The sequence below is a fragment of the Papaver somniferum genome, chromosome 1 (assembly GCF_003573695.1).
Source record: "Papaver somniferum cultivar HN1 chromosome 1, ASM357369v1, whole genome shotgun sequence".
NCBI classification, from domain to species: domain Eukaryota; kingdom Viridiplantae; phylum Streptophyta; class Magnoliopsida; order Ranunculales; family Papaveraceae; genus Papaver; species Papaver somniferum.
Genome location: NC_039358.1, coordinates 236,065,293 through 236,128,130, shown reverse-complemented (window position 1 = coordinate 236,128,130; position 62,838 = coordinate 236,065,293). Strand labels below are relative to the sequence as shown.

The 62,838-nt window shown below is 36.4% G+C and overlaps 2 protein-coding genes across 4 annotated transcripts; one reads left to right on the top strand and one right to left on the bottom strand.

Annotated features, from left to right (window-relative positions):
* Positions 1 to 13,926: 13,926 nt before the first annotated feature.
* Positions 13,927 to 17,042, top strand: LOC113319893. 3 transcript variants are annotated; one of them, XM_026568004.1, is made up of 6 exons: positions 13,927 to 14,243; positions 14,341 to 14,739; positions 14,813 to 14,851; positions 15,124 to 15,981; positions 16,166 to 16,336; positions 16,566 to 17,042. In XM_026568004.1, the coding sequence occupies exons 1-6, from the start codon at positions 13,997 to 13,999 to the stop codon at positions 16,829 to 16,831; spliced, it is 1,980 nt and encodes a 659-aa protein (XP_026423789.1). In that variant the 5' UTR covers positions 13,927 to 13,996; the 3' UTR covers positions 16,832 to 17,042. The 3 variants fall into 3 exon arrangements, with proteins under 3 accessions (XP_026423789.1, XP_026423788.1, XP_026423790.1); XM_026568003.1 differs by having other exon boundaries at positions 14,326 to 14,739; XM_026568005.1 differs by lacking the exon at positions 14,813 to 14,851 and having other exon boundaries at positions 14,326 to 14,739.
* A 329-nt stretch (positions 17,043 to 17,371) lies between these two features.
* LOC113273118 (serpin-ZX-like) lies at positions 17,372 to 19,237 on the bottom strand. The gene is made up of 3 exons (XM_026522888.1): positions 18,892 to 19,237; positions 18,311 to 18,567; positions 17,372 to 18,187 (listed from the first exon to the last, which is right to left on the bottom strand). The coding sequence occupies exons 1-3, from the start codon at positions 19,235 to 19,237 to the stop codon at positions 17,372 to 17,374; spliced, it is 1,419 nt and encodes a 472-aa protein (XP_026378673.1).
* Between the last annotated feature and the right edge of the window lie 43,601 nt (positions 19,238 to 62,838).

The window sequence follows — 62,838 nt, the reverse complement described above, 5'->3', positions numbered from 1 at the left end:
AATCAAGTATTTTTCAATTCCATCCTCTCTTGTTCCAAAAATAAAAGAGAGTAGTCAATGTAAATAAGAGTCATGTAAAGAGTCATTTTGTTGTTTCATTGTAATAAGCAAGGAGGGTGTATGTCATTGATGTACAACGCGAGTAATTGTGAAACACCTCCTACTCATTCACAATTCTCGTAAAGTCCTGACAGCTAGCTAGATTTCGACCTTGGTTCTTCGCCTGAGAAACTATCTCTTGATGATTAGTAGTCATAACATCCGATCTTTCTTTACACATGTGTAGATACACTTTACACTCTTATCACATGTCTTTATTTGTTATCAGTGCTAGGATTGTGCCTTAGATAGCTAGATTGACATCTCCATTTTGCTGTGAGCTTCTACTGACTTGCACATGTCACATTTCATGGAATCTGAGCTTATATTTTGTCCTAGAACTTTGTAGGTACGTTCTAAGCAAACCTTCACGAGACTTCAACTCGTCCACTAGGGACACTTAGTGGTTTAAAAGGCTTAGTGCATACGCTAAATGCATTCGAGAGACCAGCGACAGTGGTATAGGTAGGATTTCCTTAGTTTTGTTTTACTTGAGGACAAGTAAAATTCAGGTTTGGGGGTATTTGATGAGTGCTAAAAAGTGCATATTTCTATATATTTTTCTTGGCATTTAACTCATCTTTTGTGCATTAATTCTACATTTTATCCCATATTCTGTATTTTCATTGTTTTCAAGAATAAATATTTTTCTCAATTAATTTTGCATTTTTAGGTACTAAATAAAGCCTGGTTAACTCAGGGAGCGAAAAGAGCAAAGGAACGACAAAGACTCTCGCTAGGAGGAAGCGAAGAATGATGTTTGCAAGAGCCGGATCAACGAGAAGTGGGCTTGAAGAGGAAGAATTGTTCTTAAAGAAGATATGGGATTGGCATACCCAAGGCCCAAAACCCTTACCCAAATCCATTTCCATTATCCATACCCATTTCCATGAGAGCCGTCAGATTGGATCCATCTTGTCATCCAACGGTCGCCTCATCATTGTGCATCAAAATCCGAAGCTCCTGTCAAACACCATAGTACCTAACTCCATCTGAAGCCGTCAATTTTGTTGTATCTCATAATCCAACGGTCGCTACATACCTCTCCATCGTAGCCGTTCGATTCAATCTATATGGGATCATCCAACGCTCTTTACTCGATGTTCATCAAAGTTCGCTATCCCCGCTTCACACCCTAGCAACCGAACACCTACACCCCAAACAAACAGACCCTAATCTCATTATCCATCGAGCTCTCTTCTCCCCAAATTCTCTGCAACAGCCATCCCCCAACAGACCTGCAACTTCTTCCACCTTCATCTCGAACACCACCACTACCACCTTCCCCCGACAAACTCAGTATTCCATCACCACCCTTGTCTCTTCCTTTCTCGTCTGTAGCATCGAGTCCTGATGCTACAAACTCGACAGTGAGAGAAGCTAGGGTTCACAGAAGTCTAGGGCTAGGCCAACAGCGCAACAAGAGCTAGAGGAGGAGCAGAAGAACATCAAGAAGCATGGGTCGAAGCCAATTTACACATGGGTATGTCGAATTTGATTTTCCCCAAAAGTTAGGGTTTGCAAATTTAGGGTTTTGTGAAATTAGGGATTTTGTTGTAAGCTATAAAAGGGAAGCTGTAGAGAATGCAAAACTTGTTCTTGGGTCATCCGAGATACCCCCTAATTGGGTTAATTTCATTGCATATCTTCTTCTTATCCACTGTTAATGTGTGTTGTGTGAATGTTCAATTGTTTGTTGTCTTGTGAATCTTCTACTGTTAGTCCTGTAATTCCCCTGTTTACTTATATGTTCTTGTTTTGAGTCTTAATGCTTGACAACATGAAAGCTCCTAACTCCAGCATGTTCTAATCCATCACTAGGGTGAGAAGACCCTTGAGCCAAATGGTTAGCCATTTGAGTTAGTCCCTGTTGAGCTAAAAACAGTTAGGTTAGTGACTTTCCAAGGGTTCATTGGCTTGTGATTAGTGGTGCTTTAAACAGACCATTAATGCTAGGAGTCAGTGATAGTCTGAGGGATTAACAAAGCCATATTAGTTAGAGACCTAGACCCTAAGTGACCTGTGATTGCCTATGCTTTAATCAGATAGGCAATGCTAGGGGTTAATCCAAGGACTTTAGGTAGTTAACTAGACACATGACAAGGTTAACCTAGGTGAACTAGCTAGGTGAAAGAGAATTCTCATCCATCTTCATACACTTCCATTCCCACTGTTTTCAGTTTCTTCACTGTTTTCTTTCACTTGTTTTACCTTCATTGCTCACTGTTTGTTTCCCCTCATGCTCACGGTGGTGTCTTAACACCACAATCTTTACTTGTTTCACTCACTGTTCACTGCCCCCATTCAGCTCTCATACCTCAGTCCATTCAGCTCCATGTTAGCTTAGGAAGCATCTAGAGAAGCTAGAAAACAACATTTGCTCCCCCTTGTCCCTATGGATCGACCCGTACTTGCACATTTGCCACTTTCGACACCGTGCACTTGCGGTTATCATTTGTAGGACTTTTATAATCCCACCAAGTTTTTGGCGCCGCTGCCGGGGACTTGGTTGTGCTGTTTTGAAGATTTCTTAGCCATCTTGCATTTCATTCTAGTCCATTTGCATCATTGCATCATTGTCTGCATCAGCATCTTGCATCTGCATTGCATTCCTGCATCTTAGTGTAACTTGCATAACCATTGCATTTGCATCTTCCCTGTTTCAGTGTAACATTTTTTGCATTATTGCATCATAACTTTCATATTCATCTCTTGTCTTTGCATACTCACTTGCATTCATTACATCTTGCTGTTCTTACTATTTTGTTGTTGTGCCTCACTTTCTTCTTTGAGCTGCAGGTACAACTGAAGTCCTGCTCTGTGCCTTGTGGTGCCTCTGAACTTGTGGTGCTGCTGCTGTGGAGCTGGTGCTGCACTATTGTTGCTAGAACTTGTGCTGCTGTGGTGCTCTTGCTGGTGCCAGGCCAAGTCTGCTGCAACCCCTGCTGCCTGGTGCTAAACTGAGCCATTAAAGCCCAACTGAGCTGTAAGATGCAGAAGGTGAACCAAAGCCCAACTGGTCTTTTGCAACCAAACTGAGCAGCTGGGCTGTGCTTAAGCAAGTAAGCCTAAACCCATTAAGAGAACCCAACCTGTGGGCTTCCATTTTTAATTTGTGGGCTTGTAATAATTTTTTCCATTTTTCTGTTGGGTTTGTAATTAATTTCTTGTGGGCTTGTTTGTTTAATTTCTTGTGGGCTTGTGGTGTTAGATTGATTTGTCCTGTAGTTTTAAATTAGAAAAACTGAACTTTCGAAAGCCCAACTGGGCCTCAGACCAAACAAGCAACAGTTGGGCTATTTCAAAAGCTACATTGGGCTTCAGTTTGCATACACATTGTGGGCTTAGTTCACCTTCCCTTGGAAAAGCAATTTCTCCCACCAATGTGGGCTTGCTCCCAACACTAAAACCAAAATTCTTGCTCCCAATACTAAAACCAAAATTTTTTCTTCCAATTAAAAACCAAATTTTTCTACCTCTTTAAAACCAAATTTGCTCCCATCAAAACCAAAAGCTCCCAAATGGGCTTTGTCTTCAAAGTCTAAAACCAAAGTTTTCAAAACCCAATAAACCAAAGTGTTTTCTTTTCCCATAAAAACCAAAATTTTGAAAACCCATTAAAACCAAATAGTGGGTTTTGTGTCTTTTCAATATGGGCCAACCTCGTGCTCTCCATGAATACATGTATCCCCCAATAAAAATTCCATTATCATGTATTGTCTTACCTCAAACCAATAACCCTTTTAAAATAAATGCAAGCATGATACAAATACTTCCTATAATTCGAGGGTTCGATTCTGAGAACCCCTATACTCATGTAAGAGACTTTGAAGAAATTTGTCGGACTATGCAACCTGATCATATGTCCGAAGACTCTCTGAAATTGCGTTTGGTTACATTTTCTCTAAAGGAAAGGGCCAAAACATGGTTTTACGGTTTGAGACACACAATCAATCAACACTTGGGACCAACTCACAGATCTATTTTTCAAAAAATTCTTTCCACATCATAGGACCATCGCTATTCGTCAAAGTATCAATTGTTTTGTCCAATTGGATGAGGAAACTGTTTTTCACTATTTTGAACGTTTTAATGATTTGTTGAGCGAATGTCTGCACCATGGATTTGAGAAGTGGAGACTTGTCGTCATCCTCTATGAGGGACTAGACTTTAGATCTCGAACCATGGTTGAGTCTATGTATAATGGTAAATTTCTTGATAAATCTGTGGATGATGCATGGAAATTTTTAGCTGAGATTGCAGAGAAAACCCATCAATGGGAATTTGTTAGGGAAACAGGGACAACGCCACATGGTATGAGTCACCCCCATGAGTTAGAGTCTTATTCTTGTGATAGCTCCGACCTTAGGATTGAAAATTATCGTAGATTGCAAAATCCCTATCATGATGATGATGATGAATCAAATTTTGAAAATGGTATTTTCAGTCCAACTCGTACAAACGATGTTGAATATGAGCCTCATCTAGAGGAAAATGAGTTGACCAAGAACACCAGAGTTGTTAATAGGGACGAGTATGCATATTACTCGGATGATGATATGATGTTAGAAGAGCTAGTTCTTATTGAAGAGTCAATTTCGGAGTCTTGTGACTCTGAAATTCCAGACCATAGTGAAGAAACTTCCATGAATGATGTTTCTCTTAATATTCATATTCATTGCAATTCAGATAATTTGGACACTGATATGAGGCTTGTACAATTGTGCTGTGAAGATGAGCATGACATAGGAGAAGTTGAATCTTCTGTAGACACTAATGTTATTATGCATGAAAATGAATTTGATGTGTTTGATTCCTTGCCTAAGTCACAATATGTTGTTTCTTCCGATGTTGATTTGAATACTACGGACAATCATGATACCGAGCTAGGTCTTGATGTTTTGTTCGATGAATATGAGCATGATTTACCTGTTTCTGATTTAGGGAAAGTATGTACTAGTACTATTGATCATGAAAATAAATTAGAAGTGCCTGCTTTCTTGCCTAAATCACAGATTGAGATTTTTCCACCCAACCTAGATTTGGTTTGTCACAAAATTTTTAAACCAACCTTTCTGAAAATTTCCAATCTAGGTTTGGAACTGTGTGCTTCCCAAGTCCTCTTGGACTATTTTGCTTCTAAGTATAATACATTTGAGGAACCACAGTTGGAATTAGCATGTTTTCCCGTCCCTAGCACAGTTCACTTTGAGTTAGACCTTGTACATGATGAACCCCCAAAACTACGAGATTTTGTTTCCAAAATTTTATCCGTTGAAAAATCCAGGTTTGGGGGTAGCTCATTTTGTTTCACAGTTTCACTTGCATTTATTTCCTGTTATATTTGTGTGAAGCTGTTGAAACCTCTACACTTTGTCTTTTGGGTTGATCCTCAACTCTTTAGATTGTTAGTGTATGGTGAATTTTTTGTATATAATCCAGTAGATAAAAATTTTAAAAATCCTTTTGTTCCTTTTGTATATATTTTGCTAATCCAATATGATCTCGGCTGACATATGTTGGATTCTTGCCTTGAATAACGGAGTTCTAATCTTGCTTTCGCCGAAATCGGGTATTCTCTTTCCTTTTTCTCTACTCAACATGATCCTCTTCATATGTTGTATTATAATTTTGTTCATATTTTGAAACATTGAGGACAATGTTTAGTTTAGGTTTGGGGGTGAAAAGTAGATACTTTGATAATATGCCATAATTGAAAACAAGAACTCCCTCTTTTTGAAAAAATTTAAAAAATTCCAAAAAAATTAAAAAAATGAAAAATCATAAAAATGGAGCTCATTTACCTTGAAAAGTTGATTTATGTGCATATATGTTATACGTAGGGTTCTTAGTCTAGAACGATTGGGCACTTTATTCTAGCACATTTCACATAGTGATAAGAAACTTGCACGCGCACGATCTACCAATACATGTATAGCCTCGATCTTCAAGGTGTTTGATAGGAAGTTACGATTGCCAATCACTTTAGAATACTGAACGAAACTTGACTAGCTTGTTCTTTGGTTGGTTGGGATAGAAGGTGGAGGTTACATTAAGAAAGACAACCATCGAATTTAACTGGGTGCATCAAAAAGGGCTACCTCTTGCAAAGTGTCATGTAATCTTTTGTTTCCTTTTGTATATGTATCAAAAGTGTTTGCTTGTTCAAAAAAAAAAAAAAAAAAAACGATGTATATATTCAGAAAAAAAATATCAGAAAAAATACAAAAAAATCAAGTATTTATCAATTCCATCATCTCTTGTTCCAAAAATAAAAAGAGAGTAGTCAATGTAAATAAGAGTCATTTTGTTGTTTCATTGTAATAAGCAAGGAGGGTGTATGCCATTGATGTACAACGCGAGTAATTGTGAAATACCTCCAACTCATTCACAATTCTCGTAAAGTCCGGACAGCTAGCTAGATTTCTACCTTGGTTCTTAGCCTGAGAAACTATCTCTTGGTGATTAGTAGTCATAACATCCGATCTTTCTTTACACATGTGTAGATACACTTTACACTCTTATCACATGTCTTTATTTGTTATCAGTGCTAGGATTGTGCCTTAGATAGCTAGATTGACATCTCCATTTTGCTGTGAGCTTCTACTGACTTGCACATGTCACATTTCATGGAATCTGAGCTTATATTTTGTCCTAGAACTTTGTAGGTACGTTCTAAGCAAACCTTCACGAGACTTCAACTCGTCCACTAGGGACACTTAGTGGTTTAAAAGGCTTAGTGCATACGCTAAATGCATTCGAGAGACCAGCGACAGTGGTATAGGTAGGATTTCCTTAGTTTTGTTTTACTTGAGGACAAGTAAAATTCAGGTTTGGGGGTATTTGATGAGTGCTAAAAAGTGCATATTTCTATATATTTTTCTTGGCATTTAACTCATCTTTTGTGCATTAATTCTACATTTTATCCCATATTCTGTATTTTCATTGTTTTCAAGAATAAATATTTTTCTTAATTAATTTTGCATTTTTAGGTATTAAATAAAGCCTGGTTATCTCACGGAGCGAAAAGAGCAAAGAAACGGCAAAGACTCCCGCTATGAGGAAGCGAAGAATGATGTTTGCAAGAGTCGGATCAACTAGAAGTGGGCTTGAAGAGGAAGAATTGTTCTTAAAGAAGATATGGGCTTGGCATACCCAAGACCCAAAACCCTTACCCAAATCCATTTCCATTATCCATACCCATTTCCATGAGAGCCGTCAGATTGGATCCATCTTGTCATCCAATGGTCGCCCCATCATTGTGCATCAAAATCCGAAGCTCCTGTCAAACACCATAGTACCTAACTCCATCTGAAGCCGTCAATTTTTTTGTATCTCATAATCCAACGGTCGCTACATACCTCTCCATCGTAGCCGTTCGATTCAATCTATATGGGATCATCCAACGCTCTTTACTCGATGTTCATCAAAGTTCGCTATCCCCGCTTCACACCCTAGCAACCGAACACCTACACCCCAAACAAACAGACCCTAATCTCATTATCCATCGAGCTCTCTTCTCCCCAAATTCTCTGCAACAGCCATCCCCCAACAGACCTGCAACTTCTTCCACCTTCATCTCGAACACCACCACTACCACCTTCCCCCGACAAAATCAGTATTCCATCACCACACTTGTCTCTTCCTTTCTCGTCTGTAGAATCGAGTCCTGATGCTACAAACTCGACAGTGAGAGAAGCTAGGGTTCACAGAAGTCTAGGGCTAGGCCAACAGCGCAACAAGAGCTAGAGGAGGAGCAGAAGAACATCAAGAAGCATGGGTCGAAGCCAATTTACACATGGGTATGTCGAATTTGATTTTCCCCAAAAGTTAGGGTTTGCAAATTAAGGTTTTGTATTTTTGAAAAACTATAAAAGGGAAGCTGTAGAGAATGCAAAAACTGTTCTTGGGTCATCCGAGAAACCCCCTAATTGGGTTAATTTGATTCTTATCCACTGTTAATGTCTGTTGTGTTAGTGTTCAATGTTTTGTTAATGTTTAAGTTTCAAGTATGTTCTGTCATGTGTAGTTAACTTTCTTGTGCTATTTCATTATGTTCTAAATCACTGGTGCTAAGGTTGAGATGAAACCAATGCCACTGCTAGTTAGTTGAAATCATAGATATTGTTCTTGTTGTGCTAGAACTGTTTAGGATAAATTATCCTTCAGGATTGCTTACTCATCTAAGTGATTGATCTGCGGTTAGTTTGTTTTGTGAGAGGACAGCTAATACTAGGATTAGATAATTATCTTAGTGATACTAAACCATCCTCCTGAAACAACCCTTTGATGAGCAGCAGGCTTGAACCTTCACTGCCATCTAGATAGTCAGCAAGCCTAGAAGCTCACTGATATCTACACCAGGGACAAGAGTGATATTGAAATTGAGATTGCCTTAGCATAGGTTATTGGTGGATTAAATGCCATAGTAACTTCACACAGTTCTGCATCTTTTTCATTCACTGCACTAGTTCACTGCCTTAGGCTCACTGCCTTTGTTTAACTGCCACTGTCACTATCACTGCCACTGTCACAATCATTGATTCATTAGTTCACTGCCACTGCTTAGCTTAGAGAACTAGATTAGCTTAGGAAAGCTTCAACTCACACCCAAGTCCCTGTGGAATAACCCTGTTCTTGCACACAAGCTACAACTGACCCTGTGCACTTGCAGGTATAACTTGTAGGCTGCTTCATTGTCTTATTTTCTCACATCTTTAAATGCCTACCATCAGCTTCATGCACAAAGGCAAGAGATCATTCGGATTACATCAGGATCACGAGAACTTGATAAGATTTTAGAAGGTAATAAATTAAGAATGAAACTGACCTCATGCTTACATGATGGTTACTAATTAAGAACATCTAGCTATATCATAAAATGAATTAGAGAACCCATATATAGAGATACATACTGAGCACTAGAGTACTCATTCATAGTTCCAGTTTCAGAGAACATAACAACAGAAACATCAGCAATGTAAATCTCTCTAGCTTTCTTCAACATGCCATTTTTCCTCTTTGAGTAACTCACCTGTTTTGCTGTTGAGTTCTCAATCCTCTTGATTTCAACCTTACCTCTACCCATATTTTCCTTATTCTCTTCTATTTCTGTGATACTAAGGAGTATATAAGAGAACCAGATGAATTAAAGTAGTTGTACTTTTAGTTACTTTTTCATAATCTTGATCAATACCGACACTTGTGCTTGATTTTATGGTTATTAGGTTACATTTAGTGATCTTGAAGCTGCAACTAGGGATTGTTTGGATCCAAGTCTTGTTATTGATGGTAACAGAGCTAATTGCAATTTGGTTTCTCTTGGCCGGCCTCAGCAATCTCCGCAGCCAGTTCGTATAATTCTTCAAGACCCTTGTGATTTTTGTTTTCTTACTTTTCAGTTTCTATTCCCTTGGAAATGACTTATTGCCCTTAAGTTTGGGTGGTGGAGTCACTTTTCTTACTAATTTGTGCCTTTAAGCTTATGAAATTTGCTATGATTAATAATTGTGGTTCAATCAGGTACTTTATCGGTAAACTGAAGAAAAAAATAAATATATTGTCGTCGAAGCTGATATACCTTACTGTTTGGTTTATTCTTACAGGAACCATGAGGGCAATAACTCCCTACTACGGTGGATTGCAGGCTCTCCATGACCGTATATCACAAAGCCCACTTACACTCAATCAATTTCATACATCTTCAAACAAGGGTTTCCATACCCTCCATACAGGTGAGTCATGCTTCCTCAAACATGGGTTTCTCTTTAATTCTGACTCCTGGATTCCATTTAGTTTGATTAAATTTCCTCTCATGTGATGTATCATGTTATTGAGTGTTGTAAGAAGTTTTATCACTCGTACTTAAGCTGTACATGTTTCTTAACATGGACAGGGAACATGCGCCTTCAATCATTTTCATGGACTAAATTGACATTATTGGATCAGCTAGTATGGAATGTGGAACTGGTAATGGTGATAGTGAAGTGCAAAGGACCATGCTTGAGCTGCTTAATTAGCTGGATGGATTTGAAGAATCAAACAAGATCAAGGTATGCTCAATAGTTCTATGATACGTTGGGCCTTCGTAGGAAATCGATTAGTATTGTAGCAAAAAGTTTGATATTTCTCTTTGTTGCTTATTTATTAAAACTCAATACGTAATTTTTACAGGTTCTAATGGCTACAAATAGAATTGGTATTCTGGATACAATACTCCTAAGGCCTGGACGTATTAACAGGAAGATTGATTTTCCAAATCCCAACGAAGAGGTATGTAATACGTTCATCTTTAGTAGTGTTCACCTCCTGAATCATTGTGATCTTGTGTGCTGGGATTAATAGTTGTTTTTTCATGATTTTATGCCCATCATTTAGTTGTTTGATAATATTACAGCAGTAGATTTTTTTGGGTAAAAACAACTTTGTAGCTGAAATTGTAAATCTGAAAATTATGTAAATAATGTGCTCTGATTCAGTTTTCATGATTTGCTCTTAGCCAGCGTCTCATGATTTTTATTTCACATCTTCTTGTAGTCTCGATGCGATATTTTGAAAATCCACTCAATGAGAATGAACTTGATGCTTGGAATTGATCTGAAGAAGATAGCAGAGAATATGGGTGGGGCACCTGGCGCAGAACTGAAGGTTTGTTACTACCCCGTATTTTCTTTTTTGTTAAATATTTTGCTATTATATCCTGTAGATATTATCTGTATCAACCATGATCCTCTCTATTTTTGTAATTCACTCCTTAGTCCTTAGCAATGCGGAAGCACAATCTTATATTTTGAAGCCGAGGCAATACCATTATTAAGATATTGCCTAACCTTAACATTATAAGATATGCGTTGGATATGATATGTGTTGGCAACGGAAAACTTAAGTTCATCACCTAATTATAACATGCTAACTATTTGCTATAATGAAATGTATTGCCTTGTTAAAGTTTGGCATTTGGTTTGCACTTGCAGGGTGAAGGTTTAGATCTTTGTCGGACTGATGACCTTGCAAGTACTTTTTTGAACTGACGAGCCTACATTGTGTGTGTGATTACTTCTCATGTGGATGATGCTCATGTCTACATGTCGACTTAAGAGTTCAAGTATGTTAGTGATGCTGTCAAATAGTGTTCTCATAGACATCTTAATCTTCATAATATTTTTGGAGTCTAACTTTTTGTAACAAACATCTATATTGCTGCCATTTTTTGGATGTGTGTGTTTAACACTCGTAGGGTAACTTGAATGAATATAAATGTGTTACACTGGCAGGTTAATATGAAATTATGAATGTGAAATACTTTCGGGTTTCAGCTATAATTTTTTTTTCCAAAATAGTTTTATGCACACAACTTCTAATAAGAGTTGTGTTCCATATGTCAACTACACAAACCAAAGGTTGTGAAAGAATGTCTTTACGACATAACTAGGTGTTGTCCAACATAGTTCTACAACTCTAACAGGTGTCGTGCAAATCTTATTCATAATAGTAATAAGAGATGGTACATATTATACACATCCTAGGTTGTCTAAGATAGTCCTTCAACTTATACAAGTGTTGTGTTACATATCTCTACGATACACATCCCAGGTTGTCTAAGATAGACCTTCAACTTATACAAGTGTTTAGTTACATATTTTTACGATACGCATCCTTTGTTGTCCAAGATATTCCTACAACACAAGCAAGGGTTGTGTTAGGCTTTCAAAACAAAATCGAAAGAGAATCACAACTTTGGGAAAATATTGTCGAACCATGAATGACATCACCCTTTACAACTCTTAGTCAAGTATTGTAGAAAAGCTTTGACTTTCTACAATACCCCCACTACACAATGCATAAAATGGAGTTGTCGTAGGTGTACTACAACGCTAATACAGTATCGTCAATGATGATTTTTCCCGTAGTGTATGGGCAATTTCTCTCATCGCTCTCCAAGGAATAAAGATCGCTAAGAGAAGAGGCAAAATGTAGGGTTAAATATCACGTCTGTATAATTCGTGAGAAGAAATGAGTTCACGGGGGAGCAAACTATCTCGCACGAAGCAAGTCTCAAATGACGGAACCAATGACGTCATCAAGTCACGGGTAAAATGTGAATATTGTGCGAAGAGTATTGAAGACTTTGTGTGAGGGTGCTAGCCCATCGCGTGTCAGATCCGAAAATAAGGGATTCATTAGCTGTCCACCACTATATAAAACCCCTATATAAAGGGCCAGCCACCCTTGTGTTAGAGAGAGATGTTTTTGAGAGTTGAGATAGAATTTTAGGAGAGAGAAAATTATTTGTTCTCCAAGTTAGAATTTTATCTATCATCTTTATATTGGTTTCCAAGCTTAATAAAAATTCTTTAAGTGTTCTTCAAAATGATTACATGATTTGTTAGATAGATTATTAAGGGGCGTGGTAGTAGGATTTTCTACTACTACAATCTTAAATGGAAATGAAAAGATTGTTTTGCCGATGATAATCAAGATCAAACGATGGAAGTTGAGGAATTAGGTGGTACAAGAAAAAATCACATGCATTTTAATTAAACCTTTTATGGATTTATCCAATCCTGGAAGCACAATCAATCATCGTACCCTTTGATTGTATGAAGTAGAATTGTATTTAGCCGGTAAGACAGTAACTGGATTAAAATCATTTTTGGACTAGATAATTCTTGAATATTGACTTCGACAATGTTTTTCGTATATAGCAGTGAGGGAACTGGAATGAAATTTTTGTGGAAAGCCATATTGGCGAAATTCCGGTCAGAAAAGAGAATTGTAATTGTAGGAGAAGGAGCCTTGGAAAGAAATACCTGACATGAAAAAGTAAGTCTAGAACTTTTTTTGCATAGGTGCAGGTGATTGCACTCTTCGAAGTGATGTCAAAAGTTGCAAAATTTTGGTTGCCACTAGGAGTATTATTGGTAGCACAATTTGCTAGTTTTCCGAAATTCCATGGTTATCCATTTGAGTTTGGAGAAAAAGCTTTTTTTTTTGCTCAATCAAAACCATTTTATTACTCATTATGGCCCAATACAACCAACTAAAGAGTTTACATCAAAAAGAGCCACCAAGGCCCAATAAAATGAAAAAACTCAAAGGAAAAAAATAAGCCAAACTCAAAACTGAAGCCCAACTGTAAAAAACATAAGAAAATTTTGTAGCAAAACCTATAATAGATTTGCTCAGGTGATTCCAAAGTTGGGATGAAACTTGGTTTTGAGTTGAGAATGATCTTCACCCTCTCACCAATCCTGCACCCTTCTTTGCCATGGAGTCAGCAGAGAAATTCACTTCTCTCAAGCTATGTACAAATTTGATATTATGCAATAGTTCTTTTAATCTCTTCCATCTTACCAGCATGAATCAAGGCAGCCTTCCTGATATGTATGCACTCACTGCTGCTTTAGAATCATAGTTAAAACATACATTAAGTTTGTTGTTCTGTATAGCCCATTCAGCTGCACCTGTAACACCAACTCGTTGAAGGGAAATGTTTTAGCTGACCATCATCAGCGTGTCATTTATCTTCCCACAGCCTTACCGTAGCTCCATTAACACCAACTTTAAAAATAAAGTGGAAACCGTTAATGGGCACCCATTTACGGAACAAACCCCCAGTAAAAAAAATGTTTTTTTACTTAATATTACAGCAGTAGAAATAGATAAACTTCTAAATGTTTATGACTAAAAAGCCCCTTGGAGGACACTCTAGACAAACAATAATTGTAAGGGTATAATAGTCAAAACCCCACCTACCAAACAATAATTCAGTGAGGCTTTATAAATGTTTGTTGGATTCTATTTAAAACCCCACCTACCAACCAGTAATTAGGCTTTATAAATGTTCGTTGGATTTTATTTTTAGGGCAAAAATGAGATTTTTGTTGTTGTTGTAACAATGGAGAAGGCGGCTGGTGCTGGTAATGAAGAAGAAGAAGAAGAGATTTGCCGTAGAAAATATGGGAAATGGAGATGCAAGAATGCAAGTGCTGATAATGAATTGCATTATTGTCAAAAACGTTACAATCTTCGTGCAAAGAAGACAACTAGGGAAGCTCCAGGTTCTGGTCCTATAGAAGATGAAACTAGGGAATGGAGACGTAGTAGGAAGAAGGTAATGGAGGAGGAAGATGATGATGACACCTGTGAGTAATTTTTACTGATTTCTTATATTATGATAACCAATTGAATTATTTCATAGTTGCTTAACTGATTGCATAGTTCCAGATGATACAATTGTAGGTGGTGCTTCTTCCAAAATTGAGGCAAAGAGGAAAAAAATCGAATCAACATCTGAAGAACTAAAATCATCTACAGAAATTAGTGAACCTGTTCTTGAATTGGAGAATCTGGACCATTATAAAACTGAGCGCTTCCAAGTGTCTGTGGAATTAGAGCTTGCGAAGAAGGAATTGGAGCTTGCGAAGACAAATCTGGAGCTTGAGAAGAAGAATGATGCTAGTGATGAGGATGCAACTGAATATTGGAGGAACAAGTGTTCGGATTTGGAGATTGTAGTCCTGGCATTGGAAATTGAATACTTAATAATGAGATATGAAGAAACTAGGGAATCGAAACGGTCGAGGAAGAAGAATGTAACGGAGGAAAAAGATGACGGGTCCGTTAATGATACCTGTGACTGTGAGTAATTTGTTAATTTAGTGATTGCTTCCATTTGCATTGAATTATGATAACTAATTGAAAATTTTCGCAGTTTCATCTGTTGATTTAAGTCAGGCCCCCTTAAGGAAAAGTAAGTAAGAATCACTGCATTGTCTAACTAATTCATAATCTTCTATATCCAGCTGATACAATTGTAACTGGTGGTTCTGCCAAATTTGGGGCAAGGAGGAAATTTTTTGAAAGAATGTCTAGAAACAAATCATTGACAGGAATTAGGGAACTGTTCATTTATTTTATTTTTATGGTAATTTAGGATTCCCAAGATTATTAGTTTGATTGATAGAAACGAAGAGTTAGAATAATTGCATTGTCTAACTAATTGAGAATTCTCTATATATGCAGCTGATAAAGAAGGTGGTTCTGCCAATGTTGTGACCAAGACGAAGCTGCCTCCAGATGGACAACGTTGTTGTATAAGTAGCAGGGGATGGAGATGCAAGAACTTTAGGATGGGTCATGGTGCTGCTGCTGATGATGATAGGGTTCCGAAGACCAACCATTGTGAAAAACATTACAGTTATTTTGCAAACTATAATCAGATGCTCAGGAACAAGACGCAGATGATGAAGAAGAAGCCGCCTCCAGTTGGAGAACGTTGTTGTCAAACTGGTGGTGGTGGATGGAGATGCAAGAATTTTAGGATGGGACATGGTGCTGCTTCTGATGATGATACTGTTCCTAATACAAGATATTGTGAAAAACATTACAGGCATCAATCAAGGGAATATAAGCAGAAGATGCAATTTAAGATAGTAGAAATTAGGGGCTCGAAACGGAGGAGGAAGAAGGTAGCGGAGGAGATGGAGAAGAACAAGCTTCTGCCTCCAGATGAACAGCGTTGCTGTCTAACCAATGGAAGTACATGGAGATGCAAGAAAGCTAGGATGTCTCATGCTGCTGTTGATGATGAAACTTTTCCTAAGACAATATATTGTGAAAAACATCACAATCTTCGCGCGAAGTATTACGAGAATCTTAAGGAGGAGGAGGAGGAGGAGGAGATGGAGAAGAAGCTGCCTCCCGATGAACATGGTTGTTCTCAAACTAATGGAAGTACATTGAGATGCAGGAATTTTAGGAAGAGAAGTTGGGGTAGGGAAAGTGCATATTGTGGTGCTACTGGTCCTAGAAAATGTAGGGGCTCGAAACGGAGGAGGAAGGTAACTGAGGAAGATGACCGGACACTTGATGTAACAGAAGGTATTCAACTAGCTTCCTATGAGTAATTCTTATAACTTCATTTTTGTGATTTCTTATGTTGTTAATTTCGTTTGCTTGCACGTTTAGAATTTGATAATTCAGAAATTTCATAGTTGCATCTATTAAGTCCCCCAAAGGAATCACTGCATTGCTTTGTCTAACTAATTGGGAATTTTCTATCCAGCCGATACAATTAAGAAGAGAAGTGGGGACGGGGAAGCTGCAGGTTGTAGCGCTACTGGTCCTACAGAATATAGAGGCTTGAAATGGAGGAGGAAGAAGGTAACAGAGGAAGATAACCGGTCCTTTGATGTAACAGGAAGTATGCAACCAGCTACCAGTGATGATGATACCTGTGAGTAATTCTTATTATATCTTCATTTTAGTGATGTTTTATGTTGTTGTTTGTTTCGATTGCTTACATGTTCAAAAATTTTGTTAAATAATTGCACATTTTCATGGTTTCATCTGTTGTTGTTATTGTTTATTTTGGTTGCTTATATGTTCAAAATACGATAATTGAGAAACTTCACAGTTGTTAACATGTATTCCTTTGTATAACTAATTGTAAATTTTCTGTCTAGCTGTTACAATTTCAGAAGGCCGTACTGGCAATATCAGGAGGAAGAGGAAAAATGTCGGAAGAGCGGAAGATGACCAGTTCGTTGATGATACTCTTGGCGAATTTGAAGGTTTTGACGGTTATGTTGATTCAGAAAATTCTGTTGGTGACCTTATGGATATGCTGGGGATGAAAAATTGGAATTGGAACAACGATAAAATGAAATGGAACTCTGAGGCTGATATGCTTTCTTGCTTTGAAGAGGATCCTGTTCTGTCATACTTATAACTGAATGAAATTACGGTTTTTGCAGTTACAATACATTTGCTAGTTCAATGTTGTAAGAAGCTGTAAGCTTGTTGGTTTACAGTCCTATACTTTCTAGGCTCCTTGCCAATCTACTGCACGGGATATTAGGAACTGGAGGATAACTAATCTGAATTTCAATCTTTTTACTGAAATAGTTTGTGGAGATTAGATGATCCTGCAATTTACTTTAGTTGGCGTTGAAACTACCTCACTCATCAATATGGATTTCAATCTTTTTACTGACTGCGGACTTTGTATATCAAAGATACACGCGGTTGGGTCGCACAAGAGAAATTATTTTTCGTAATTGTCAGACATAGGATTTTCTGGCTTCTCTAGATTTCATTGCTGTATTTGTTAGTTGTTAGTTGTAACCCTTGTACATGCCTTTACCGTGTAGCGGTTACTGCAGGGAAGTCGATTTTGTTCAGAATTTTGATTTGATTAAAGAAGACGAAAATAGAGTTAATGATACAGAAAAGGAAACCAACAAACTCATGGTGTAATGCTCATGAGTCTTTATAACAAAGGATTGAGAACATGTCCCATGAACAATAGAACCCCACTATTCTCTTCTCTAATCATAAACATGAAAGGATGATCCGCTACGAAAGTTACTCCAGGAGGGGAATAAAAACCACAATCATCATCACAAAGATAATATTCAACCTCAACGGTAGAAGCAGCAGCTTCAGTTCCTTGTTCCTCAACTTCAACAAAGCACTTGTGCAGCACTTCAGAAACACAAATGGATTCTTCATTACCAACCAGCATCTCAGTCAATTCTGGTTTTCGCTCATCGAAAGGCAATTCTAACCCCAACTCCTTTAGAACTCTTTTTGCTTGAAAATCAAATAAAATCTTAAACTTTGGAAGTATCAAATACCTGACTGCAACATCATTAGTTGGGAGATAACTATTTAAGAAGCCAGCTGAATCAGAACTCACCTTCTCTATCACTTCGCCTAGTCCATCTCGTTCATTTGGTAAAACTATACACATAGAAAAACGTTGAGCATCTTTCTTTCTAGAAGCTACCTCCAAAGTTTTGTATGAGAGCTTAAGAACGTTAAAGTCCTTGTAACATGAAACACATGGATACTCTTCCTCCGTCATCATGAATGGAACTTGAATTTTGCTTCCGTTAAGAAGATAGAACGGTTTGTCCTCGGTGAGATCAGGATTAAATTGATTTGGTTGCCATGATCCTTTGAAATAGAGTGCATTTGCGGCTACAATCACTGTGCTACAGTCAAAGGATCCCTCTGGAAGGATATCCTGAATTAAGCCCTTTCTTTCGACCCATTTATTCACCTTCCACCGAGCTGCTTCGCTCTACATACATCAAGATTGTCGCATAAACATAACACAAACAGTTGTTAAAGCTTGAATTTGTTGTCAAAACTAAAAAATATATCAAGATAATTAAAGAAATAACGTGGTTTTCTTTTATCTTACCTGTTGGAAATCAACAGACTCAACTTCTGCTTTATAGGATGCACTCACTGTGTCCTTGAAAACAGGTTTGAGGGGATACAAACCTGTGGACCAAATGCCGCTGACAAAAGAAAGTTTGGGACCTTGTCCCTTAACACCAGTCTTTGTTTGAATCAATTCATGGATCACACAAGTACTATCACGGTTAAGATCCTGTAGATTTTTATAATTGAGGAACTCTAATATCTGTTTCAATGTTTCACCACTTGAACCAGATGCTAATATTCCAAGAGCAGGAAAAATAGAGAATGGAGAGAATGCAAAATTCTTATCCTTGGACTCGTTTAGCCAAAGTTTTTCAAAGAGTTTTTATGCATGAATTTATCTTCCAACTGTCTGCCGTAGTAATCTTCTTAATGTTCTTTTTTTTTTGATTGAAAGAAAGGATTTATTAAAAGAAGAGGAATGTACATGCAAATCTACCAGGGGTAGAAGAAGAAAAGAAAAAACCAAGCTACGCTACAAACAAAGACAAAGTTACAAAAACAATGCCTCCCAATTAGACAGAACCGTATATGAGCAGTTTTGATGAACCCTATGACCTGCAGCCTCAGCCCAAGTTAGAACTAAAGTCTTGACTTCCAAAATGAGATCATTATCAGTTTTGAAGAGGTGTGTAGGTTCAAACCTTCTACAATTTCTTTCTTTCCAGATTGTGTGAACGATAGCTGCTGGGATTAAATTCCAGATGTAGTTGCCTGATTGAGAGAAGTGCTGAGTGTGCCAGGTATCTGCCAAGGCTCTCATTGATCCCGGCAAAACCCAAGACCAACCTGTTTTTGGTGTTAAGTTGCACCAAATCTTGTATGCAATCTTACAGTGAAGAAAAAGATGATTCTGTGAATCCTCTCCTCCACCACACAAAGCACAATCATTATGAAGAGACATATGTTTCCGTTATAGCGGATCTATAGTGTTCAATTTGCCGTGAACCAAACACCACATAAGAAAACATATCTTTGGAGGGATTGCCTGCTGCCAGATGAAATGAGTAGGAAAGTGAGGCACGCCATTTTCTGCCACTAATTGAGAGTACAATGATTTGACAATAAACACACCAGAGGGATGCAGTTTCCACCTCCTTGTGTCTGTCAAACCGTCATGAACAGGGGGGATATCACCAATGGTTTCAATGAGCATTCCATATTCTTGAGCCTCTGCATATGAAAGGACCCGCCTGAAATCGAACTGCCAATTTCCTTCACTAGAAATCATGTCAGCAATACAAGCATTTTTATTTCTGATTAGCTTGAACAACTTAGGAAAAATAGAAGATAGAGGTTGCTGCCCGCACCAGCAGTCATTCCAAAAGGTAATGACAGTTCCAGAATGTAGAAATAAATTTGAATGATCACTAATGAAGCCTCCCGACTCAACTATTGCCCGCCAACAAGAGACCCCATAGGATTGATTGACTTTTCCGGGAACCCAAAAGGAAAAATCTTTTCCATACTTATCTTCTATAATTCTATACCAAAGCTTACTCTTTTCAACCCCAAATCTCCAACACCATTTAGCTAACAAAGCTAAATTCATGATTTTTAGGTTGTACACACCTAGACCACCTCTATTTTTATTAGCACGAACTATATCCCAATTAACTAAATGTGATAATTTTGCCCCATCTTTATATTCCCAAAGAAAGTTACGCATCTTCTTTTCAAGAATCTTGATGACAGAGCTTGGGGCCTTAAACAGAGAAAAATAGTAGGTCGGAATAGAGGATAAGATACACTTCAAAAGAGCTAACTTACCTCCCCTCGAAAGTGAAATACGCCTCCAAACTGAAAGTCTAGCGTCAAACTTTTCGATGATAGGGTCCCAGATTCTGATAGAGTTAGATTTGGAACCAAGCGGCATTCCCAAGTACATAAAAGGTAGATTGTCTAGTGAACAACCTAATTCTTCAGCCCAAAGAGTTAAGTCTGGAACTACTCCCACGACAACAAGTCTGGTTTTCAGGGTATTTACCTTTAGCCCAGCTATGTATTCGAAACAATATAATGCTGAAAACAGGTTATGGAGTTCTTCCTTGTTATCCTTTAAGAAGAAAATTGTGTCATCTGAATAATGAAGGTGATTGACCACAATACCAGTAGGAGCTACAGAAAAACCACTAATAAGGCCTTGATTAGAAACCCTATCAATATACCTTGAAAAACCTTCCATAACAATGTTGAATAAAAGAGGAGAAACTGGACAGCCTTGTCTCACGCCTCTAGAACTAGTGAAGTAACCGAAAGAAGATCCATTAATAATAACCGAGAAATAAGAAGTTGAATAACAAAACCTCAGCCAATTACACCACTTCATCCTGAACCCCATTTTCATAAGTACGAATTCAAGGTACCTCCAATTGATTCTATCAAAAGCCTTCTCAAGATCAATTTTGCAAATAATGCCCGGAATTCCAGATCGAAGTCTAGAGTCTACCAGTTCATTGGAAATAAGATTGCCTTCAATGATTTGTCTGCCATGAATATAAGCACATTGCACCGGAGAGATCAGCTTATCCATAACAAGCTGCAGCCGTGAAGCTAGAACTTTTGCAATAATCTTATACACACTAGTAAGCAGAAAAATAGGTCTACAGTCCTTGATAGACTCAATATGATCTTTTTTAGGCACTAGAGTGATGAAAGTAGAGTTGTGTTTAGAGTAAATAGTACCTGTAGTGCAAAATTCGTTCACAGTACCCATGATATCACCTTTGATAAAGTGGCAACACTTCGAGAAGAAAATAATAGGGAAACCGTCCGGACCAGGTGCTTTGTATTTTCCCAAGTCTCTAATAGCATGCAAAACCTCCTCCTCAGTAAAATCAGCTTCTAGGATATCAGCTTCGGTGGAGGTAATTGAATCAAAGTCAATCCCTTCCAGATCAGGTCGAATGATCTCTTCTTCAGAGAAAATAGTTTTGTAATAACCTACTATATGTTTTTGCAACCTGGTTTTATCAGAAACCAACTCATCCTCAATGTAGAGTTGCCTGATTCTGTTATATCTACGCCTGGCAGAAGCATTGCTGATGAAGAAAGAAGTGTTTCTATCACCCTCCTGTAACCACTTTTTATTTGATTTAATCTTCCACGAAGTCTCATCCATCTTAGAAATTCTTTCAAAGTCCGCTTTGTATTGTAAAAGTACATTCTGCTCCTCTTCATTTAAGTTATTATCTTCAGCCAAGTCATCAAGAGTTTGAATTCCAGAGAGAATAGATTTCAGTTTAGTATTGGTATATCCAAAAACTTCTTTGTTCCAGACCTTCAACTTTTCTTTAAGTGTTTGTAACTTCAACCAGAGCACTGTGCTAGGAGTACCTTCAAAACAAAAAGAAAGCCACCAATCTTCTAGTAATTGTAGGAAACCATTCTCCAAGAACCACATAATATCAAACCTAAAAGGACTAGGTCCCCAAGAGGGGTCAGAAATATCTAAAAGGAGAGGTATGTGGTCTGAGGTGGGTCTGGTTTTTGCTAATTGGGTAACAAAAGGATAGTGTTGTTCAAAGGATGGTGAAATAAGGAATCTATCCAATCGGCACATAACCGGATTTGCTTGTCCATTGGACCAAGTGTATCTAGCTCCTTTGAGAGGTAAGTCAATAAGATCATGTTCATCAATGAACTTATTGAACTTCTTCATACTTCTTGTAATCTTCTTACAATTCTTTTTTTCAGCACACTTGGTAAATGTATTAAAATCACCCCCAATACACCAAGGTAGGTTTGGCCAATATCTGCAAATAATGTCGAGCTCAGTCCAAAATTCAGCTCTGTCAATTGAGTTATTTGGCCCATACACGTTTGTAAGAACCCACTGAAAATTGTCGAATTTATTTGTGCATAGAATAGAAAGTGTATACTCAGCAACAAGTGAATCACACACTTCAACCAAATATCTATCCCAGAGAATTAACATACCTCCCGAGCTGCCGAAAGATTGTTGCATTGTCCAGCCCACATTCTTATAACCACATATTTGTTGGATATCCCATGCTGTGCAATGCATCATTTTTGTTTCTTGGAGAATAATGATAGGAGCTTTAATCATCTGTATCATCTTATGAACCACTGTTCTTCTATTACCTGAATTTAAACCTCTAACGTTCCATGTTAGGATTTTGAGACTCATTGAGAACAAAATTTACCCTTAGAATGGACAGACCTTCTTGGCCTGGAAGTAGGAGAAGTAATAACCTCGACTGAAATACCAAGACGCTTTATCTCATTCTGCAATTTGAGAGGGATCACTGGCTAGGACTCAATGACAGAGTCTGGATTAGTAGAGAAAACGTCATATGATGTGCCAGGTGATGTCAGTTGTGTCTCAAATCCAGGTGGGTAATCAGCTATGCCATTGTCAGAGGTAATAGAGAATTCTGTATCCTCTCCATTCAAGAAAGTATTCTTTAAACCCATGAGAGGCAGGGAAGTAGATTTTGCTTCAAACACCGGAATAATCTCCTCACCTGCAGCATAGATTGTATTCTGCACTGCATAGTCTTTTCGAACTCGTTTTTTTGTTGGCAGAATAGGAATGGGTTTTAGTACAGGGCCTGTTGTCGCAACCTTAGAAACAAGAAATTTTCTCACGTGATTTGGCATAGATTTAAAACTAATACCAAGTTTAATTCCAAGGTTGAAGAGGCGATTAACTTCTATCAGTAACCAGTTGGGTATGGTAATCTGATGTAGCTTTTCCATATTTTTGGGTTGGTGTAGGGTAAAACAAGGCTTGGGGTGTTGAATTGGGTGTACAGTGGGATGTCTATGAGCTAGAGATGGAATAAAATATGAAGGTTGGATTGAAGATGGATTTGGGAATGATAACAGGTGTTGTACGAGAGGTTTGAAAGGCGACATTAGCAGATTAACATCATCTACATAGTTTTTGAAATCCTGAATGCTGCAGGCTTATTCATCTCATCAACTTCCATGTCAGTAGCCACGTCCAATGTTTCTGCCAACTCAGATTCCACCTCAGCTAAGATAACTGGCTCTGCAACAATAATTTTTGAGAACTGAGAAGTAAGTTCGCTACACTTAACCTGCTGCCAGATTTTCTTCATGGGCTTGGTTTTGGATCTGTTTCTTTTCTTTTTACGATAGCGTCTTTTCTGCGTAGGTTTACACATATCTTCCATAATTGAAGCAGTCGCATTCAAAACAGAATCCTTATTCACGGGATCATTATAAACAGAATTTGTGATATTCGGAATATTAGCAGTTAATGCATTACAGGGTACCATCACACAAGGAACAGCTGTACCATAGTTGTTGTGGATGAATTTTCTCTTTTTGGCTCTGGAACTTTCCAACAAATCTTGTGTAACTGATATTCCGTTAGATATTGTTTCCGTATTCACAGGAGGAGTGATAAGGAAACTTTCTCTAGCCGATGATGATTTCCCTGTAACATGGATGTGTGCAGTGATCATCCGTTTTTCAGAAAATAGTTTTATCACTCTAGGTATGGAATTTATTCCATTGACATTCCTTACTTTCATGCGCATAGCCCGTAAGTCGGTGAGTTTTAGGGTTGCAGGATCAATCAGAAGCAGCTCTCCACAAATTCTTCCTATTGAATGAATGAGTTTTAAGGACCAAACCTGAAAAGGAATGCCCAGTATTTCGATGTTGAATTCAGAGTAATGCTTAACTGTAGATTCCCAGATATTTTGATGCCATCGAAACACAAAATATGTGATGTCACGAGCGATGAATTTGAATTCCATATTTTCCTCTGAAAAGTCATCATCCACATAAAAAATTGCTTGTGTAGAGTTTATTGGAAACAATTCAAAAGCCTTTTGAATCTGCAACTCTGTACACAACAATCTACCTAAGTACTGCCATGACTTGACTTTTCTAGATGAAGAAATGATGAATGCAGTATTCCATCCTCCTAAATTTGTTGGATCATGATCAATGTGAATAAACTGGCCATATTTTGAGTTCCTAGTTTTGATAGCACATGGTGCAGCATGTCTATCACAACTAAAAGGAGAATTAATGGGATGTTGGCCGGGTTACAGATTGGACGGCCTTATTTTGGGTGAACAGGGATTGTGCATAAGATCTATTAGGTTTCGTGAAAGACTCTGTTCTAGTTTGAGGGGTAGGTAGGTTCATCATATGAGGTTTAGGTCTGGATAATGAAGCAGAGAAAGTTGTAATGGATTCCAAAGCAGTAGCTAAATTGAACCACCCTTCGAATCGAATTCCAGCTGGAACATAAAAGGAGACTGGGTAAGCTTTGGGATTTGGTCTAGAAAGGGTTATAAGAAGATAATATCCTTTTTCATTATAACGTTTGGTTGCAGAGAACCATTGTTGATTATCCTCATGCTTCCAAACCGTCTTTCCTAGATCCCCATTTTTAGCAGCTTCAAAAAATAATCTTTGTAAATCAGCACCAAGACGAAGAGAAAAAATTCCATTCAGTTTTCCATTTGAATGAAATTCTGTGAGAATAATGGTGGAGTTGGGTATGGTAGAACTACAGGCTAACCTAAAAAACTTCCGATCGATGGTAATGAATCTATGTTCAGAAGTCATTATTGGGAAGAAATAAGGTAGGGATTCTAATGGTTCTAAAGGATCTAAAGGATCTAATCACTAACAGGATGAACGTTACTAAGTTCTGGAGAGAATGGTTTTTGGAGGGAGAAAGGCATCTATATAATCAAGTATTTGCTTCGCGAAAAATAAATTTTTTCCATGGCATGCATACATACCTACCGTCAGTTGTTGTTTGAAAGTGTCTAATAGAAGCTTAGCAAATTCCCGAGGAGGATTCTTCTTAATGTTCCATTTTATATCTTGTTTTGTATAAGAAGCTCCAACGATTACCTGAGAAATTAATTAGCGCATAATGTCATAACTCTCAAATCAAAGTTAACAAAGCAGTTAAATCAAAAGAGAAAGAATACAAACCTGCAATACAGCAGAAGAAGGACTAATCAAAGAGAAAGAAGGTTGAACTTCTCCGGAAGAATTACGAGACTAGTCAGTTTGCTCATTTATATTCATGCTTCTGAATGTTGTATACGCTACTGTGTCTTATAGTCATTCTCATATCATTCCAGTGAGTAATGTTAATGCAATTTTTGGTTTGTACTGTTTATTTTGATTAATAGGAGGCCACAAAAAATGCAGGACCGGCCCTGTATTTGTTCTCGCTCATTCTCTGTGAAATGCTCCTACAAAAGTGGAATTACATGGATCTGATTTCTTAGCTACCATTTTTTTTGTTAATTGCTTGATTGTTTTCCTATGTTACTGTGTTTAATGGAAATTGAATAATTGGGTGTTTGATTGTATAGTAATCGGTGGAGATAAACGTGGAAGAACAAGCGGTTAAAGATGTAGTCGACGGATGAACTCTTACAACTTATATTCACCTTTTGGAATTGGACCTCAATTGATCAAAATCTAATCTGAAACAAAGGGTCTAGAAGAGGATACAGAGCAGCCGCTGCGGCAAAAGGATCATTACAAATCCTTGAGAGGTAAAGGAAGATTGAGTTTTTCGATCATGATTCTTCAATCCTTGTTTGTGGATCTTTGCCAAACTAGTTGTGCAGGCACCAGAAATTGTGAGTTTTATTAAAAATGATAACTTGATGATTTTTAACTTTGTTGAATCAACTACAGGCTCCTCCACCAATCCCAAGTTTGCTTATGATGTATATCAAGAGCTGTGAGATTTGCAGTACTGATCGAAGATGTTGAAGCAGAATGATAATCAAAGAATTGGAATTGCTGCAAATTTGCTTGGAACTTGTGTTGAAATGTAAATTTTTTATTTCTTTTAGAAATCAAAATGTAAATTGAAGTCAGTAATATAATACAAAAATTAATTTATGTTGTCGATTTGGCTTCAAATATAAATTTAGTTCTAGTTTAAAATTTAATCAGTCCATACGAGAAAAAAATTTGTTACTATCCAGAATATCATTCCCACATAGATTTACGGTGGCGTTTCAGATTTTTTTTTTATGCTGACGCTAATTCGACATAACTGCCACCGTAACGCTGTTAAAATGACGGTTTTAAATATACGATAACACTTTCAGTGGGTTAATTGTGACAGTCACGTGACAGTTCATAACTCTCTTATAAAGTGAACCCTACGGTGACACTGCCTTTGGTGACGCTTTCAAATTTCACCTGAACTGTCATGAAATTGATACTGTGACAGTTTTGAACCTATGATGATTTTTCTACTAGTGAGCATCTATAGCCTTTATGTTGAAGACTATAACCTAGAAAACACACAATGTTTACTCAAGGTTCTAGTTTGTTTGAAGTATAGGGTTCGAGACATGGAAAACAAGAACATCCAAAGAATTTTAGAAAATTATAAACTGGTTGAGTATAAGAAAGCTTTTCAAAAGGAGTAAGGAAATAAATAGCTCTAGTTGGCAATCTATTTATAAGATAGTTAGTTGTATATAGAGCTTCAAGCCAGAATTTGTTTGGTAAACCAGATTGTAAAAGCAATACCCTAGTAATTCCTAGAAGATGCTTATGCTTAACCTCTGCTACAACATTTTGTTTTGGTATATTAGGACAAGAGAATTCATGAGTGATACCTGCTTTATCACAGAAATTTTGAAGAAAGGTGTTTAAGAATTCTCCACCATTATCAATTCTAATCTTTATCACAGAATAAGATAAAAAAATTTCAACTCTAGTGACAAAAGATGTAAAAGATACTTTAAATTCATATTTGGAAGATAGTGGAATGATCCAGCAACACTTTGTATATTCATCAACTATGTTGGCATACAATGATTCTAGACATACAACATTTTAAACAACACTAAAACAACCCCCTCACATAGAATTAACAGGGGGTCCGCTTTTGGGCCCTACAATTAGAAGTTATGTGAGATGGTTGTTTTAGTGTTGTCTAAGATATTGTTTGTCTAGAATTTTTGGTTGGCATAATACAAACTACTTGAAATAGAAGATACATGACATGGACCCCATAAGTCCATGTGTAACAACTCAAGAGGTTGTTTAGATACATTAAGAGACAATTGAAAAGGTAATTTGTGTGACCTACATAGTTGGCATTCAGTACAATGAAAAGGCTTATTGGAAACATTGGATAATTGCAGAACATGACATATTTTCTGAAGAGTTTAAAAATTTGGATGACCAAATCTTCTATGAAGAAGAGAACTATCAGTTATTGAGGATAGAGATTGTGGAGTTGATGTGAATGTGATTGGATATAAGCCATTTTTATGTGGTCCTTGGAAAAGAATCTTCCCAGAAATCTGATCAGTCACAGAAAAACCATGAGAATCAAGAGTTAAAGAGCAGTTGTTATTTGAAGTGAACTTATGAGCAGATAAGAGATGATGAGAAGCTTGAGGGACTAAGAAAATATCAGTTAAATGAAAATAATGATCATTCACAACTTTACTAGAGTATCCAGTATGAGAAATTGACATACCTCCCCCATTTGCAGTGTTGATTATTTCAGTACCATCATATGAAGTAGTTCCCTGTAAAGTAGTTGGATCTGCAGTGATACGATTGTTTGCTCCATTGTCCCTATCCATTCTTCCTTGTCAAATATGTCAGCAACATCAAGCATGGCACCGAGATTTGCTGGAGGAGCTCTTCCTATGTAAGAAAAATTCAATCTTTGATTGCAGTTGGGAGATAAATGTCTATCTGAATGACAAATCTGACAAGGTTCTTTATCCTGAGCAAAAGTACCTCTTCTATAACTACGTCTTGTAAATATTGCAGGATTTGAAAACCTGCCAACATTAGAATATCTGCCTCTATAGCTACCTCTACTAGAAGAACCTCTTGAATATCCTCTAAAGTTATTTTTCATGAAGGCCTTAGCATTTAATTCATTCTTTGTAATTTGTTCTCTCTCACTAACAACAACTTTTTCACTTAACAAATTGTTATGCAGTTCAATACTGGTAATTGAAGGATTTCTATGCCTCATTGAGGTGGAAAAAGGAATGTAATCATAATTTAAAGCTTTGAGAGTGATTAAAACCAACTCTATATCTAATACAATTTCACCAGCTGCAGCTAATTTGTCTGACAAAAGTTTAATTTCATTGATTAAAGAAGGAATCGATTTATCACCTTGAGAAATAGAGAGAAGCTTTGTACGCAACCGAATGGAATGAGTTGAGGATGCTCTGACAAATGGTTCTTCAATACTTTTCCATAGATGATGTGAAGATGTAGATCGTGAAAAATAAGCAATGACAGAATCAGAAATTGTAAAATTGATCCACATTATAATAGTTGAATCTTCATCCAACCAATTTGAATAATTTGGATTCTCAATTTCATTGGCTTCATTCCTGGGAGATGTATATTTAGTAGGACATGGATAAGATCCATCCAAGAACTTCATCAATTTATATCTTTGAATTACAGGATTCATGAGATTCATCCAAGTAAAGTAGTTGTCTTCTTTGAGATTCAAGGTAACAAAATTTGTTATTTGATTTAGTGGAACACGAGAAAATGAAGATGTTGTTGGATTTTCCATTGTTGACAAAGATGGAAATTTTTGAATCATAAGTAGATCTGAGATTCAAGATTGCAGTTTGAGTAATAATACTAACACTTGTTCAAGATTTTGAAGATGAAAAACAAAAGGTTATGACGAGAAAAAAATCAAGATCTGAGAAAAGAAAGAAAACAAGAAACTTCTGAATCTGATATCACCGAACAATGAACGCAACGAATTTCAAGAAATTCTGAATCTGATGTTTGCAGCAGAAGACTGAGATAAGCAACATATCAAATTGATGATAACAGCTGAGTTGTAGGATCGAGAGATGAGGTTGAATAAACCCTAACCTACTGATACCATGATAACCTGATAATGGTGATAAAAATCATTGACATTGATTTCAGAAGAGATAGTTTCATTACATTACAATCAATACAGATAGACAATATTTATAGTTATTCGTATAGAAGAGAAACAAACACACGTCACCACATACTTGTAATCTCCACAGAAACTAAAAACAAAATACACATGAGCTTTTATCCTGCACTGATGTTTGACTTATCCTGCACCACTTCTATATCCTGAGCTGTAACATCTTTAAATTCAGTGATTGTGTTATTAAGAACAAGTGAGACACTTTCGCACTATCTTTCAATACATGTATGTATTATAACTTGGATAACATCAATTCCCACCAACATTTAATATTTTATGGCCATTTGTTTGCATAACTAAATCTAGGTAAACCCGATTTAACTAGCATACAAATAGTAGATATTCATAAGGCACTGTATAACGTTTTATATTGGAATAAAAGAATGACCATCATGCGAAATATGTGAAAAATAATAAACAAAAAATTAACGTACAAAAGGATCTTGTATGTGTGTTTGGTTAGAAATTCTAAACCGAAATGTCTAAATCAAAATCATAACAAAAACCAATTTATGCCTTTATAAGATAAAACGAGTCATCTAGTTTGTTGTGGTTAGTCAATTGGAAGACCTTTACTAGATAAAGATACTTCGATAAGTATTTTTATCACGTTGAAACTACCTTATCGAAATCTTTCATTAGAAGAGACATGAGAGAAAAACTCACTGCCATGTTTGCGTGAACTTTTTTTGAGTTAATATTGGTCATTGTTACTGAGGATGTCGCCAGTGACGGATCCAGAATTTAAATGTTATGGGGTCAGAAAAAAATTTTCCGATATTCAAGCAAAAACATAAATTGATCAATATTTAAGGTACATTTAAAAATTAATCTGAAAGATCATAACGTACAAAATCTTACCACTTCAGCTGTAACACCATTAATACCACAAATTTCGGTGAAGGAAAGGTGCACATTGATGCCAAGAGCAGGCAACAACAACATAAGTGCCAGAATAACTTGAAGATTTCATCCTAATAATGGCATCTATGAATAATCAAGAAATAATAACCATCTGGGGTTAGCCCAGTTGGCCAGGAGTCTGACTCTCAAGTAGGAGGTCAGCAGTTCGAGTTTCTGCTCAAACATTGGAGATCTCGTGTAATTATACTAACTTTATTACGGGGAAGGGGCCCGAATTTGCTCAGGGGAGTAAACCGGTGGCTACGCTGCCGGGGAGGAGGACGCACCTATGCCTAGTTTCAAAAAAAAAAGTATCATGAAATAAAAAGTGACATACAAGCAAGTGAAGCAACCGTTTATGCAACAAATACACTAAAATACAAGTGAGTTATTATAGTAAGGGAACAAGCAAACAATTTGTCAGAAATTTGCATGCACCAATTGGTTACTTTCCTGTATATGTGTCATTTCTATTGGTTGGAAGGTTTCTAAGCTGGATTGTGGAGGGTCTCATGACAAGGTTCATCGGTGTCTCTATAAAGAATTTTGCACAGCAGTGTGAAAGGGAGAAGCTCTGTATGATGTACGTCTATTAGTTGGAAACTTCAATCTCCACCAACATCTCGTTTTATACCCATTTTGTGCAAGTGATCTAATTACAATATCTTGGAACCTCCAGGATTAGCAGTATGCAAATAATGATTTTGGTTTAGACATTAATTGCTTTATATGGAGGAAAAAAAAATCAGGTGCATGTCTATAGCATGTACATCTATAGCAGGATTAGTAGGATTAGAGTTCATCACTATCAACGCATAAACATCTATAGCATGTCTAGCTTACATGACTATTTCATGAGGAATCGTACGGAAAATATCTTACTACATTCTCTATAATTGAATATGATTCACTAACAAGCGGGACTTTAAGGAGGATTTGATACTAGCTATGTAAAGTTTCTAAGCTAAATTGAAAAAATGGAAGTAAAGTTTTCCTGAAATGGACGAGATAGAATTTATAAACATTATAAAGAAATTTGTATGGTTCCAACAACAAAATTTCAGCATATAATTTCATAAATTATTATTCTTAAATGATAGTAGAACACATGAAATTGTTGGTAAAACCCTTAAAAGTTTACTCCAACAGGTAATGTCTCGGTTGTTAAAACAAAGACTGTCTCCATAAAATGTGGTTTACTTGTCCATGATTCAGAAAATAGTCATCTAGACATTGAGATTCCATAACCCGAAACAAATTTATACCCAAGGAGATAAATCGTAGCATTTGGTTAGTCAATTGGAGACACCAAAAAATGTGAGACAGAGACTAGTTGAACGTCAATGACATGCTTGAAAAGGCAAGGAAGCACCGAAAACATCGTAAATTAACCCCATATAGTGCACATGCCCACCCGAGTGCTGTGCACATGCCCATTAGTTATTGCAGTAGTCTGCAGCCATGTTAGTGAAACAGATTACTTGTGCATGTCTGGTTATTTAACACCACCAGAGAGTGTTCTGCGCATTAGGTACGTGCAATTGGCATGCATAAACCAACAGCTTACATCACGTATTTACATAGACTAATGTTCGATATGCGCACCTCGTCGGACCATGCCCTCCCTGGTCAAACGAAAATGAAAGTTCGAATGGCAAAAAAATGCACATAATTTGGTTATATAGAAACCACTTTATCAAAATTTCCTTTGATTCAACATTTTACGTACACGAGCATGTACCTTGTTGGTTTAAAATTTCAATCTCCACCAACATCTTATGTTCTATTACCAATTTGTGCAACTGATTTAACTACATCACGTGAAAATAATGACATCTGTAAGGCAAACAAAACACGAATCCACAATGCATTATACGAGGAAAAAAAATGAGGGAGCATTAAAAATATATGGGAATTCATTAGTACATGGAGCTACGAGGAACATATTCTCTAAATATTAGGTTAAATCGGTTGCCGTTGAGGATGTTTTAAGAAAATAAATACCTAAAATGTTAGTGTCAAAATAGAAATGTGAGTCGATCTTCCTCCTAGGAGCATCTCCAATGGTGTATGTATATTTATCCCATGTGGAGACCTAAAAAAGAGGTTTTTAATAACATAGAGTCAAATATTCTTTTTGGTTTTGATAAGCATTTCCAGTGGTAGTTGTATTTGTATCTATTTTGAAACACTTGTTATTTATTCTTAAAAAGTTAATTCACAAAATCTAATAAAATAAATAAAATAAAAACAAATAGTGATGACGTGGATATGGATGAGAGTCTCTAAAAACCCGTACTCTCTTCCAAACTTAAACTTTCACATCAGATTAAATTTATAATATCCAATCATTGGAGAGGTTTTTTTTGTTGAGAGTTTTTAAAATCCCAAGTGGCTTCAATATTTTTTGAGATTGATATTCCATAAGTCCTACATGTATAAATATGATTAACTAAACACGTGGAGGTGCTTTTAGGTGGATTTGATACTAGTGGGGACGCACTCAATTTTATATAGCATTGCTTATCATCCAATTTTGACAAGTCTTTGAGAAAAAAAATCGGTCGACCGCCGGGTCGACTCAATCTTCCCCGTTCTTCCCAATTTTGAGATCCAATTCGTCTGCATGTTCCAATTTCAGGATTAATATCTTTTGAATCGCTCATATGTTTTATTGATTTGATTTCTGTTTCATTTCCCTGAATTCTATCAATCCTTTTAACCTAAAAAGAAAAAAATAAAACCCCTCCATGTCCGGCTAAACTTCTTTGGCTTACCGGCCATGTAGCCCTTTAGGGGCCATTGATTCTGCTATAGTATCTATGTTTTAAATGACGAGGTTCTTCTTCAACCTGTTGCTGCTCGTTGGGTGGCTGTAATTCATCAATTCGGGGGTTTCCATCTATTTCTCTAACGCATCAGTACAATTTGGGGGTTTCTTTGTCAATCTCTATTTGAAAATTCAGGGAGTCCTTTATCTCATCAAGGTTTGATTTTTCTATTTACACATAGACTACTCTAATCTTTGGTTTTTTTTTTTTTTTGCTGTTAATCTATTTTAATTTTGTGCTACTATCCGTCTTAGGGGATACTAGCCTTTAGGCTATTACCAACTGTTTGGGTTATGTTCCTTGAGATTTTTCTTTAATTTGCTCCCAAGGAATCATGCACTTAAGTTTCTTTGTATTAGTCTTAATCTTACATATTTATCTTCTAAGTTTCTCCTCTTTATCCTGTTCTTATAAAATTCAGAAAATGGGTCATTTGTCCAAATATTTTTAAATCACCGTTCAAATGGACGAGTAAAAAATAATTTGGGTGAAATGGCCAAAGAAAAATATAGTAAGGATGAAACCAGCTTAAATTTAAAAAATAAAAAGGATGAAACTGGATACATCCTGTATAAATTAAAAATAAGAAAAAATATTTGAAAATGGGCACCATGAAACTGGTTACATCCCGCCTATTTTTACATTTTTGTCCATTTAAACAGTATCAAAATCTAACTGTCCATTTCATCCAGGAATTGTTGATTTTTGTCTTTTTAACCAATTTTGTGTATAAAATTTGTATCTTTGTTCCATAAAATTAGAATTAGTCCTGCTCGTTGTTCAGTTTTTTTGTCGACTTGATGAAATTTCTTCATTGTGTTTTAACTATTTTGGTGCCCTGTCAGATTCATTAAGGTCTGATTATTCGTTTTCTTATCGTAGAATAGTTAATCTCAGTGGTTTGTAGCTTTTCTGTCTACGCGGTTTTTTCCCCTCTTGGTTTGTAACTATTTTGGTATTTTTGTCAGACCTCCCTTATCTGGTATTATGTGTGGTTTTGGTGGAATAGTTTTACAACCATTTTCTTCTCTCTCTTCTTAGCCAGCAGTTATTTACTAATCACCATCAGTTTTTTTTCTTTGTCATTCCCATAGCTTCGGTGGTTTCCTCTCCATTGTTTTAGTGTCTTCGTAATCCAAAAATAATAATCTCTTTGGTTCTTTAGTTATGTTCAGTTGATAACTTATTCTTTATAATATTTTTTAAGACAGTGTTCTCTTAACATACCGTTCCTGGAAGCAACAATTGAATTATTCCTTTTATATTTTTGATAAGGACTCCCTTCCAACTTATGACCAATGTAGATTACCCCTGAATAAGCACTTGGTTGGTATCTTTACCCTTTCGTACCCGACGGCTACATTCTTTGGTGCTCTTTGGCCAGCAACATATGGCTCTCCTTGTCACTTATCCTAATATAGGTACTATACAGACTTGATGGTTTACTTATTGTGGTTACAGGGTTGGTAAGCTGCTTCTTTTTATAATTCAATTTTCGGTATATCGTCATTTCTCTCGTTGTTTTGTTTCCTTATTAAAGTGTTCGCTTGCTAATTTGTATTTGGTTTTATCTTTCCTTCTGTTTAATCTTAAAGAAAAATCATCAGTTGCCTGTAATTGAATTCATGTACCCATCCTTACTGTGTTTTTCTTTCTGTCAAGCCTCTTTCCATATTTTTTAATCTGTTGTACTATATTGCTCTGTAATAAGCTTCGCTTAAATTTTGGTATCCCCTTTTACACCATGAAACTGCTCTCGTGGAACGTCCAAGGAATTGGAACACCACTCACTAGGGATCATCTATACCATCTCTGCCATTTCTACAAGCCAGCACCATTCGATAGAATGGACCTTTTTTTTGAAAAAATCTAACTTTCATGATTGGTTTATAGTTCCTTGGGTGGATATCGCTAAGGGGTTAGCAATAGCCTGGCACAATAATGTAGACTTGAAATTGATCTCATCTCATCTAAATGTTTGTCACTTTGAAATGTTGATTGGTGAAAAAGAAATAGAAATTACTTGCGCTTATGGTGCAGTGGAAGCAGATGAGAAAATAGCACAATGGTCATACATTTCGGATCTTGCAAAACAAGTTCAAAAGCTTTGGGTTCTTATTGGATAGCTAAATATCATCCTGGATCCGGGAGAAAAATAAGGCGGCAATAGTTCGAGCTCTAGTAGCAAGGTTTTTGTTACTCAAGTTATCGATTCTTTGGGTCTCCAAGATGCGGAATATGAAGAAGCATCATTTACTTGGTCAAATAACAGAAGCGGGGATGCTAATATCTGCGAAAGGATTGATAGAGCTTTAATTTCATACTAGTGGATTCAGATCTTCCATAACAAAAAGGTAAATCACCTAAAAAAGATGTTGGTTCTGACCATACCCCTATACTCTTTGATTCCAACCCGAAAACAAAAAAACTCATCAAACCATTTAGATGTCTCAGATCCTGGCTTATGCACCCTACGATATCAATAGTAGTGGAAGCGTCTTGGAACCTCCATTTCTCAAAATACCTTGATAAGAACTTTGCTTCTGCCCTAAAATCTCTCTCCTCAGACCTAGCTCAATGGAATGCCGATATTTTCAGCAATATTCATAAAAATATTAAAGCTCTTAATAACAAAATAGAAAACATACACAAGTCCGGGAATTTCGCCTCTAAAATTGATACTCTCAAGAACCTCCAAGCGGAACTGGGGAACTGGTACAAGATCAAAAATGAGTATTACCATCAATTATCTAGGGATAAATTCTTTAAAGAATATGATCAAAATACTGAGTATTTCCATGCTTCTGCTTCCAATAGAAAAAGGGTCAATGCAATCCACTCCCTTAGAGAACCTTCTGGTCTTTGGATCTCAGGCCGAGTCCAAATCAATGCTTTAGTGATCAATCATTTCACCCAAATTGGAACCTCTCAAATGGGTAGCTCCAATATCGATATCTCAGAAATAATCCAACCTTGTATTTCTGATTCAGAAAATTCTTCTTTAATCCAAATTCCATCCAAAGAAGAAATTTGGTCCACCCTCTCGAAAATGAACCCTTGGGGTGCTCCCGGACCAGACGGTTTTCAACCGGGATTTTTTAAAGCCAATTGGGAGATCTTGGGGACTGATATTTCAAACAACATACAAGATTTTTTTAGTATAGGTATTCTACCACAAGAATTTAACCATTCTTTTATTACTCTTATCCCAAAAATATCAACACCTCAAACCCCAGCGGGTTTCAGACCGATCAGTCTCAGCAACTCGATTTACAAACTCATTTCCAAGATCTTAGCCAATAGATTAAAGCCCTTATTAAATAGGATTATTTCACCCAATCAATCGGCCTTTCTTCCTGGAAGACAAATTACAGACAACATTATTATAACACATGAGCTGATTAATTCAATGAAAACTTCCAAAAAAAAGAAGGGGTTTTTTGATCTTAAGATCGATCTTTCAAAAGCCTTTTACAGATTCGAGTGGCCTTTTATTAGAAAAGCTTTATCCTCTTTTGGATTTAGTGATGACTGGGTGAATCTCATATTCCAATGCATCTCCACTACCTCCTTTGCTATCCTTCTTAACGGTTCCTCAGGCCCAACTTTTTCCAATTCAAGGGGTATAAGGCAGGTGATCCCTTATCCTCTTATCTTTTCTTAATTTGCATGGAGATCCTCTCAAGACTCCTTGAAAAGGAAACAAGAGAAAATAAAATATCGGGTATTCAAATAAATAAACACGCCCCTACTATTTCCCATCTATTTTTCGCCGATGATTGTTTTCTTTTCACCAAGGCGGACCTGGGAGAAGCGAAGAACTTGTTAGATATTTTATCTAAATTTGTATAAATTACTGGCCAAATGGTTAATCTTAATTTGCATGGAGAATCTACTTTAGCCCCAAATGGCCAAATGGTTAATCTTCAAAAATTTAAGATTTTTGGTTGATTTAAGATTTTTGGTTAATTTAAGATTTTTGGTTAATCTTAAATTTAAGATTTTTGGTTAATCTTAAATTACATGCCAAATGGTTAATCTTCAAAAATCGGGAATCTACTTTAGCCCCAAAATCCATCCCAAACACGGGAAAATAATAGCAAAAATCCTAAAAGTCCCGCTGATGTCTAAAAAAGACAGATATCTGGGAACTCCCTTATTCTTTAATAAAAACAGGAAGGAGAATTTCGAGCCGCTTCTTCAAAAATACTATAACACTTTACAAGGTTGGAAGTCAAAGTTGCTCTCTCAAGCGGGAAGAACAGTCTTGATACAATCCATTCTTCAAGCGTACCCGACATATCCAATGCAGATGCTAGCTCTTCCTAAAGAAACCTTGGATAGATTAGATAAAATCTAGAGAGATTTTTTGTGGAAGAAAGATAGATCAAAAGGTAAAGGTGGTTATATAAAGGCGTGGAAAGGCATGTGCAAGACAAAAGCACAGGGGGGTTTGGGAATAAAAAATCCTCATAATTTCAATATAGCAATTTTAACTAAATTAGCTAGCAGACTAATAATGGAAAAAGAACAACTATGGGTTAAACTCCTAGAAGCGAAATACTTCCATAATTCAAACCCTTTTGATCCTACAAGAAACTATGAGCTATCATGGATTTGGACAAGCATTCAGAAAGGTCTAAATATCATTAAAGGAAATTATATTTGGCAAGTAAAAAATGGAGCTACTGCAAAGATTTGGGAGGACAATTGGATCCCCAACTCGGTCAGATTAAATATACCAAGGGACAAAGATGATAATTTGTCGCAAAAAGTTCAACAATTAATAAATAATGAAGGATATTGGGACACGGAAAAGATTGATGATTTATTCTCTAAGGACATAAAACAAAAAATTCTAGCTATTACACCAAACAAAGAAGATTCTGACAGGATAAGATGGGCTCACCACCAGTCTGGAGATTTCTCGGCAAAAAATATTTATAACTTTCTCATTACTCGTAATTATGATAATGAAAATGATATTGATTTCCCATGGAAAAAAATCTGGAAGTTACAGACTCTGCCTCGGATCAGGTTGTTTATATGGAAATTAATTTAGAAAGCTTTACCAACCTCGAGTAGGCTAGCGGTTCATAACCCAGAGGCTTCCCCTGAGTGTCAAATGTGCAATAACCAAGCGATGGAAATGGAAAATCATCTGTTTAGAACTTGCCCTTTTGCAAGAGCAGTTTGATTTGGTTGTTCTTTGGAAATGGTGAATTCGAGAATTAACACAAATGTGATTAAAAAATGGGTTGAACTTTGGATCGATGATCAAAACTTCTCTTCATTCAGGGAAAAAATTGAAATCATCACTTGGTTCATATAGAAATATAAATGTGAGGTCGTTTTCAGGAAAACGGCTCCGGATCCCTTCCATTTAATTCAGCAGATAAAAACCTTCAACCAGTCTTCAATTATCAAAGAAGAAACCAAATCTCAAGGCATCCCAAAAACGAAGATTATCAAGAAAGGGTGGAACTATTTAAGTTCGGATTGGATAATATTCATTGATGCGTCCTTTATAAAAGAAAATCTATCCATGGGATATGCCTTCATTCTATACTCGGCAGACCAAGAAGCTTTCCTTCATATTTCAGCAGGCTCCGAGTGAGCGTCCTCGGCGTTACATGCGGAAGTTAAAGTCCTGGTAAATGCTTTAAAGTGGATAAAAAATAATATTCTTTCTAGCGAATGTATAGCCACAGACTGTAAACTCCTTTGGGAATCTATATCCAAAAAGGATACAGGAGCTTCATGGGTTGCGGAGAATACTATTAAAGAAGCAATTCACTTGTTGGACAACCTTCCTCAAGCTCAGGTTAAATTTATAAATAGGGATTACAATGCTGCTGCGGACTCCATTGCAAAAGAAGTAAGGATCAGAAGACTTTACCACATGTCAACACATTTATGCCAACGTGTGCGAAAAAAGAGTATTAATTCTAATATTTTTGATGAAAATGAAATTGTAGATGTTTCGTATTACATTGCTTAAGTTAATATATTAACCTTTTCCATAATCAAAAAATAAAATAAAATTCTAAACAACATCTATGAACATTAATCAAATAAAAGAAAAATTGTACGGTTCCGAAAATTTTCGACAAACGATATCATAAATCATAAATCATCAACATTAAAATCCAAGATAAGCAAGAGCTCACCTATCCGAGAACACTCATTTTAATATCCAATTTATATTGAATGTGCAACTGTTGTGCTATTTTTTGACCACGAGAGAAGCCTTCTTTGGTAGATGAAGATACAAATATATCGTGTAGTGCGACAACAAGGTATGACCATCCTAGAGCAGGTGCGGTTACGATGTTATCGGGCCACATACTCGAAATATGTTTCCCCTCTTTAAATGCTGACACATCATATAAAATAGAAAAAAGCTTCCAACATAGTTTTGTTACCTAATTGTTTAGTTTTTTTCTTTTTCTAACTTCTTACTTTTTTTCAAAAAGTTAAGCGGTTCAGAAAATTTGGAGGGAACAGGTTTTCCAGTTTAATAGGTGTCAAAAAATAAAAAACGGTCGCATACAAAATAGGTGTGGCCCGACCACACCTTAGACGGAGCACCATAGAGCTGGTCCATAGAAGTATGGTACGGCATCTTGTTTTGCTGTTTTAGTTTTCCAAATATTTCCATTATTTAGAAACTACTCTGTCAACATAGTCTTTGATTCTAGATAAATAAACCCAAGCAATAGCATTAGCACATATGACTTTTTAGTTGAAAATTTCAATCTCCACCAACATCCCATGTCTGTACAAATTTTATGCAAATGATCCAACTGCAATGTCTTGGAACCTTTAATAACATCTTCAACAATGGGTGTTAAATTTTTTATGTGGAATTCTTATTTAGGTCCTTATTTATGGGGTTATATGAATGTGGCAAAAATAATAATATTGTGCTCATGAACCATCTTTAATGATGTGGGATCCTAATTTTAAGATTTGTTTTTTTTTTGGATAAAGATGAAACTGGTTCCCTTTTTCTTATTATGAAGAGCACCCGTCAAGGCATTTTATTAGAAAAAACAAATAGGGTCTTTTACAGATCAGCGACAGGAAGCTTAGGGACAAGCTATGAAAAAGACAATTACCAAACTTGAAATTAGCATTCTGACTAACATGACGATTTCGTAATCTTTTCAAGAATAAGATCATTTCATCACCTAGTTCGCCCCAAGTGGTAAAAGACAGAACACTAAATCCGTAGCCATGGATTGAGCGTTGTTCCATATATTTGTCACGCTTGCGAGTGACTGCTACAGAGATGGTTCTACCTGGTGTGAAGCTGGCAGTACTGGCACTTGTGAAGGGTGAAACTCCAGTGAGTCCATGCATAATCTTTCCCATCCTCCCAATTGAGTACAAGTATATCTGCTGGTCGGAAGAAATTAGCGTTGTTAGACAAAAAGCCTAATGAGACTTCCTTCCTGGATACTACACATGTCTTGTAGCACATGTCTGCGATGACGTCCTTCATCATGTCGTGCCTAAATTTCTGGCCAACTTCACCTGCGCAGTGGTGATCCCCAAAGTATCCATGGTTCGTTTGCAGCAAGAGCATGCGATATCATTCAGGAACAACGGTATGCCCAGTCCCAGTCAATACATCATTCTGAAGGTCTAGATAAGATTTTTTCCAAGACCTTGTATTTATTTTGACACTCTTCCTATTTATAGGACCTACTGTTGGAATGCATTTAATTTAAATGAGGGTTTAAAATACTATGTAAAAAAAAAAAGACTCCTGCCCTTTGTTGGAGATGCCCAAAGACTATTCATAGGCAAATAAAGAGACGAGCAAGACAAACAAACACACAACTCTTTGATGCTCTGTATGGACGGGAAAAAAACACGAGAGGAGCATGACAAGTACGTGGGAATTTGTCAACATAAACAACATGATAAATAAAGATCATCAATCATTATAGCATGGCTAGCTTACAAGAATATTTCATGAGAAACAAGACATAAACAAGACATGAGATCACTCGATTGAATAAGATTCACTGTGAACAAGTGACAAGTGGAGATACTTTAAGGGGGACTTGATTCTAGGTTTCACTAACTAGACTTTATTATAGCACTTATGAAGCTGCTCTAAAATTAGTAGGTCAGACTTATCCAAGCGTATGTACACTAAGTGATGATCAAGATTTACTTGAGCATTTTACAGTCAGACCAACGCTGCTACTGCTGATTATGGTCTATATTTTCAAGAGTCAAGTACCACCCCAAGTGTTGAATGAAAGCTATTAAGCTAAACAATGAACGAAAACTCTCTCTACATAAAATTTGGAACACCCTGGTTTAGTTGTGTTATAACTCAAAAAGATATTCAGTTTTTTGGGCAAATATTCCATGGTGTGAAGAAGGTATATGCCGTTACTGTTGGAGCTAACTTTGTTTATTTAATGTTCAAACTCTTCATGGGATGATACGTCTATTACTAGATTTCAATCTCCACCAACATCTCACGTCTTATACCAATTTTGTGCACTTAATTTAATAACAGTATTTCGGAACCATGAAAATGAGTTGTATGCAAATAATGAGATGAGCAAAGGCAACGAAAACACAAAGCTACAATGCTATATATGGAGAGAAAAATGAGCGTCATGAGAATGGTTCTCCCACGAGAAATATGTGAGGAATTATGAACAAAAATAACATAATAAACAAAAAGATTTGAACATTCAAATTTAGCATGCCTTAATTACAGGATGAATGAAACGAGATATATGTATTTTATCATACTTTCATCCTTAATGTACTTGAATAAGATCTATTCATTTTTGTTATGTTAATGAAATCAAGATGTTTCCTTCGGAAAAAATAAAATAAATAAAAGATTACAGACATGTCTCACAATTACTAGCATTGTCTAGCAGAGCAAAAACTGGAAAATCCGGGTTTACTTGTCGATCCAGAAAATACAGTCATCTAGACAATCCGATTCCATAATTCAAAACCAATTTATACGCCTTTGAGATAAAACGTACCATTTAGTTTGTTGATGCAAGTTCACTGAGATTTGAAGTTGTGGTGGTCAGTCAATTGGCTGCACGCCTGCACCAAATATGTGAAACAAAAAAAATAAAAGTCGAACTTCCTTGGCATGCACGTCTGGAAGGGCAATAAAATAGTGTCACAACTGTAAGCCAATACAATGCAAGCACAGTTATTGCAATAGTATGAAGCCAAGTCGGTAAAACAGATCACATAATACTGGAGTGCTGTGTACATGCAACTCTACAAGTAAAAGCCTACATGGACCGCGACTGGTCGAAAGAGATGATTATTGAATGGAAAACATTGTAAAAGAATTGAAGAAGTAGAGTAGAAGCAAAAAAAACAAAAGAAAGGAAATATGTACTAGAATTTATATTTTATCAACAGATCACCCCTTTCAGAACATCCGTGTCAATATATAGTCCAAATTTTTTTTTCTATATTTTTGACCACGAAAATTTTCCAAAGGATGAACCATTTATGAGGGCTGAGAATATTGTAGTAGAGTAATACTCCCTCCGTCCCTAATTAGATGACTTAGTTGTAGTTTGCACAATTTTTAAAACAAGGATGTTAGTAAAACTTAGAAATGATTTATCTCTTAAATTATAACGATTTTTCGTAAACTTTATACCACTGAAAAGCATTTTAAAACACCTACGTAACGAATATAAACATAACTATGAAATTATACATATTTCTTATAGTAACAAAAATATGTCATCTACTTATGGGACAAAACTTAAAACCATATAGGTCATCTAATTAGGGACGGAGGGAGTAAAACTTAAGCGAATTACACAACTTTGAACCAAAGCCCATTTTTGATAAGATGCCCTCTAAGTACTTCCAATTAACTCTCTTGATTTTGCAAATACCACCGGGATTTCCCGACTTCAACCTAGAATCGACTAACTCATTTGCTGTGCGGATCCCATCAACAACCTGTCTACCTTCGGTATACACACATTGTAGCGGTGAGATCAATTTGTTCATTACCATCTTAAGTCACACATTGTAGCGGTGAGATCAATTTGTTCATTACCATCTTAAGTCTGGAAGAATGAATTTTCGAAATTATCTTATAATCGCTGGTAAGCAAATTAATGGGACGACAACCCTTGATCGTTTCAATATAGTCTTTCTTAGGTACCAACGTAATGAATGTCGAGTTATGAGGAAGATCAATTCAGCCATTCTCATAAAATTCGTCAATTGTCCTCATTATATCCTCCTTCAAAAACACCCTTCCTTTTATTAAAAAACATAATCTGTCTGGGCGTGGTGCCTTGTCTGAAAAGGAGGCAATGTCCAACTGTCAAACTTGAAAGTACCTCATCCGCTGCCAAAATTGAAAAATTTACAAACGTATTCGCTGGCAATTATGGATTATTTTTTTTTTCGATTGAAAAGAGCAAAACTTTATAAAAAAGGAGTTATGTCACAAAAATTGTAACAAGAACTCAAAGAGGGACTCAGTGAATCACTGCATCCCAAATATAAATGATTGTTGAAAGTGAAATGACTACAAAAATGTCAGAGTTTGAAGCCTAAGAGTAAAGAAACACTTAACTGCTATAATTAACTGAGAAGAAGATCTGGCTAGATTGTTATAGAGTCTATTATTGCGCTCCTTCCAAATGGTCCACCAAATAGCAAAAGGCAATAATCTCCAAATTTTCTTCCATTTGATAATTGATTTCTTAACTCCCCACTCCCAAAGATTAGACTTCACATCACCAGTAAAGCTCCAGTTAATGCCAAAGCTACCAAGAAAATAAGACCAAATACAAGTTACAGTATTGCAGTGAAGGAACAAATGTTCATTTGTCTATGCAAGATATCTAGAGTAGGAGCACCTCTGCAGCATAAAGTCCAAACATGCAAGGAGACCTCTAGAGGCACTTTAGAATTCCACAATTGTTTATCTGGAAATCTCAGCAAACCATCAACTTCCAGAGCATTGTAAGCATTTGAAACTGAGAAAGAATCTCCATACCTCCAATTCCTGGTATCCTCATGAGCATTCACAGGAGGTTCACCAATAAGCTGTAACAAGTTAGCCACCTGAACAATCTCCTGATCCTTTATATTTCTAGAAAATTTGAAGTCCCAAGCTCCATCAACAGAAACCACATCCTTCACAAGAGCCTGTTTTGTTTTAACAATCTTAAACAGACTTGGGAATGCAGTTTTTAGATCAGAATTACCCACCCAAACATCTTCCCAAAAAAGAATAGAGTTGTCACTTCTCACAGTAAGAGTTGAGCCTCGTTTAACAAAGTCTCTAGCTTTGAGAATACCTAACCAGAGACTGTTACAGACAGCTCTATTAATTTGTTTTGGAAATAAAGCATCAAACTCACCTCCAAATTTTTTATTAATGATTCTTCTCCAAAGAGCTTCCTTCTCAGAACTATATCTCCAAATCCACTTAGCATGTAAGGCCTTATTAACAATCTGCAGCTTTTTTATTCCAACTCCCCCTCTGGATTTTTGTAAGTGAACATTTTTCCAAGAAACCCAGCTTCTTTTCTTCACAAAATTAGAAGAACCCCATAAAAATCTTCTGAATATTTTTTCCAACTCTTTGACCACTGAAATTGGCATTTGGAACATGGACAAATAATAAATTGGTAAGCTTGCCAGCACACTTTGTATCATTATGAGCCTTTGACCTTTAGATAAGTAAGATTTTTTCCAAGCTGCTAATTTTTGTTGCACTTTTAGAATAATCTCAGACCAAACCACCTTACTTTTAGATTTGCTTCCAATTGGAATACCAAGGTAATTCAAGGGGAGAGAAGAACTAGAACAACCAAAAATTTCTACACAAAGCTCTCCATTATGTAACTGTCCAAGACCAACTATAGTACTCTTCCTGTAATTCACTTTTAAACCAGATATCATCTCAAAAGCAGTTAGAATATGTTTCGGATTTTGAATTTGTTCTTCATCATCCTTAAGAAAAACAAGAAGGTCATCATCAAATTGCAAATGATTGATAATTTTACCTTGTTGGGAGACCCTGAAACCAGTAATCAAATTATCAGCAGCAGCTTTCTTGAACATCAGAGATAAGACTTCAGCAACCAAAATGAAAAGAAAAGGGGAAATTGGATCTCCCGGTCTGATCCCTTTTTGACTTTTAAACAATTCAGTTGCTTTACCCTTTAGTAGAACTGCAAATCTTGGGGAAGTAATGCACCATCTGATCCAACTCCACCACTTCATTCCAAAACCAAACCTTGCAAGAGTAATATCAATGCAGTTCCAGTTCAAATTATCAAATGCTTTCTCAAAGTCAACTTTACAAAGCAAACCAGTATCCTGCATTCTCAATTTTGAATCAATGAGCTCAGAGGCTATTAAAATCTCATCTTGGATTTGCCTACCATGCACAAAAGCTCCCTGAAATTCTGAGATTATGGAAGGAAAAACAATCTTCATTCTTTCAGCCAAAATTTTGGAAATGATCTTATACATACTTCCAATTAAGCTTATTGGTCTAAAATTATGCAGAGTCACAGCCCCATTACATTTTGGAACTAGAGTAATATTTGTACAATTCAACCTCCAATCCAACTAACTTGTAGTCTCAAATTCCTTCACCACCTGCATTAGTTCATCTTTGATTATATCCCAAGCACACTTGCAAAATTTCATAGTAAAGCCATCTGGACCTGGACTCTTGTTAGAGCCAAAATGGTCCACCACCCTCTTGACCTCATCTTCTGAAAAAGGCATTTCTAGATGAATGGTATCTGGAACAGAAATCCTAGGAATTTCAAGATTGTCAAAACCAGGTCTTATCTTGTGACTTTCAGAGAATAAAGAAGGATAAAAGGATTTAACTTCACTAGCAATTTAGGTTTTATCAAAACACAAAACTCCATCAATCTTAAGACAATTAATGCTATTCAACTTGTACTTGAAATTTGTTATTTGATGCAGGTAAGATGAATTTTTCTCACCATCCTTAGCCCATTTTTCTTTTGCACTTTGAGAAGCTCTTCTTGCCACATTTAAAGATAATGAAGCATGTTTTAATTTTGCTTGCTCTCTCTCTACAAACTCAGCATCTGACAAAGAGAAAACTTCCTCCAAGTTATCCAGCACATCAATCTGAAGCTCAAGATTATCAATCTGAGACTGAAGATTACCAAAAAAAAATTTTTGTCAACTTTTTATAAAAAAATTTAGCCCCTGCAACTTCTTGGCAAAGATAAAACTTGGAGTACCAGTAAAAGTTAAATTGTCCCACCAAATCCTTAATTGATTAAGGAAATCAGGATGTTGAAGGATAAAATTATCCAATCTAAAAAGCGACTTCCTTTTATCATCAAAGTTACAGTATAACATAATGGGAGCATGGTCTGAAATGGGTCTTCTTAGCCTAACTTGCATAGGAGAAATACAGTGATTGATAAAATCAGAGCATAATAAGAACATGTCTAACCTTATTAGAAGGCACTTATGGATTATTACCAAAATCTTTGTTGGCTCATTTCTTGGTTTCCTTTGATAACCTAGTTTAGCTGATAGCCCATGTAAATGACTATTAGTTGCATACTTCCAGAATTTTTCTTTAAAGATTGGCTAATATATAGCTCATGTAGAACTATTAGGATGGCTTCAATACCAAAATAAAAAGGTGGTCTTGGTATAAGAAGAACTAAGCAAATGAACTCGGCTTTGCTAAAAAAATGGTGGTGGCGTTTTGGCGTAGAGAAAGATGCGTTGTGGAGGAAGCTCATGGTTGAAAAATTTGGAGAAACATTTACCGGTTGGGAAACTCTCCAACCCAAAGGACCAAAAGGTGGTAGCTTGTGGTTTAATATCTACAAAGAGCTTGAAGATTTCAACAAAAATATTAGATTCAAGATCGGAGCGGGCTGGGAAACTAGATTTTGGGAAGATTTTTGGCTTTGTAGTTGCAGGAAATCCTACAACACACCCCTTGTATTATCATGACTATGATTTCTAGATCTAAACTTATTTGATATGAAAATAAAGATAAAGATAATGAAAATAGAAAATAAGACACAAGATTTACGTGGTTCGATCAATGTGATCTACATCCACGGGGTTAGGGATCTTCACTATGATTGTTTGTAATTACATATGGATTACAATTGAGACTCCATTAATGAGTATTTGGAGCTCTTGGTTGAAGAATGAAGAAGAAGATAATAATACAAATTCTGCTCTCTCTCTCTCTACAAATGTGTCCTCCATAAAGTGTCTCTCTCCTTTTTCTTTTTGATTATTCTTTTTTTCTCTTGCATTTCTCTTTATATAGGTATTTACATAATGGATGACAGCTCATATATGGTGGGGTACAACTAACATTTCCCCTAATTTCAGATCTGGCTTGCGGTATTTTCGCAAACTTACAAATGTTAACTTTGCAAGTATCCTAAATTTCGCACGATCATCATACTTTTCTCACGTTTCAACTGATGTCATCTGTTATGTCATTTCTGAAATCATACTGCGATGTCTTCGTGATGTGTTACTATTAATTTCGCAAGCATGTCGTTGTTGCGAGATTCCGATCCTACAGGCTTGATGAAGGAAGATTATGTGATATGTTTCCTTTGGATTATGAAGCTTCAAGGACCAAGGAGTTTGTGGTGGATAGTATGTATGAAATTGGGGAAGGTTGTATAAGGTGGGGGTTTATGTCTAGGCAAAGATACTCTCATATCATTTCAAGTGAAGTAACATCTATATAAAATCTTTTTTCTTCCATCTCTATTCAAGAAGGTGTTTTGGATAGCCGAGTTTGGGTCGGAAATAATCATGGTCAATATACGGTTAAGGATGGAATTAGGAGCGAAGAAGATCAAGGTGAGCCAAATTTTCCAACCGATGTTGTTTGGAGCCGAGAGTATCCTTGCAAAATCAATTTTTTTCTTTGGCTTCTCTCTCATGATATGATAATGACGGCGGATAAGCTTTTAAGAAGGGGTATGGATGTTTCTAGATTATGTTGTTTTTGTGACGAAAACGATGAGACTAGTTCACATTTATTCTATGAATGTTGGAGAACTCGGAGAATTTGGGATTACTTTGTTGAAGGATGCCGTTTTTTTTGGACTTATAATTCAAATGTCACCATAAACGTGAAATCTTGGAAATTTAACTGGGGTGACGAAAGACTTAGTCGAATTTGGAATAACATTCCGGTTGCAATTTGGTGGTGCATATGGAGAGAGCGAAATGAAAGAATCTTTAGAAACAAAAAGAAAAATTTGGTAAGCCTCATAAGAAACGTTAAACTACAAGCCTTCTTTTGGGCGGAATCGAACACAATGATGCTAGGCCTAACGGCGAATATGGTGATTGCTTTATGAGACTCTTTATTTCGGCCTTTGTGAATTTGATCTTTGTTGTTTTGGGTTTGGCAAATTGCACTTCGCTTTTTTGTTCCTCTTATATTCATTGGGTTGAGGTACCCCTCTTAAGTACCTTTCTTATCAATGAATTTTCTCTTGACCGATCAAAAAAAAAAAAGAACTATTAGGATGGCTGGATGGGAAATCAATTCATAGTTGATTGGCCGAATCAAGAATTTAGTAAGCAATATATGCATATGGTGTTATGGACTGCAGCGTTTTATATCAGAGCCGCCGCCGCTCACATTGACTGCACACTGTTTGTATAATCTAGTTGCCTAAAATTGAGTATGTATTAAAATATAAGGAATTAGCAGTGAAATTCTGACCAGTTTTCATCCTTCTTTACAACCCCCAGTATGTTACAATAACCTCAATATAACTATTGTTTTCTTGAATAATTTTTTTATTGTGATCAAGTAAAGTAAAAGTCATACATAAGAATTGAAGTACAAGCCAAGATACCATGGAAAACAAGCGAATAAACAATTTTAAACTATATCATCTTTTGACTCAATTGTCAAAGTTCCCAAGCCCCTCGAGAGCCAGGTCAAAATTCCCAAAGTCTACTCATAACATAGTCTGTAGCAACCACAACAACAGGAAATAGCTAACGCTGGCGAGAACAGGTGGTACGCCACTATTTTGTAGAAATATTCTTTGATTGAAGATTCAACAAATCCGAGAGCATATGTCTTTTGATTGAGAATTTCAACATCCACCAACATCTCATGTCTTATATCAATTTTGTGCAAATGATCATATTACAATTTCTTGGGACCTTTTTAGGATCAGTGGTACGCACATAATTAGATCTGCAAAACAAAGAAAACACAAATCTATGGCGTTTCATGTGTATGGATGAATATATGAATAGTATGAGGGATGCATGGAAATTCATCAACATGGATAAATTAGCATGATGAAAACACATAAAAACAATTGGAAAAACTAAAACACCAATTAGTAATAATTCTTGAAATAAGGTATCTTGTGATTGATAACTTCAATTCCCACCAACATTTCATTCTCAATGGCCATTCTGTTTGCATAATTAAATCCGGGTGATATCTAGTTCAATTTTTGTTTTACATAGCCATTCGAACTAGCTAGCATATACATGTGGTAGTGCGTAAGGAGAAGAAGCCGTACTCTATACCGTTTTATAAGACAAAAAAGTGAGCATCATGAGAAATATGTTAGAAATTATCAGCAAAAATTATATGAAAAGCAAAAGAAGTTGAACATGTCTTAGTTACATACTTGTTTCATGATTTTGTACAAAAAAAAAAAGATCCTACGTGTATTTAGTCTGAAATCCTTGTAGGATCAGAATCTCGCAACGATAATGTCTCAGCGAAATTATCAACAACACAACACAACAGTGTCGCAGAATAATTTCAGAAATGATATGATAAACGACGTTAGCTAGAATCACGAGAAAGATGTGATAGTCCTGCGAAAATTAGAGAGCTTGCGAAATTAACATTTGTAAGGTTGCGAGAATGTCGCAGACCATACCCGAAAATAAAGGATAGATAAGCTGTCATCCACTATGTATTTCCCTATAAATAGTCGGTCAGTTGTAAAGAAAAGTGGAGAGATATTTTTTGAGTAAGAAACAAGTAAATAGGAGAGAGAAAGTCTAGAGCCGAGGTCATTCTTGATTCCTTTATCTTTTCTTGTAAGAACATTCAAAGATTGATCAATAAAATTAAGAGTGTAAACCTAAAAATGAGTTGATTAATAATGAAATCATATGAGGGGTGTAGTGTAGGATTTCCTGCAACTACATAATAACGCTAGAAACAGGGAGGTATTGAAGATTGTTCTAGAAAAAATTGAAGATTAATATTGAGATTTGTGAAGATTTAGAGTGATTGATTAAGAATTTTCCATAATTTCATGCAATATTGTTAAGATTGAAGGAATGGATAGAAGAAGAAATACATCCGAACAACCGACTACTGTTAGAAGAAGCAAGAGAATTGCTGGGAGAGAAAGAAGTGAAATGGGAGAATCTACTAGAATGAGAAGTAATAGAGAAAATCAAATTCAACCACCAATTCAACAAACACTAGTACAAGGAAGGAATACAGATTATGATAGGGTGAGTATACAAACTTGGCAATCAAATTCGGCAGAAGAAGTAGAAGAAGAGCAACAAAACAGAAATTATAGACATGAAGAGAGAAATCAAGAAGCAGATGAAGGAATAATTCATGGAGATGAGGAAATTGGAGCGTTAGAAACGTTGAGACGAAGAATACATGAAGAAAGAAGAGCTGAGGCAGAAGAACGTGCAAATTTAACAAGGCAAAATCACGAATTAAGGATGGAGAATATAAGACTACAGAATAGAAGATCGAGAAATATTACAAATCATATTCAAGATCGACTAGAAAAGATATGAGGCGAAACGCACCCACAATCAATGCTTGAAACAATATTCAAGAAGAAATATCAAATCCTAATAAAGAATATTGCGAAAATAGAGAAAGAGCTGATGATCGTTAAGTTCCACAAAATGAAACTTTTGATGATGGGAAAAATGGTGGAAATCAAGAGAGCGGACCACATCAGGGACGAAATGACCAAGATAGCGAAGGAAATCGAGAGGAATGAAGATGAATTTTACATGAGAGAGAAACTCAAAGAAATCAACAGACAATTGAAGAAGATATTGAAAGACATTATGCTGAACAAACACGTCTAATCTGCGAACGTGAAAGATTGAGAGTGGAAATGGAAGAACAAGAGCTTCAGGAGACAATTCTCCAGAACAATCACGACAATCGAGAAAGAGGGCGTACACAAAACCGGAATAACGGTAATCTCAATGGGGAGTATGATAGAGTAAAGAGGATGGCTGAAAGACAACGAATTGAATTGATAATAAATGAACAAAATCATGGAGGGGAAAATGAAAGGAATCATCATATGCGAATTCAAGATACCAAAATACGAACCTCCACGTGGACATAGGGAAGACACGAGAATCGTGCCGAAAGATCTTATACCGTGCCCCGAAAACCTTCGTCAGTGACTTGTCAAATCAAGTTGAAATCACCATTGTTGACTAGTTGGAGAATTAAAAGTCATACGCGAGATAATGTCCCACGACGAAGTAACCCACTAGGAGAATATGAGCTACGAAGAATCAATGAAATTCCCTGCAAGATACCAACCATGAAGTTGAGGTGGGCGAAGTAAGCTAACTTGGAAAAAAGATAACCTGCGAAGTAAATGTATTGGGGGGAAAGAAAAGAGACAGGTGTCCCGACAAACCCATGTGAAGATAGCGAAAGAAAGGGAAAAACTTTATGGAAAATGGCTTGGGCAAAGTATAAAGCACTCCCGAAAGAACTCGACGAAGTAAAATGAGATGTACCCCATTACGGTTGACTTTCCTATAAATAGAGGTCCTTGGGCAAGGCAAAGGGGATCGGATTTTGGAGACAGAAAAGAGCTTAAAGAGTGAGATTAGGGTTTCCTTGTGTTCGAGAACTTGTATTTTATTTCCTTAGAATTCATTAATAAAGGTTTTCTAGTTTATATTACTTAACATGTCTTAGATCTTGGTGACTTTCCTTTCGGGTGTACTACTGGATTTCCAGTAGTTACGCCACTTATACCAGCTTTACAATCACAAGAATAAAAATCCCTATTGTAGATACAAAATACCGCATACCAGTTAAACGTGTGAAATAACGATCATCAAGACCGAGCGAAGACAATCGCGTACAGCTTATCCGAATGAAGCATCACATGACGTCAGCTTGATCACGAGTAAAGTGTGAAGAACCGTGCGATGTTATAGAGTCTGTGCGATGAGAGTCAATGTAAGCGTGCGTTAATAACGCACGCCAGATGCGAAAATAAGGGCTTTATTAGCTGTCATCCACTATGTAAACTCCTATATAAGGAGTCGAGCAACCTTGTATTAGGAGAGGGCTTTTTTTTAGAGTCTAGACAAGATATTTAGGAGAGAGAAAGATTATTTGCTCCCCAAGATAGAGATTTCTCATTACTTTGTATCAAATTTAAAGATCTTAATGATTAATATTGTGATTTCCAAGGAGTTAACCTAGATTGATCTACAAATTTTACTAAGGGTGTGGTTGTAGGATTTCCTGCAACTACATTTTGGCGTTAGAAATCAGTTCAGAATGATATTTCCTGTTGGTGAATCTAATTGAAAAGTAAATCTGAAGGTGTTAGTGATTCTACAATTAAGAAGAAGTTGGTTACCAAGAGAAGAACTTATATTAAGAAGAAAGAAAGATAAAATTATCAGCAAAAACGGGCGAAAAGAAGAACAACCTACAACAAATCCAAGAACAGATCTAGCAAAAGAACAAATATAGAAACCAACCAAGTGCTAAAATAGAAGATGGACAAGTAGAAACGATCAAAATCATCAAAGTAAGAGAAGGTAGCAGGAGATTACAGTGTACCCTAATAACTAAAACAGCTGATGATTTCTATACAGGAATTACAGGAAAAATACACAAGCGTGATTTTGAAGGAAAGAAAATTATGACGATAGAAAAGATATCTCCCTTGCAGGAATGGGAAAAGCAGAAGATAACATTCACATTATAAGAGATACCGAAAGAAAATTTAAGGTGAATATATCCTTTGGTAATTACAGTAACTGCAGAGCGAAAACAAAGAAATACGAAAGTCAAATCTTCAGATGAGTGGGTGATAGATAGAACATTGATAGATACGGGAAGTTCAGTAGATATCTTATTTTATCGTGCGTTCAAAGGTATGGGATACAAATATGTATATGACCCGCTCAACATACAACATCCATGGTTTCAATAAAACGATAACAAAGCAAAAAGGAGATATAACCATGCGAATACTATTGGGAGAAATAGAAACGCAAGTAACAATGTGCGTAGTTGATGTAGAATCACCATACAATATGCTCTTGGGACGACCATGGATACATGCGATAAAAGTCGTAGCATCGACTCTACACCAATCTGTGAAGTTCCCAACACCAAGTGGAATAGGCGAAATCAAAGGAGATACTAGGAGTGTGAAAATCTGCAGTCAAATAGATGTAGCAAACTATGAAGGACGCGCACGGAACCGAAAAGATCAGTGGAGAAAAGCGAAGGAGCTAAGGAAGGAAGAAGAATTCAGAATATACATGATAATATCTAAAGAAGGAAGAGGAATACCAAGCGAAATCCCAGAAAAAGAAGGCGCACCAACGCACGAAATAAAAGAGCCAACACCAATAGGAGAGCCAAAGGCGAATTTCACCGCAGCAGAGCCAACAAAAGAAATAAATGTTGGCACAGAGAATGAACCAAAGATATTAAAAATTGGGACCAAGATGGGAAAAAAGGAAGAAGAAGAAAGAACGATCAACATCTTACGCGAATATAAAGACATCTTTGCATGGAGCATGGAAGAAATGTCAGGAATAGATCCTTTTATTAAATGTCATAAGTTTGATATCAACAAGAATACACGACCATTCAAGCAGAGGATAAGGAAGATAACAACGACATATCATCCTCAGATAGAGGCATAGCTGCAGAAGATGCTTGAAGTTGGAATCATAAGACCGGAAAAATACCCCGAATGGATAGAAAATATGGTGGTGGTGACAAATAAGAACAATGGAATAAGTATTTGCATCGACTTCAGTGATCTCAATACGGCGTGTCCAAAGGACAGCTTTCCGTTACCAGACATACGACAAATGGTTGAAGCAGCGTAAGGTAATGGTAGGCTATCATTGATGGATGGATATAAAGGATATAATAAAATTCCTTTGGATGAAGAAGACCAAGAGCATACTGCTTTTTCGCACCTAGAGGATTATATTGTTATATAAAAATGCCTTTTGGTATGAAAAACGCAGGAGCGACATATCAAAGAATGGTAGAAAAGGTATTTGCAAAATGGATACACACAACACTATAGGTTTATGTTGATGATATGTTGGTGAATAATAAAAAAGCTGAAGATCATGTTGATAACCTGCGAGAAATCGTTGAGCAGATGCGAAAATTTAGCATCAAAATAAATCCAGAAAAGTGCGTTTTCGGAGTCGCGTCAGGAAAGTTCTTAGGATATATTGTATCAAAAGAAGGAATAGAAGTCGACCCGGACAAAGTACAAGCATTACGTGACAGGCCACCACCTGCGACTGTGAAAGATGTACAAATATTTAATGGAATGCTAGCTTCATTGGGGCGGTTAATTTCGCGCCCATCAGAAAAATGCAAGCACTTCTTCAACATCCTAAAGAAGGGAACCAAATTCAAGTGGACAGATGAATGCGACAAAGAACTGCAAAGTATAAAGAATGACCTAATGAATCTATCCATTCTACAGAAAGCAGAGCCAGGAGAAGAATTACTAATATATTTGGCATCAACACCGCACACATTAAGTGATGTACTACTTCGTTCGGATCAAGGAGTGGAAAAACCCATATACTAAGCAAAATATACAATGCCGCAGAGAAAAATTACTCAAAGATTGAAAAACTAATCCTCGCACTAGTCTATGCAACACAAAAACTCCGTATCTATTTTCAATCTCACAAGATTAAGGTATTGACAAAAGTACCAATTGAATAAGTAATGCAAAATTCAAAAAGATCAGGAAGAATCGAGAAATGGAATGCACAAGTAGGGCACTTTCAGATCAAGTATGAAATATTATCTTCACCAAAATCGCAAGTCATAGCAGATTTCTTGGCAGAATTTCCATTAGAAGAAGACGAAAGTGTGGAAGAAATGATGGATGTGGAAGAAGAGCATGGGAACCCTAAAGACTTGTTGATAGATCATAATAGATGGGAGATACTGGTGGATGGATCATCAAATGGAGAAGGCAACGGAATTGGAATAGTTTTTATCTCACCAGCAGGAGCTAGAATGGCCTACTCATTCAGGTTGGATTTCGTGTCCACCAATAATGAAACTGGAAACGAAGCGGTGGTGCACGCGTTAAAATTGGCAATTGAAATGAAGTTAGAGGACGCGCAAATAACTAGTGAGTCACAATTGGTTATCTGCCAAATAGAAGGGACATATAACACGAATGAGCCATCTTTACAGAAGTACAAGATGAATAAATAAGTACCTCAACTACACCCTGAGGTACTTATTTAAAATGAAGAAATAAGTACCTCTGAGGTCTTGATTCTTGTTGCGAGGATTCTCAGATTCCAGAGCCATAGTCTGGAGTTCCCCTTTCAGCTTGCTAAGTTCTCCCTCTAGTGCCATATTTCAACGCGAGAGTTCTAGTATGGTACTACTAGATTCAGAGAATCCTTGGGTCAGAACCATGCGACGATGAGCATCCTAAAAGAAAAATAGTATAAGGATAAATACAAAGAAAGTTGGAACGAATAAGAAAAGTGTAAGCGAAAGAGTGACTACCAAGAAATCAAGAGCAATGTGACACTTGGATCAACTTGAGAGAATATTTCTCTCCTTGTTGACTTGTTCGGTGGAGAGTCACACAAAATCTTGTTCAGAGCATCACAGATAGAAGCTTCGAAGGATCATTAATAGACAATTGAGCAGCACTGATGATTTCAAACAAAACCTGAGCAGCAGAGCTTGCTTCTTCCAACACCCCTGTGTCAATATGGATAGCTTTAAAAGAAGTGATCTTAGAATAAGAAGAAGTGGGGGTAGCAGAGGCAATGTTTTCCACAGGAGCAACAAAGGCAGTATTCTCATTAAACGTGGGGATACTTGCGAATAAAGGAACATTCACAAAAGTAGAGACGGTCTGATTCACCGGGGGTGCTGTAACCGTCGCAGAAACGGGGAGTTCCTTTATCGCATGATCAGTCAGGGTAACATTTATAGGAGCGAAAGTTTCCTCTGGTAAAGCAGAAGCATCCAAAGGAGCTGGGGAAATTAAGTTTTGTAAGGGCACGCCAGCATTGACATGCGAAGGAATAACGGTCTCCACTTCCTTACAATCAAAATCAGGGACGACAAGACCAGTCTTGAGTGGTGGGGCTTTGTGAACTCTTTTAATTTTTTCCTGTTCTCGCCCTCAATCTCACATTCGGAATCCTGCAAAGAACAACGCAGATAAGAAATAGACGCAACAATATTGTTTTACAAAAGAAGAAAATATTTCTTTCTCCTTTGTTATGCGAAGGCTTCCTCTTGAGAGATTCATTATCCTTCGAGCTTGAAGAATGCTTAGGGTTTTTGACTGTAACTTTGGTGGTACCAGAGGAGGAATTTTTACTGCAACAGAATCAGTATGGGAATGGAAGCAACAATAAGATCAGAAAGAGTTTGATTTGAAATCGAAATAAGCAAATGAACTTAACAATATCAATTTCAATAAAATATACAAACCTTGAGTGAGGATCCATAACAACAAAAACAGCAGAAAAAATGAGGATGAAAGAAATTCGAGGAGATGGAGAAGATGAAGATTTGCAGAGAGCTCACGGAGACGAGAAGGGAAGATGAAGTAAAAAGAGAAAGGATTATCTCTCCTCAAACTCAGTTAATAAATGGGTAGAAAAGATGACCGGGTAGACTCGAACGTGCCGGTAAAAAGGGGAGAAAATCAGCACGTGTAGACGGTTACACTGAAATCACAGAAATATGTCGGCAGATAAGAATATGAAAAGGTAAACGGGTGCGACAAAGTAAATTGAGATTTCTCACATAGCACTCTTTTTCAAAGAAACGACATGAGAAGAGGCAAAATGTAGATACAAAATACCGCACACCAGTTAAAGGTGCGAAATAACAATCATAAAGACCGAGCGAAGACAATCGCGTACAGCTTATCCGAATGACGCATCACATGACGTCAGCTTAATCACGAGTAAAGTGTGAAGAACCGTGCGATATTATAGAATCTTTGCGATGAGAGTCAATGTAAGTGTCCGTTAATAACACACGCCAGATCCGAAAATAAGAGCTTTATTAGCTGTCATCCACTATGTAAACTCATATATAAGGAGCCGACCGACCTTGTATTAGGAGAGGGCTTTTTTGAGAGTCTAGACAAGATATTTAGGAGAGAGAAAGATTATTTGCTCCCCAAACTAGAGCTTTCTCGTTATTTTGTATCAAATTTAAAGATCTTAATGATTATTCATGTGATTTCCATGGAGTCAACCTAGATTGTTCCATAAATTTTACCAAGGGTGTGGTTGTAGGATTTCCTGCAACTACACCTATAGTGGACACTCATATCACTTGCATGGAAATCTCTATCCACACTACCAGTCTGGAAGATTTAACTAAAATAAATCAGTGCAATAATCAAGCAAGATTCACAAGCAGGATCTATACAAAACAGTAATAGTTACTAACAAGTCATAATTACAATTACAAGACGAACAAATATGTACAAATATTAGTCCATATGTTTAGCTATCGTTCATACATCTTTGGCTATCATGCATTTTGCGCAATCATTTTATGGAACCAAGCAAAAACTAAAACAAACACTTTTGGAATCAGGGTAAACAACAGTCGCTTGTACAAACACTGACTCACTAATGGACAATAACAATACGTCGAATTGAAAAGTCTTAAATTTTCTAACATCTCTGTTGCTTATTGGGTCCATCATGTGTCTTGGCTCAAGGCCCCAATATTCCTTTCAAATGTGAATTACAAAGACAAACCAATATATGTGGTTCATTGTGCCAAAATTATGAGCTAAAATCCCCACATCTTTCACAGCTGCGTGCATTAATCACTGGTCGAAAGTAACTCTGTCAATCATTTTAGTATTAAAACCTAAAAATGCTTCCTCAGTTCATAACTGTAAATTACAAATAGAAAATCAAAAGAAGTTCAAAAACATATACTTTCCACACTGTTAACAGTATTGTTTAGTATCAGTCGTTATAAACCCTAATTTCCTATCTAAACCCTGATCATCAAAATCTTTCGTGCTTGATGTCTTCTAGTTGAAAAATTCAATGTCCATCAACATCTCACGTTTTATGCCAATTTTGTGCGATTGATTTAATTAAAATATTTTGGAAAGAATGCCAATTATGAGATTTGTAAGGCAACGAATACACAAATCTACAATGCTTTATATGGAGGAAAAAATGAGCATCATGATATGGAGGAAAAAATTAGCATCATGAGAATAGTTATCCCATGAAAAATATGTGTAGGAATTATCAACAAAAATAAAATGATAAACAAAAAGACTTGAACATTCAAATTTAGCATGTCTTAATTACAGACATGTCTCATAATTTCGTACAAAAAACAACCAACAAATAGAATTTTATTTGTGTTTCACTCTTTGTACTCTTTGGTGCTTTCTTAGCATCCTAATTTCAAATTTGTCCGAAATCTATTACTAGCAAATTACCAATCTCTCTTCATAAAATCACGGAAACCCCGGTTTACTTGTCGATCCAGCCTCCAGGGAATACAGTCATCTAGACATTGAGATTCCATAACCCTATACACCAATTTATACCTCGCAGCAGATAAAATGTACCATTTATTTTGTTCATACCAATGTAGTCTATTGAAGAAACTAAAAAAAAAAAGTGATACAAAAACTAAAGTCGAACATCTTCGGCATGTTTGAAAGGCAAGAAAGTACTGACAACATTGTAATACTGCTTAGTGCACTAGTTATTGCAATACTGGGAGGCCATGTCATGTGGGTGAAAAAGATAAACATTGTGATACCTCCACCTAAACTAAATATCTTAATGTGGTGTTTGCTTCATGATAGGCTAAATACCATAGATATACTGCAAAATAAGAGTTTGCACCACCTGTACAATTCTTGTGTTATGTGTGGGAGTGGTACCCAGTCGCAGGACCATCTTTTCCTACACTGCAAAATAGCTTATAAGATATGGTCTAATCTTTTACCGAGTACATGCTGGGTTTGGACACTTCCTGGTTCAATGAGATCTTTGGCAGAGATTTGGCATGATAATAACTTCTCTCAATCTGGTAAATACATCTGGGGTTTGCTACCTGCGGCAATTGTTAACACCATCTGGAAGTAACGGAATTGTAGAATATTTGAAGAATATTATCTCTACAATACCGATGATGATTTAATAGTTGAAGCTAGGACATCTATCTTAACATGGGCAGCTACCGCAGGTCATCGAGTACATCTGAATTTCACTGATACAGTGATTACCAATTGGAATTTAATCTTCCTGTAACTTTAAGTTTTTTCTCTCTTTTTTTCTCTACCCCTGGTAGAGTTGTTGTACATTCTTTCATCTATTAATACATCTTTGTTGAGATTTATTAGTCTCATATTGTTGGGTTATTTAAGATCCTGCGGTCTATAATTTCTTAGGGCCTCTCCACTCATCGCCAATTGGTTTTGAGTTGGATTCCCGTATTCTAACATGGTATCAGAGAAGGTTATTTTGTGTTGAGTCATTTGACCGCACCTTTATTCCGCGTCACCCGATTTATTATCCACGTGTTAGACCCAAAAAGGCTACACGTGAGGGGGCGTGTTGAGATTTATTAGTCCCATATTGTTGGGTTATTTAAGATCATGCGGTTTATAATTCCTTAGGGCCTCTCCACTCATCGCCAATTGATTTTGAGTTGGATCCCGTATTCTAACTCTTTTTTGATAAAAAAAAAAGAGTTACAATGTCAAATTTAACAACGTTGTGCCTTCCATTCAACAATTTTTTTTCTAGCATCAAAAGATTTGTCTCGGGAACTGGCAACTCTTTAAAGGAGTTCACGGATCGGGATATTAGAATGCTATTGAATTTGAGATTTTTGGGATCAATAGTAAGACTAGAAAGGCACAGAAAATGATAGAGGTTTAAGTGGCATCCTCCACTTCATGGATGGATACAATTAAAACGCGATGGTTGTTCTTTAGGTAACAGGTTTAGCTGGTTTTTGTGTAAAGCAATCCTGGAGGATAATCTATCTGTAACGCGATGGCATCCTCCACTTCATAAATTTAACCGTTTACTTTTTTATTTCTTCGGGATATAGAGGGGGTAGTTTTTAGAAAGTTAACTTTTAGATTTGAAACCAATTTATCATATACTGTAGATAAATGAAGACTGCATTCTGGGGTGCGATTCATGCTCTTTAGAATTGCAAAAGCTCAAAATATTCTTGCATATGGTTTGCATGTTATTCTGTGAAAATTACTTTAATTTCTAATGGTTCTTTAGTATTTTTTTTTATACACTAAAAGAAAAAATTTATTATTGAAGAGATTGAGTTACAGATAGATTATCCTCCAGGATTGCTTTTCCTGCAAAAGGTGGAGGATATGAAGACCAAACTCTTGATACTCTAAAGTCCCTAGCATGCCTAGCTAATTTGTCTGCTAATTACAATCTCTACAAATATATTTGCAATACAATCTAGGACTATTACTTAATAAGATTTTGATATCTAAGATTATAGATTGGTTTTCCCAAGCTACTTGCTGATAATGTCTATTGACTGCATTAATCATCGTTTGAGCATCCAACTCAAACCACGCCTATGGTACTCCAATTTCTTCTGCCCATTCCATAGTTAGCAACAGACCTGCACATTCAGCTTCGTCCAATTTGTAATGCTTCTTTAGTTCTTTGTAGGTTACGGACTAAACCGAGAAAGCTGTATGCCTCCTAATAAACTGTTGAGTTTAAATTTTCACACATTTACAAAGAAGGAAATGCTTGAGATAATGTTTTAGCTAAGTATGGAGCTGCTATTGACCCTTGTTGGTGGAGCTCCCCACCATCTATGATGTATAATGCTATGGGGACTGATGGATATATTCTTCCCATTTTTTCGTTTTCCCATTTATTTTTACCTTCTCTTGTTTCTTAGGACGTTAGGTTCTGCTCCTTCCTTTCTGTTTTTTTTCTTTTTCGTTTTGTTTTCTTTTTTTTCTTTGGTCAATAAATTCACTCTTCGTAGTCCGGAAAAAGAAAAAAAAAAACAATGAAACAGATTATATAATATGCAGTACTAGTATGTTTATGCAACCGCAACTAAGGTCTAGATCCTATGTAAAATATTGCATCGACTTAACCTGGTCAAAAGAAAATGAAGTTGAATGGTTGTAGAAAAAAATATACTCCCTCCGTCCCTAAGAGCATCTCCAAGAGAGGGTGGATATATTTATTTTTAGTGACACGTAGGATTTTAGATCCCCGTTTGGCATAAATCCATCTCCAACAGTAGGGACCTACAAGTTAGGAGGGACCAATTACTAAATATGAAGGTGTTCAAGAAAGTGTTATCTACACCTCCGGTTGCACCTCCACGTCATGTTTTTAACCAATTTTCTTTTAATTCTAAGAGCTAAAATTCTCACTGTTGGAGATGGTTTTTTAGATATGAGGTCCTATATTTACTCTATGTGTAGACCCCATAAATAAAAAGACTAAATAAAAAATCCACGTAAAATTTTTTACAACTTCTGTTGGAGATGCTCTAATAAGATGACCTAGTTGTAGGTTGCACAAATTTTAAGGCAATGAGGAAAGTGAAGTATATTTAACTATTTTTACAATTATATCCTTATGGGCAATAATTAATAAAATTTAGAAATGATTTATCTCTTAAACTATACCACGGTTTTTTATAAACTTTATACCGTTGAAAAGCATTTTAAAACACCTACGCAACGAATATAAACATGACTATCAAATTATACATATTTCTTATAAAAAAATAATCAATTAAAAGGATAGTTTTAAGAATATCCCTTGATTAGTGAAATGTGTCATCTATTTATGGGACAAAATTTAAAACCAAGTAGTCATCTTATTAGGGATGGATGGAGTAGTACATAGTACGAGGAGCAAAAAAGAAAACAAAGGGAAAGTAATGAATCATTACAAATTTACAATGTCTAAGATTATCATCAAGAGAGCACCTATCTCACAACATCCATTTGAATATCAATCCACACGTTAATATTTTGTGCACTTTTTTACCACGAGGAAAGTTTGAGAGTTGGTAGATGAAACCAAATATCCCATACATAGTGTGGAAGCTGGTAGGTGTGACCATCGAGCAATGGTTAATACAAGTATGCTAGTATATCTTGTTTTGTTGTTTTAACTTTTTAAGTATTTCCATTATTCAGTGGTTAAAGATTCAACATCTCTAGTTATGAACTTCTTTTGGTTGAAAATTTCAATCTCCACCAACGTCTCATGTCTTGTATCAGTTTTGTGCAAATGATCTAACGCCAGTATCTTGGAACCCTTGGGAGTCCGGACTTAGTAGTCCGCAAGTAATGAAATGGGCAAGCAAGGTAAAGAAAGATTGCAAATCTATAATGTTTTATACGGAGGAAAAGAAAATGGGGAGCATGAAAAATATATGGAAATTTGTCAACATAAACAACA

Excerpts from the sequence above, each read along its gene's own strand:
- LOC113319893 (XM_026568003.1), top strand. The coding sequence starts at position 13,997 with ATGGAGAAGGCGGCTGGTGCTGGTAATGAAGAAGAAGAAGAAGAGATT. Across the intron at positions 14,244-14,325 it reads GGAAGATGATGATGACACCT|ATGATACAATTGTAGGTGGT; the intron begins GTGAGTAATTTT and ends GCATAGTTCCAG. Across the intron at positions 16,337-16,565 it reads TACCAGTGATGATGATACCT|CTGTTACAATTTCAGAAGGC; the intron begins GTGAGTAATTCT and ends TTTTCTGTCTAG.
- LOC113273118 (XM_026522888.1), bottom strand. The coding sequence starts at position 19,237 with ATGTCTCTTCATAATGATTGTGCTTTGTGTGGTGGAGGAGAGGATTCA. Across the intron at positions 18,568-18,891 it reads AACTTGGGCTGAGGCTGCAG|CATCTGGTTCAAGTGGTGAA; the intron begins GTCATAGGGTTC and ends TTGGAATATTAG. Across the intron at positions 18,188-18,310 it reads AGTCTGTTGATTTCCAACAG|AGCGAAGCAGCTCGGTGGAA; the intron begins GTAAGATAAAAG and ends TGATGTATGTAG.